Raw genomic sequence first — 72089 nt, forward strand, 5'->3', positions numbered from 1 at the left:
CTAGTAAAACACCTGGAGGCTCAGACTGTTTGGAAAAGTCAAGGCAGGGTCGACCGCCTTCAACAAGGACCCCCAGAGGCCTCTGACTTTTCAGAGAATCCTCCTTACAGACTTTCTAACTAAGATCCATGCTTCCCCACTGGCTATAGATTTCAGGGTTGATATAGCATAACTAGAGGCCCAGTTCACAAAATTCGTGCACTCAGTGGGGGGGGGGGATGTCCCCCAGCCTGGCCTATGCCCTCTCACAGTGTGGGAGCCCTGCGATCGATTGCCCCAAAGTGGTAGACCCTGTCCACTCATCTGGCACTCCTCGATGGATTGCGCTAAAGAGGTAGGTCAGAGCCGGGGGTCCTGGCTCTGTGCCATGTGGAGCTGTGAGACTCCCAGCATCATCACGTGGAGCCGCAGGATCCCCAACCTCACCGTCTGGAGCTGCAGGACCCACCTCAGTGCCATGCACGCAGCATCAAGCACATGCCCACCCACGTGCACATCGCCGCACACGCAGTCCCACCCACCAGCACGCACCCGCTGTGCACGCAGCCTCCTGGTGATCGCTCGTTATGGTGTGAGGGCGTCACCACCACATAGGCTTTTATTATATAAGACTAGTGGCCTGGTGTACAAAATTCATGCACAGGGGGGTGTCCCTCAGTCCGACCTGCACCCTCTCTAATCTGGGATGTCCAACTGCTGGTTAAGGCCCAATATCTGTGGTTAGGGGGATCAGGCCAGGAGGGGAGAGCAGTTAGGGGGATCAGGCCAGCCGGGGAGAGCAGTTAGAACCATTCGTCCAGCAGCGGAGCAGTTAGGGGCATCAGGCAGGCAGGCAGGTGAGCATTTAGGAGCCAGAGGTTCCAGATTGTGAGAAGGATCCCGGATTGGAGAGGGTGCAGGTTGGGCTGAGGGACCCCTCCCCCCATGCACAAATTTCATGCACTGGGCCTCTAGTCTATCTATAAAGGAATAAACTAATATTTTTTTTCTGAATTACGTTTTTGGTATTAGTATTAATATACTCAATTCTTGAAATGCTGTGGTAAATAACAATGCTATGCCTATACTTTAGTGTAATATTTACTGTTAGACTATAGTTCTGAGAAAAAAATGGTGATTTCTCTCTTCTTTTTAGACCGATGGAGTCATTTTTTCTGGGTTCTTAGGGTAGAGACTTGGGCTTTCACTTGGGGAGTTTGGTGACAGCCCTGTCACTGACATTCCAGAAGTATAGAACCCTGACTAGGGCTGTCATACAAGGTTAAACAAACAAACAACAAACAGCTAAAAGGGACTCTTTTTTCACACCCTGGCTGACAGGAGTCAGTGTTTCCAGTGCTTTAAATGAAGAGAGATGGTGTCTCCTGGGTATTTGGCTGTTCATGCCTGCTCAGCATTCCAGGACTCAGCCCATCTTTGTGTCAAAGCTGGAGGAAAACAACTGAAACCCTCACTGCCCTACAGGACTTTCCTCAGGTTTTGATCTCCTTTTCAATCTGCCTGAAATTGTTTATATTTAACAATTTGTGAGGAAACAGGGCTCTAGTTAGTTTATGCCATCTTTTCCAGCACCAGAATTCGGACATTGCATTATTATATCAAATACAAAGAGACCTGTATCATGTAAAGGGAAAAAAATCACAACCCATATTGGAAGGCCAATCTAAGTTACTAAGAAATAAGTTTGTGGATGAATAGTTATGCTATCTATGGTTCAAAAAATGGGCTGGGTTTTGAGTGTAATTTCAGGTTAGATATATGAATAAAAATAATAATTGCAGCAAATTATCACAAGTAAAATGAAACAGTAATACAATAAATATAATATCTGATATTTAGACAATTAACATTCTATTTATACTTGTTTTATATAACTAATTATGTGCAAAATTGGAATACATTTTTCAAAGATATTTGATTATGTATTAAATCCATATTCTAATTTGCTCATTACAATAATTCATAAATTAATCATTGAAAGTAAAGAAAATAGAAATAACCCATAATCATTTCTATAGAAGGAAAATGTAAACTCTCAAAAGAAAAATATATTTTGCAATATTATGAGTAAAATTTTACAGCATCTTCAGAAAAAAGAAAATCATACCTTTTTTGAAATGAAATTTGTTGTTTATTTATTGTACCAGTATTTATTTACTTCAGCACCTGATAATGTAATACATTTTCCCTTGAAATATGGTAGCTATCCTAATTAAGTAAAAAAAAGCCAACACCAAATATCCATCAATTTCTATTTAGAAGCATGCCAAGAGAATGTGTTTTCTCTCTCTCTCTCTCTGTGTGTGTGCGTGTGTGTGTGTGTGTGTGTGTGTGTGTTGTGTATGCATCCTCACACATGAAAAGGGAATAACTTGATGTCCTAGGGCCCCAAACCATAGATAAGTACAGTGTCCAAAGTTCTGTATCATTCAATGTCTATTTGCTTTAGCTGCAGCATCTCATTAGAAGTCACATAAATTATTGTCCAGTTTTACGTCAAAAATTGGAAATAAATTGCTTGCACATCTCTTGTGAATTAAGTTATCTCTATGCATACATATAAATTATAGTGAAAGAAACCAAATTACCCCTACATGCTCACAGCCTCATATTCATTCATAATAACACACATTTCATTTATAGACATTTAATAGTGCAGTACAGTTAATATGTTTCTAAGATGACCCTATCACACTCAGGATTATTAACTACAACAAATCTGAACAGCAATTCCAGGCTGCCAGTTTCTTGGCAGTATAGTAGATCATTTTAATACAAGATATACCTGATAAGTTTCAGCCACTCTCTACTTTTAAAGGCAATTTCCGTTGCCCCTCTCTTCAGGCCAATAAAAGAAAGAGTCAGAATGTTAAGGTAACTTCAGTTTAGTTACTCTGGCACTACAGTGTTTAAATCTGTCCTAGTTCAAATATTTCTTTAGGTACCTGAAACTTCTCTTCTGGTAAATGTTCCAACTTTAAAATCCACAGAGTTAGTTTTGAAAAGGTGTTATAGAAAAGAGTTTTATTTCAAAAGTACCTCAAGCTATGACTCTGCAATTGCATTTTTGGCAGAACTGTTATGATTAAATTCCACATTGCAGGAGGAAAATTTAGAAAAACAAATGGAAACTATTATTGAACATGATTATTCTATTTAAGTTACATCAAAGGCAGGAAAATTAATTTAAAAGTAGCAAAAATAAAAAGAAGAAGAGAGTTATGGAATCTTATATTTACTGTTTATAAAATTGCTTACATAAAAATAAAAATGAAAAATAATAAAAGTAATATTAATTTAATAAGTTCTAGACTTCTATAACTACCAGAATGTTTGGAGAAGTCTTATATTGTAAATCAAACATATGGCAACCTAAAAATAATAGGATGCTTTGAAAATCATATGCAAAGAATTTATTTTATGATGAGAAGACTTGAAATGTTATTTCAGACTCAGGCACACCATTGATCTCTCACTATACCAAATTTGCTATTTCTCATAAGTACATATTTTTAAATGCTTCATATTATGTATTGTGTTAATGTTGAAACATATGGACAGAATAATTTTCATAAATGTATTCTTTATTCCACTTTTTAATATATTTATACTATAGAAATTATACTATACAAACTTCCAAAATGTGACAATTAGTTTTAATTGTCATATGTGAGATCATTGAAAAAAAATATTATCTCTAATTATACATACCCCATTTCTCAGGTTCAGAAATGTGTCTTTTCATATTTTAATAATTCTAAAAATTATTATGATTTAAATTGATATTAACATATATTTGCTAACCACTATTAAAAAAATAAATTATGAGAAGGGGTGTAACATTGCTGTACTGGTAGGAGTGATATACCCTCAAGCAAAATCAATAATTATGTCTGTCATGTAGAGAGACTTTAAAATAATAATGATGAAGACTAGAACTGAGACTGTTTTGTTATTACCATGTACTAGTAATTCTAAACAACATCAGTGATGAAATGTTCCTCTATGACAAGACAGAGTACTCCTACCACCATATGTAAAAATATATCTATAAAATTTCTTTGTGGTATTCAAATTTTAAAATAGCATTCATAATGTAAATACAAATATGATATTAACCAAATAAAAAATGCAGATGTAATGCCAATTTCCAAAAGTGATAGTAACAACTATCAAGGCTGTAAAGCGATCAAAATCACCAGTGCCCAAATAATTATAGATGACCAGTGAGATCTCTGAAAGTAAAGAAGACTAAGGCTCAAGCTCTGGTTTTGACACCTAAAAATATGTGTGTGTGTGTGGATGGGTATCAGATATTTGTATGATTTGCACAATTAATTAAAACTTTTGTCACTATGTATTATAGTATTTTTCTAATTCTAAAATAAAAACAGTTTTAATCCATGTATTTCTCCAACAGTGAAGGAGGAAATTTCCTTTATTGCTTAACATACTATTTATAATAAATATAATAAATTAGTTATTAAATTATCTCTTGATCTTGAAACTCTCAATTTCACACAGGAAAACATTTGGAAAACATCAGAACTGAAACCCTGAGAATTTTATAGCTTTACTAGAGGCCCAGTGAGTGAATTCATGCATGAGAGGGGTCTGGCTGGCCCAACCCCAATTGGGGTGGATCGGGGCTGGGCCTGTCAGGAGGTGAAGATGGTAGGAGGTTGGCTGGCCTGCCTTGATCGGGGCCTGATCAGGGCCAGGCTGGCTATGGGGAGGTAATCAGGGGTCAGCAGCAGGGAGAGGGGCTGTGGGAGGTTGGGTAGCCCCACCTCCGATTGGTGTGTGTGGGAGCGATCAGGGGCAGAACTGGCTAGGGGGAGGATCGGTGTGGGGTGGGCCGATGAGGGGCGGAGCCAGCCCAGGGGGAAGGGCCGCCCCACCCCCTGATTGGGCAGGTTTGCTGGTAGCAGTTGGAGTTAGTTCTGGTCACTGGCTTTTTATATATAGAGATGTCTCTTAGAGACTATTGTACATCAAATTGATTTTGAATGAAATAATTGTTATTAGAAAATATGCCAATATAGTTACTTGTATTGTTGCTGCAATCATCCTTGGCAGCAAATTTCAGGAAAAAATTATAGCATATCATCTTATGATGACACCCTTATATATATATATATATATATAAAAATATATATATATATATATATATATATAAAAAGAGGTAATATGCAAATTAGCTGGGATGCCACAACAGTCACGACCGGCTCAGGAGGAGGTTCCGCGCGCAGATGGGTGGGAGGGTACTGCTTGCGCTGTAAGACGAGCAGCAGCAGAGAGGCAAGGGGACGTGCCAAGGCCGCTGCCGCCACCCGCCAGCCCCAGCAATCCCAGGAGCGGGAACAGAGAGGCAGGAGAGCGTGCCCAGGCTGCTGCTGCCGGGAGACAGTGCCCCAGCAGGCCCCAGAGCTGAAGTGGAGAGGCAGAGGGCATGTTCCCAGGCCGCCACCACTGCCCACCAGCCCTAGCAGGCCCAAGAGCAGGAGCGGAGATGCAGAGGGGTGTGCCCAGGCCGTCACTGCCGCCCACCAGCCCCAACAGGCCCAGGAGTGGGACAGGAGAGGCAGAGGGCATGTTCCCAGGCCGCCACCACTGCCCACCAGCCCTAGCAGGCCCAAGAGCAGGAGCGGAGTGGCAAGGGGGCATACTCAGGCTGCCATCGCCACCCACCGGCCCCTGAAGGCCCAGGAGTGGGAGAGGAGAGGCAGGGGGCATGCCCTGGCTGCCACCCCTGCCTGGCTCCAGCAGGCCCTGGAGCAGGAGCAGAGAGGCATGGGGGTGTGCTCAGGTTGCCACCACTGGGAGACAGTGCCACAGGAAGCCTGCCTCTGGGCCTGAGCTGCAGAGGAAACACCTTTTCTGACTGCTCATTGGCTAAGCTCCAGGTACACCACTTGCAGTGTTCTTGGTAACTTGGGTAATAAGAATCCAAGAAAGTGATCTAGGATTTTTCCACCTCACTCCTAGAGGGAAAAAATGAAGGTCCGCTGCTGGAGGGGTTAAGAAATATTATATCCTGCCCTAACCGGTTTGGCTCAGTGGATAGAGCCTTGGAGAGCCGACCGCAGGGTCCGGGTTTGATTCTGATAAAGGGCATGTACCTAGGTTGCAGGCTCCTTCCTGGCAGGACCCAGGTCAGGGATCATGCAGGAGGCAACCAATCGAAGTGTCCCTCTCACATTGTTGTTTCTCTCTGTCTCTCCCTCTCTCTTCCACGCTCTCTAAAAATCAATGAAAAAATATCCTCAGGTGAGGATAAAAAAAAAAAAAGAAAGAAAGAAATGTCATATCCTATGAAAGAGACATCTTGAAAATGCCTAAAGAAAGATGTAATTTTTTCATGGTTAAGGGACTGGAGTCCATGTTGATGAAAAAACCTCGATGGCTATGGCGGCCGGCAGTAGCAGCAGCAGAGGGGTGATAGGGGTGGAGTCTACTCCTGATCAGCCCGCAGAGGGAGGCCAGACTGTGATGTAGGCCCACTCCCTCAATAGGACATTCCCTGAGGGCTCCCGGAGTGTGAGAGGGGGCAGGCTGGGCTGAGAGAACCCCCCCCCCCCCGCCCAGGGCACAAATTTCCTGCACCGGGCCTCTAGTATAATATAATGCATTAAGTGGGTTGGTTTAGCTTATATAAAACTCTTAACATTCTTATTTCAGTTATCTTAATACTTGTTTTGGATTAAAAATCATACCAGTTACATATAAATACCTGTTTTCTTACAGGAATTTCTATTATATACTGTTACCTTAGTGTCCAGTTTTATTGGTGTACAATTGCATATGAATATTTGCACATACTATGACTTTTTAAGAATATTGCTTCTCTTATTCCTTTTAGACTACTATACCAAGATACCATAAACTGGATGACTTATAAGCAAAAAAACACATTTATTTCTCACAGTTCTGGAGGCAGAGAAGTCTAAGATCAAGGCACTGGCACATTCAATATCTGGTGAGGTCTCACATCCTGATTCATACACATTTCAGTGTTTTCACTGCATCTTCAAGAGGTTCCAGGGAGCATGGGATCTCTCTGGGGTCTCTTTCATGACATAACTAATCCCATTAATGATGGCTCTGCCCTCATGCCTAATTACCTTCCTAAGACCTCACTTCCAAATACATCACATTGGGGTTACTTATAAATTTGGGGGGACACACAAATTTTGGTCACAGCATTACTTATGTGTGAAGACTGTATTTTAACCTGAAAAAAAATATCATTTAATTATTTTGATGTCTTAAGTTTTAGATGTTAGGAAATCTATTTTTTAAAATAATTTATGAACTTGCTTCTCCCTATTTGGTAATTTTATCATATCTCTAGATTAGCTCAAACATATTTTGGCTTCCATTCATATTCATCTTATGGTGAAATTCTAGCAATATTTGAAAAATGAATACATCCTGCAAACATAAAATTTATACTTAAAAGAATCTGATATTACATTTTTTATTTTTCATTTTAAAGTTTTTTCTAATAAAATTAAAATTACTCACATAGTTTTCTTTTGAACCAATTATATCCTTGTTAGGTTAGAAGGCTCTTTGAAAAATAGCAGTCATTTTGTGGTCTATAAAATACACATCTCACAGATGCTCATATATTCTTTCCAAAGGTGAGAGAAAATGTACCTACTAATAGGCAGGCATGCTGATATTTCTTTAGTTTGAAAGAGTAATTGGGATATCTTCCTAGAATACAAAAAAAAAAAATGTGAGGGAAATGATGCTATTTACACAAATAACTAATAGAACTCCTGCCAACTGGAGCAGTTAGAGGCAGGCAAAGGCTGGGGAGATGAGGCTGGATAGGCAAGCAATGGGCTTATTCATGACATTATAGAGCATGTTGGGCTTTGGGTTTTAATGGAAGAGCAAAGGGAACTAACTAACTCAGTGAAAACTAGGAAATAACATGATCACAGTTCTGTAAAAGCCCTATACTTTGTGTAAAATTAAAAGATTTGATGCATTAAAAGGCATAGGTGCATCTGTTAGGAAAATGTTGTCATGTTCCAAGTGGAGAATGAAGATAGAATAAACTGGAATGGTTTGATATATTTCTATTTCAAAAATATACACATCAAGGTAAAATTCCTTTAAAATTTATATTTTAAATGCACACATATTACTGAGCAATACCTTTCAGTTAGGCAACAAGAGAATATTAGAATATATTCTTTTCAAGACAATCGATGAGTTACAAGTGCATTAATGATCATTACATGGAAGCTTGCTTCTCCATGATAATTTTGAGTTTATAAAAAGTGAATCTCATGATGTTTTAATGTTTTAGTGTTTATTTTCTCTTATGGAATATACAAAAACAAGCTTCAAAATTAGAAAGCCTAAAAGCTGTAGTACAGTTATATAGATTGAAGAATCTAAAGTGAAATATGTAATAATAAACTTTTCCTCAGAAGAAAATTTGTTCTTAATTCTTTTCAGCTTTATTGAAGAATAATTGACAAATAAAATTGCACATATTTATAGTGCACAACCTGATGACTTATTATATTTCTACATTGTGAAATGATCATCACAATCAAGTTAATTAATACTTTCATCAGAAAAAAATTAAAAGTTGCAATGATTTTTATCTTCAGAAATTATAATGGTACCCTAAAAAATATAGCAAAGGAAATAAACCATGTCTCACTGCAAAACCATATTATTAACTAGAAAAGTAATATTTGCCACCAGTAAATACAAACTACATTATGATTCACACATATGTCTGTTACTTTGGGGGTGATATACCAATTATTTTGAACATTTGATTTAATGTTAATTTTACTTTACTACAAATGTTCAGTAATCTAGTGCAGTCTTTTCACTTGAAATATCCAAATGTCTTTCCACAACAATGTTAAAATTACGCTTAAAAATGCTCTTTTCTTCACCTAGTGATTTTCATGATGAGAGTAAAGAGAAGGTAGAAACAGTTCAGAGACCAAGTAACTGTGTTCACAGATTGATTTTTCTAATCTCTAAGGTATAACTCCTTGCTTATACTACTTTCTGCATATAAATTTTTTCCTATAATTACCATAAAACAAAAAATAATATATATTATGAATATGTTCAACCCCCCATTATGAAAAATTTTCCCATATATCATTATCAGCAGTAGCATTCTTTACTTTTATTCCTATTTACCCAATTATTGGGATTGCTTATATTTATTTTATTCACTTTGGGAAAAACATGAGAATATATTTAATAAAATGGAGGTTTATTGATAGTTAAAAGAGCATTAGTAAAATTGTGGGATTTGATCAATTTCATATCATTATCTATCAGCAAGGCATTCTTGTTAATTAAACACTAGAGTCCCAGTGCATGAAATTTGTGCCCAGGTAGGGTCCCTAGGCCTGGCCATCAATCAGGGCCAATCTGTGGGGTGACCAGCGGGGTGATTGTGGGGCCCTTCTTGGCACCCACGTTGGCTGGCCTGCGGCCTGCAGGCTGGAGGCAGCTCCTGCATTGAGAATCTGCCTCTGGTGGTCAGTTTGCATTATAGCAACCAGTCGTTCTACAGTCAATTTTCATATTAGAATTTTTTATGTACAGACAGTCCTCAGGTTACGTCGGACTGGATGTCTGTCGTTTTGTGGTTATGTCGCCATCTCCCATTTATTTACAAAAAAAAAAAAGTTACATCATTTCAACATATGTACATATGTGCTTTATGTTTTTTATTATTTATTTACCACAAGTAAAGTCAGGAATTGTGACCTTTCTTTTAATTTTTTTTTTTTACTGTGTCACTTCATTACTGCTGTGAATGTGCTCCATGTGAGTGATGTAAGGGATTATGTAGGTGAGTTCTGACTTATGGTGAAATCGCGTTGCATTGCACCATAGGAACGGATCTCCAAAGTAACCTGAGGACCTACTGTAGGATGAAAAAATATATATATTATTGTTTAAAGTACCTCAGCATAGCTCTATGGTTAGAGCACATCCTACCTAATAAAAGAGAAATATGCAAATTGACCATACCTGCACTACACCCATAAGCCACGCCCACCAGCCATGCCCACCAGCCAATCAGGAGAAAATATGCAAATAAGCCCAACCAAGATGGCTGCAGCCACAGAGAGCAGGAAAGAGGCTTGGGTTTCCCCGGTAACAGAGGAAAACAAGCATTCCACCTGCTCTTGCCGGCCTAGGCCTCCACTCAAGGCTACAAAGTTTCAATTATGGAAGGTAAACAAATCCAAACAGTAATGGTGGCAGCCACTGAGCTGGAAAGATCGGGAGGCAAGGGTTACCCCCAGCAATGGAGGAAGCTAAGCTTCTGCAGCCCTGGTCAGCCCAGGCCTCCGCTTAAGGCTACAAAGTTTCAATTATATTAGATACATAAGTCCCAACAGAAATGGCTGCATCCACAGAGTGACAGAAGGCTTGGCTTCACTCCAGGCTACAAAGTTTCAATTGTAGAAGGTAAATAAACCCCAGATACCAGGGCCTCCACTTGGGTCACCAGGGGGCGTGGCCAGCCTGCAAACCACCACAGGCCCCTCGCCCAGGCCACCCCATGCCCCAAGGGAACCCCCACCCTGATCCAGGACACCCTTCAGGGCAAACCAGCTGGCCCCCACCCATGCACCAGGCCTCTATCCTATCTAATAAAAGAGTAATATGCAGATTGACCATCACTCCAACACAAAAGATGGCTGCCCCATGTGGTCAAAGATCCTGCCCCATGTGGACACAAGATGGCCACCACAAGATGACCAGCAGTAGAGGGCAGTTGGGGGTGACCCAGGCCTGCAGGGAAGGGCAGTTGGGGGTGACCAGGCTGGCAGAGGAGGGAAGTTGGGGGTGACCCAGGCCTGCAGAGGAGAGCAGTTGGGGGGGACCAGGCCTGCAGTGGAGGGCAGTTGGGGGTGACCCATGCCTGCTGGGGAAAGCAGTTGGGGGGGACCAGACCTGCAGGGAAGGGCAGTTGGGGGAGACCAAGCCTGCTGGGGATGGCAGTTATGGGTGACCAGGCCTGCAGGGGAGGGCAGTTATGGGTGACCAGGCCTGAAGGGGAGGGCAGTTAGGGGAAAACAGGCTGGCAGGGGAGCAGTTAGGCATCAATCAGGCTGGCAGCGGAGTGGTTAGGGGGTGATCAGGCTGGCAGGTGGAATCGGTTAGGGGCAATCAGGAAGGCAGGCAGGCGAGCAGTTGGGAGCCAGCAGTCCTGGATTGTGAGTGCGATGTCTAAACAGGCAGTTGGACATCCCTTGAGAGGTCCCAGATTGGAGAGGGTGCAGGCTGGGCTGACATGCACAAATTTCATGCACCGGGCCTCTAGTTTTATAATAATATTAATAATAAAAACAAAACATATTCATAAAGCATTGTTTCTTTAGAAAAAATTCTTGCTATATCCATAGGCTTTCTTTTGCTTGCATACCATCATGTAGAAGTTTACTCTTTTGTTGTGCATATGTTCTTTTTATTAAGACTTGAGGGTGTACTGTGGAGTCTGATAGCAGGAGACATTTATATTAATACTTATTTTCCACAAGTAAATGTGATAATCTGGCAATTTTACATTCATCTTTTGTCTCAATAAAAATATAAGATTTAGCCCTGACTGGCATGCTCAGTGGTTACATCATTGGCCCATAAAATGAAGGGTCACAAAGTTGATTCTGATCAAGGTACATGCCCTGTTGCAAGCTCAATCTCCAGGAGGAGTGTACTAGAGGGGGGTCAATAAATGATGTTCCTCTTTCAACAGTTTTTCTATCTCTCTATCCTTCTCCCTTCCTCTCTTTAAAAATCCATGGAAACATATTTTTAAAAAATTCTATGCCGCATTCTCCACTTCTTCAACCTTTTCCTGCTTACACTTCTATTTCCTCTTACCATGCTTTTTTGCCTTTCTTTCTTTTTTTTTTTTTGCTTTGTCTTTACTTATATTACTTTGTTACGTAGGATAATTTTCTCATTTGCTGTATTGGTTATTTTTTGTCTATATCAATGGAACTGTAAACTTCCTCTCTAATAAAGAGGGAATATGCTAGTTGACCATCACACCCTCACAAATATGGTGGTGCCCACAGCCAATACGGAGGGAATATGCTAATTGACTGCCATGCCCTCAAAGATGGCGGTGCCCACAGCCACAAGATGGCGACACCCAGTCCCCTCAGCCCTGCAGGGGTGGCAGGTGCATGGTACAGCTGGGCCTGCCCTCAGGCGGGTCCAGCTATTCCATGTGCCTGGCTCCGGAGTTCCCCTCCCCTCAGGCACCCAGGGCCGACCCAAGACACAGGCAAGCCTCGGATGTTGGCTGCCCAGCTGCCCAGGATGGGCCTGAGGCACTGGCAAGCCTTGGATGGCGGCTTTCTAGCCGCCCAGGGCCACCTGAGGCTCAGGTAACTAGGGCTGGCCGAGGCTTGCGCTGCCAGCAGTGGCAGCAGCAGGGGTGTGATGGGGGTGTCACCTTCCCCTGATCACCAGGTCACCTCCTGCCTCTGAGGGCTCCCGGAGTGTGAGAGGGGTCAGGCCTGGCTGAGGGACCCCCTTTAGTGCATGAATTTTCATGCACTGGGCCTCTAGTTATGATGTAAAACTTTAGTTGCTTTATTTGTCTAACATATATTTGTGCTCAATATTTACTGAATTAATGAAAACATAAGTGCTCATCAAACTTCAAGTACACTGCTGATTGTCCATCACATAATGTGTTTGTCATGCCCATTCACATCTGAACTTAAAAATGGACAATGTTTAGACTCAAGATATATCTTTATCATACACTATTTAATTAATTGTCGCTTAACCACCACACACATTAATTCAATCAAGTGCATATCAAATTGAAATCCTAATATTTTTCAAGAATTTAGATAGATGCTGACATAACAAAATAAAATAAGATGGAATGATAGTCTCTGTATTTATGCAGTTCATATCAAATATATAAACAAATGAATAAAACTAATTACCATTGAAACTAGAGCCACAAATGTTTTAGATAGAGTAGCGTGATGAATAAGGCGGAGTGCATTTAGAGGGAAGCTTGACACTAAATGCATCTCAGATAGGAGCATATAATAATCAGAGAACTGAAGAGGCAGAGTGTAACAAGGTCACACCTATCAGCAGGGCCACATATATGAGAATAGTACTGTTCAGATACCAACTAATAGAAATGGAGACTGAACTGACTGAGAAAAACCATTCAATTGCATTTTTGCAGTGCTTGTTGAACATAAAAACTTACAAAGAGTTCAAATAAGATATACATAGAAAACCTAAGGTTAATGCTATTTCTATTAATTTAAATATTTTTATCTTAATGATATCATGTAATACTACATTACATTTAAAGTCAGAGAGATGTGAGTCTTTTCCAAAATATTTATATTCTGGTACTATCCTTGGCTAACCACAGTGAATGCTATTACTATAAGAGATTAAAAAGTCAGAAGCCTGCATGGAGAATGTTTTCCCAATACTCAAGTATTATTTTATCAGTTTTTATATTTTATGTGGCATTATAAGCTACCTCCACAGTACAACAACAGGAGTTAAGAACTGTCATTTGAGCCTGGCCAGTGTAGCTCAGTGGTTGAGTGTTGACCCATGAACCTGGAGGACATGGTTCCATTCCCTGTCAGGGCACATGCCTGTGTTGCAGGCTCGATCCCAGTAAGAGGCTGAATCAGCAAGAGGCAGCTGATCAATGATTCTCTCTCATCATTGATGTTTCTATCCTTCTCACTTCCTTTCTGAAATCAATAAAAATATATTTTTTAAAAAGAATGTGATTTTACAGGGCATGTATTGTTGAAAGATTATTATTATGGTAAATGAAAAGCAAGTTCATTTATAGCTGGTAAATAGTAAATAGATTTCTGATAAACACTTCCTTAATTATTAACAGATATTAATATTTTTCTATGGAATTTTTGATCTGATATTTAATAAAAGATAAACGCCTCTGGACTTCCAACAAGATGATAAAGTTTTATAAAATAATTCAGTGTTCACATTGAAAATATACTATTTTTTTCTTAAATGAAGGTTTGCAAAGATATATAGTCAAAATGATACTTTCCACTGGTGTAGGTTAATATCAGACGAGATTATAAAAGTCATGAGTCCAATTTTAGGAGAAACCAGTGGAGACAATAAAATTTTGTTGAGCTATAGTTTTTAGTTCATGTATCTTGCATTAGAAAACCTGTGAGGAAATACTGGAATTAAAAATAAAAAAAAACTAATTAAATATTTTCTGCCTGGAAATAATGCTTTAAGGAATTATATGAAAATAAGAAAAATATGTATTTCAAATACCAAATACCAAGATTGCCTTTCATACTTAAAATTAAATGTATTGTCAATAAAAACAGGCATGAATATAAATGACCATTTATGCATAGACATAAATATTTAAATACATGCTAAAAATGTATATATCTCTCTATATACAACATACTTTTTCTATATATAATGTTGCATATGTATGTAGATCTATCTAAATGTATATATATATATGTAGATATATACATATATAGTTATATGTACTTATATATGTATATGTATACTATCTTTGTCATTACTGATGGGGAAATGTAGCATAAATGATAAGGCAAAATGTGATGTTTTATTCCTATTTCTGATATTTTCTGTGTGATGTTGGGCAAGATATTACTTTTATCATTGTCTCTTCTTCCTCATCTAAAAAGAAATAACTGATAACTATAATGACTTACCTCAGTTTGAGTCCTGGGAAGTAATTGAGGTAACTGCTCAAAAGTAATTAGTGATATCTAAATATCTGTCAAGCCCAGCCACAGTGGCTCAATGGTTGAATGTTGACCTATGAACTAGGAGATCACTGTCCGATTCCTGGTGGATTTCTGGTCAGGGCATATGCCCCTGTTATGGGCTCCCTCCCCAGTAGGGGGCATGCAGGAGGCAGCCAATCAATGATTCTCTCTCATCATTGATGTTTCTCTCTCTCTCCCTCTCTCTTCCTCTCTGAAATTAATAAAAGTATATTTAAAATATAAATAAATAAATACCTGTCAAATAAAAGCTATTAGGTATGTATTTGTTTTTATTCTTATTTTTATCTCTTTTGATATGTTAAATATAATCAGTAATATTAACATTTGTTTTACATGACACATGTCTGGATTTTTTAACTAATTTTATTTATTAAAAATATTTTTTGCCTACCATCATTTAAACAATCTAACAATTTATTTCTAATGGTTTCTATTTCAAAAAAAAAATAACATAACAACCTTAATATGTAGATAGTTTTAGATATATTTAAATATGCTAGAATCAAATAATTACAAAAACTACACATCTTTTAGCATACCTTCAAAACATATCTATTTTTCTAAAATATATAAGCATGTCTTCTTTCTGAAATAACTTGTATAAAATGTGTCATAATAATAATCTGTTTATATTAGTGTTCTCTTAATACAGTCTGTTATTATTTAATATTTTATTACACATATGAGATATTTTGTTTATATTTATAGAACTGAATTTGTCTTTATTTATGTCTTTGTTGTATTTCTGTCTTTGTCTCTGCTTTATTTTGATTCTTTATTTTAAAACCAATGTGACTGGCAAGAATTCCTGAACTCCTTATAACATATTTGATTACTGTTCAGTTTTAGGATATCTAACATAATACTACTTGTTATTTATCCTGAAAAGCGGAAAAAAACAGCTAAGAATTAAACTTGCCACACATTTAATTGAAGCAACGAGACCTTATTTTCTGTCCATCAATTCAGTAAATAAACTATAATAACTTTTCTCACCTAGGGTAATGTGACAGTAAGAATTATTGGACTTTTCAAGTTGTAGACTCAATTTGAAATATCAGAACCAGGGTCCCTGTGGGCCTAATTTTCTTTTCTCCGTTCCCCTTTCCCTGCCTGCATGACTCCCCTAGAATGTGACATTTACAAGGCACCTGTGAAAAGTAGCAGAAGAACACCACAAACATAACACATACAAGGAGCTACATACAGAGTTTTTGTTTGTTTTCCAGGTGACATGGGGATCCACAGATGTGGTCATATCTCAATGAATATACTTAAACCACTAGTTTATCCTCCTGCATTGCAAAAGTACTAGCATTTTAAGGGCCATTGTTATTCTTAATTTACATGAGAACGAATTGTTGGTGATAAAGTCAAGAGACGGACAATTGAAAATTGAGTGAGAAAACTTCAAGTTCTTTATTTTCATTTTGATCTCTTTTCACATGTTCAGTTTGTGAGGAAATTGGTAACAATCATTAACAGGAATGCTAGCTACTGCAGAGGTTTATAATTTGGTGAGTGTTGATTACAGGACCAACACGTGTGCTACCATTTATATTGTGGTACTTTAATAAGGAGAGAGGCAGGGACTATTACTCTGAAAGGATTGTGTTTCCCGTCTCTCAATGCCGTAAGTGTGCTAGAGTTGCCCTAACAAGGTATCAGATATTGGGTACTTTCACTGCCTATTCCGAAGTCCCATGCGTGAGGCTTCTCCACCGCCCTCGCCCTTCAGATGTGTTATGCTGCCTCCTCCCTGCTTGTTGCCCTCCAGAATAATGCCTTCTCAAGCACTAAGGACATCAAGGAGATCCCAGACAGCATAGGCATTAAGGCAGAAGAGAGAGGACCAGCTCAAAGAGGTCATCAGTGAGCTGAAGGGAAAAACATCGATGTCATTGACCAGGCTATTAGCAAGTTGGCCAGCTGTGGCCTTCTCCACCCCCCCCCCACCCCTGGGGTCTGCAGCTCGTGCTGCTTGTTCTGCCACAACAACAGCACAGGAGAAGAAAGATGAGAAGAAGGAGTTGGAGGAGTGAGATGACGACATGAGATTTGTTCAATTAGAGTCCTGCTACCCAGCGTGGGGGTGGGGTGGGGGGGGGGGAGTGGCGGGGATCTCACTATTTTGGAGGCTAGAGGTCCAAATTCAAAGTATTGGCAGGTTTGGTTTCTTCTGAGGTTTCTCTGCTTGGCTTTCAGACAGTTGTTTATCTCCTGTGACTGAATTTCCTCTGTTTATAGAACACCAGTCATTTTGTGTTAGGGCCCACCTTAAAGGTTTCAGTTTAAATTAATTAACTATTTAAAGACTATCTCCAAATACGGTCACATTCTGAAATAGTGGGACTTGGAACTCCAACATATGCATAATGCAGCCCATAATACTCAGCATTGGCTTCTCATCCTGTATATACTAGAGTGCACAAAATCATGCAGGTAGGGCCCCTAGGGCCTAGCCTCCTGCGATCAGGGCCATCTTCTGCCCGTTCGCCAGTCCCCAGGCCAAATGTCACCTCTGCCGCTCATGTGGGCGCTGCCGCCGCCACTGCTGCCACCACCGCCACTGCTGCCACCACCGCCGCTGCTGCTGCCACTGCTTGAGGTGCTGACAGAAGCTACGGGTGTGCCTGCAACTTACCCACCCTGGCATATGCGGCCCACAAGCGGGCAGCGCGTTCCATCAGCGGCCGGCCCGGTGCACGCACATGGAGGTGAAGTCGCCGGCGCCTGCTTTCCCACAGGCCTGAGACCCAGAGCAGCCGGGGATGAGCAGGTGATCCCAATGGCCTGACAGCCAGCCCGGTCCTCCCACCACCCACTCTAATTCCCCCGTTCACCATCACTGATCCATCAGAGCCTGTGGGCCAGGGGCAAGGACCAAGAGGTCAGCCGTTCAGCCTGCTCACCAGTCCCCAGTCCCACCCCACTCCACTAGTGGGCCGGAGGGAGGGACCAAGAGGTGCTCAATGCACATCATGGTAACTGGTCGTTTGGTCGTCACTGTCGTCATGGACACTGGCTTTATATATATATATATATAAGAGATAGAGAGAGAGATATCCAGCATTAAATCTTCCATTGAGCAAAGATATTGCAACATAGAGCAAAATAAAAGAATACTTTGCATGAGCAACTTGTGAGCATGGTGAAAGTCAGGATGGGTTCAGGAAGTCAGAAAGAAAGATGAGTTCTAGGAATAGAAGCAGAGGGTAAAAATCCACTGGATCTCCACTGCTAAAAGATTCTAGAGAAAATTAAAGTGAGTTCAGGTTTCCTAGGAAATTATAACTGATTTTCAATTATTGTGATAGAGTAAATATAACAATGATAAGACTAAAAGTCATATTTCATAGTCATATTTCTGGCTTTGGGAAAGGTTTGAACAAATGTATCTCTCAGAGTGGATATGGAATTTAGTATTCAGAGGCTCTTTACAGGGTCAAAAATACCAAAGGTAACAATGGCTCTGGCAGTCACAGCAGGAGGATAACTAGTTTACATAATTGTTATAAAATCCCCTAGGTTAAAACAAGAATAAGCCACCCTGGAATACTTGTCTTTAAATCTCCTTTTTGAAAAGTAAAAGAAATGTGAATACCTAAAAGCAAATCTAAATGTCTAAAAAGTAAAAGTAATTTTTTGAAAAGTAAAACACACAAGGTTAATAAAACAATGAATACTTTTTGATCCACCTATTTGTAATCAGTTGAAAAGTATCTAAGGGGAAAAAAGTTATTTGAATAGAATATGAACATTTGCAATGAGAATGGTAATAAGTGATAATGTCAGTGAAATTATAATATTATATTTGTACATATCCTATACAATAAAAGCCTAATATACTAAGTGTCAGACGGTCAAACCTCAGAGGGAAGTTAGGGGAGGGTGGGGGTAAAGGGGAGAGATCAACCAAAGGACTTGTATGCATGAAGCCTAACCAATGGACACAGACACCAGGGGGGTGAGGGCATGAGTGGAGGGGTGGGGAGGTAATGGGGGAATAAGGACACATATGTAATACGTTAATCAATAAAGAAAAAAATAAAATAAAATAAATAAATAAATAAATGTTAACTGGAAACACAGCAGATAGATTTAACAGGTGATAAAGCCACCTAATAAAACTAACCAATCAAAAATTTTTAAAATAAAAATATAGGCCACAGAGTGAGAAAACATGTTTAAGATACATTACTAAATAACAACCTGGTAGACTGAAGGAAGCATGTCATTTTCCAGAGTCTAATGGTGTATTTCATGCATAAAGTATCTAAGGAGTAAATTTCATTATTGTCTTTCCCTCAAGCTGGAGGTATTCTTAATTAGAAATTTTATTACTCTACTGAAGAGAAAAAATTCATGATCAAAGAGAGTAAATAGCATTACATAAGTTGATTCACTGACTAGGACTCAAAGACAAAATACTTAAAAGACAGTACTGATTAAAGATATTGTAAAGAAATAAAACTGCATTTCTTTACTAGTCGTAATTATCATTTATATTTCTATGTGACTGGATTGTGTTTATTTTTTCTTTTAAAAAACCAGAAAAAACAAAGATCAATAGGTGATTATTAAAATAGAATTATCAATTGTAGCCAACTTCAGTAATTACTTCAAATAACAAAATGGTATTTTGTCATTTAATTAGAGTTTAAGGAACCAGAACCGTGAAACGGGAACCTGGGTTCTACTCCCATGTCTACCACCAAGTGTCTGGTAGATGCTTGTCATGACATGACTGCTTTGGACAACTGCTCCCAGTTCCTCTGATTCCTACAGTGTTTTCTTTACTCTTCAATTGGAGCTTAGGATTTGGGGGTGTTTTCAGAGATGAATATGACATGACATTATTAAAGTCACAGAATGTTGTAGAGTATAATTAGCTATGTAAAGTGTCTGCAGACTTCACAAAATACCCAGGTAAGAGAAGAGAGTTACACACTTAAGAAGCATAGAGGTGGATACTTTTGAACTAAACAGGAACTGTAAAATGTAGCTCAGTGAGAGGTTCTAGCTGTATTTTTTCTCATTCATAGCTCTGGAGGAGCCAGAAGTAGGTTTGTCATGCTGGGAGTGGAGTGCAGGTTCATATCAATCATTTATTCAACTAGCATTGACCAATTAATTTAATGATACGAGGCAGTCAGTGTTCTAGGAGCTAGAATTATAGTTCCATTATTTTTAGGCAAGATATGCTTGGCTACGTATGATTACACATTACCATACTCTGATATAAAGTGGGTTGTTTTTAACTTTTATTATATATTCCAGTGGGATTCTCATATTGTCTTTAAAATATTTTTGTTTACGTATTTTTTTTCATATTCAATTATATAATTTCCAAATAACTATTTTGCCTTAACGTTTTCTAATTGTATATCCTATCATTCATTTCTATTAATTTCATAGTGAATGTCATATAGGGCAATAGCAAATTATATATGAAAAAGAGATTCTTGATAGTGTATCCTTAGTACTTCTTATTAATCAGATGCAAGAACTTAGTTGTAAAGTATATATTACTATCCTCGTTTTGTGAAGAATCATTATCAGTAACATAAACTAAATGTTATCAGTTATATTTTCTATCTTCAGAGATGGTCAACTATATATGTTTCTTTCTTTTCCCCTATTTTAATTTCCACCAGAAGTATTAATTGATGCACTACTATTAAATGGTTCCTATGTTTCTTTATCCAATGCCATTATATTTCTGGATTAGACTAAGGACAGGAAGCTATCAATAGTGATCGCATTAATATAATAAGAAATGTTAAAATAGCTTGTATTGATATGTCAAATAATATATGTTCTTGTGTGTTACTATATTATCTTCTCTCTCATTTATATAATCATGCACTTCCATAATTTAATACTTGGTTAATTTTAAAATATTTCAGTAATAAACATTTTATTGACCATCTACAGCTATAACAACATTTTTTGCATTATGATATATTTTGTCATGTAATAATACTATTGTTACACATTTATTTTAGTTGAATTGGTTTGTATGTTTTTCCTTTATTTTTAAAATATATTTTTTATTGATTTCAGAGAGGAAGAGAGAGAGAGGGAGAGACTGAGAAATGTAATGATGAGAGAGAATCATTGATCAGCTGCCTCTTGCACACCCCACACTGGGTACCAAGCCTGTAACCCAGGCATATGCCCTGACCAGGTATTGAACCATGACCTCCTGGATCATAGGTCAATGCTCAACCATTGAACCACACTGGCTGGGCTTTCATTTCTTAATTTTCAAGTACCTGTGGGGGGTTTGGTTTATTTTTTAATTTTTGTTTCTGTTTGAAAATATCATTTTGTTCAATTTTGACTTTATTATCAGACTGGGCCTTTAACCTGGCAAAAATTATTGATGTGATATTTTATTTCTCCCACCATTCCTTTTTTTTTTTTTTAATTTCAACTAGTTCTAACTTTCCTAAGCTTCTATTTCATTTCCAGATGTATTTTTGAATTATTGTTTTACCTTATTTTCTAATACTATTAGGTTGTTCCCTCATTAATTTCCTCCCCTAACCACCGCCCTAGTGGTTGAAAATAAAATTTTATTGTATAGATTTAATTTTAAGCTTAAATTGAAACAATGGCTCTATCTTTCCTAACAAATAATGTATACATTTTAGAACATTCCAATCCAAAAACTACTCATTCAAATTGAATATCCAAGTATTTAACATTTGTACATTTTTTAAACCCCACGTTTGTGATGGTAATTCTGAAACTTACATTTATTTTACAGTTATGTTTTCCATCCTTTTTACATCACAGACAACATTTGAGATCATTTTTTGTGAAGCAAATCACCTTAGAATTAACTTATGTTATCTAAAAAATGTTAGCAACATTATTGTAACAATTGATATGCAATGAACAGTATATAGATGTATATATGAAAATAATATTTTATTTGTTTATTGGATATTTGTATTTGTTTTATTAATTGTGTAAATTTCTGATGTTGTCTACTATTTTAATATCTACATATTTATGAACATAATAATATGTTCATAAATATGTAGATATTTAATATTTCTATTGGATATATTTATGAAAAAATATAAAAAATACTCTTATATGACTTAACTAATGAATAAGATATAATTTAAACTCTTGTTGACAACCTATTGCAATATTTTCTCCAGGATGGTTATTGCCATCCTATCTAATAAAGAGGGATATGCTAATTGACCATCACACCCTCACAAAGATGGTAGCACCCACAGCCAATAAGGAGGGAATATGCTAATTGACTGCCACACCCTCAAAGATGGCAGCACCCACAGCCACAAGATGGCGGTGCCCAGTCACCTCAACCCGCAGGGGCTGCAGGCGCACGGCACGGCTGGGCCTCCCCCCCGGCGCGTCCAGCTGCTCTGCGCATCTGCCTCTGGAGTCCCCCAGTCCCCTCAGCCCCCCAGGGCATGCCCGAGGTGCAGGCAAGCCTCGGATGTCGGCTGCCCAGCCGCCCAGGGCCGCCCGAGGCTCAGGTAACCAAGGCCAGCCGAGGCTTGTGCTGCTGGCAGTGGCAGCAACAGAGGTGTGATGGGGCATCGTCTTCCCCTGATTGCCGGGTTGCCTCCCACCCCTGAGGGCTCCCGGACTGTGAGAGAGGGCAGGCTGGGCTGAGGGACCCCCCACCCCGCTCCAGTGCATGAATTTTCATGCACAGGGCCTCTAGTCCTATATAATAAAAGCCTAATATGCAAATCGATCAAACAGCTGAATGCCCAGCGGAATAACTGGTCGCTATGATGCACATGACCACCAGGGGGCAGACACTCCATGCAGGAGCTGTCCCCAGACCCAGGCCAGCCAAGGTGGGTGCCAGTGGGGGCTCCCCAACCGCCCCGCCAGTTGCCCCACAGAGGGGGGCGACCAGTAGCAGTGGCCACGCTTAGGGACCCTACCCATGCACAAATTTTGTGCATCGGGCCTCTAGTTTTAAATGAATTTTTGTTGTTATTTTTTTAACTTACATACATTTTCAATATTTATTTGCTTCCCATTTTATCAATATTTGTCTTTAAAAATTATGCGTGTTTTTTTTTTCTGGTAGGAAATGCATATATGTATTTTTTTTCATTTTCAATTACAGTTTACACTCAGTATTATTCTGTATTAGTTTTAGATGTACAGCTAAGCAGCTAGAAAATCATGTACTTTACAGTGGTCCCTCTGATGATTTAAGTACCACCTGACCCCATACCTATAGTTTCTGTTTTTTATGTCAGTTATTAAAAGGCCGTCTAGTCAAAGATTAAAAGTATGTATGCATCATATTTCCTTTCCTTTGACATTCATATGCTTGTATTTAGCATGTTCAAATTTTTATTATTTTTAAAATCCACAGATATATTAAGGTGTTCAACATATTGCTTTGCTATTGGTTTTCTTCCCTTTCTTCCCTTTTTAAAAATTTGTAGTGTAATTTAATGATTGGCTTTTAGCCAGTTATCTTTTCTGCCTCTTCTAATAAAATACTTAAAAATAGTCAAATTTTTAAATTTACCCAGGTGGGCAAGTATAATAAATCTTATAGTGTAGATTTATAATGTTAGATACATTAAATATGAAAGCATAGACTTTATTCCTCCTTCTATGCTTCTTCCACTTATTTCTTTTTCAAAATGATGTTCTGAATATAAGAGGTTACTTAATTCCCAAGGTTTTTATCAGAAAATTAACATGTACATATATAGATATGCAGATTGGTGTATTTTTATATAACAAATTATTTTTTTATATTTATCACCAACTCATACATAATTACAATTCACCACTAGGAAAGTTATCATAAATTTACTAATATAAGCATAATTAAAGTTATTATGAATCTTAGCAGTTGCCTATACTATGTGATGAGAAAAAATTTTGGTTTTCCATTTGGTGACTAATGCTAATTCATTTATTTTTAATTTCTAAAGGGTTTCCCATTTGGCTGTTACAGTTTTAGTTACTAATTATGAATTAAAGCAAGGTGTTTGGGGAATTAAGAAGTGCTTTCATGATGCTGATGAATATGTATTTGCTGTGGAATTAGTTAATATTATTCTAACCACATTGTGGATACAACCAATCTGCACAATCCCCAGATTGCCTTGTGTAAGCAAGTTTTGATATTTGTTTCTAATGCTTTTTTGAAGTACAGTGAATTCGTGTTTTCAAAGGAAAATCATTTGGGCAAAAATAAAAAGGTTCCCAAATCAATTATATAGAAAAGATTCCTTTATTAACTTTTGGTCGAGAATATGTTTGTATATTTTCAGAAAACAACTCCAAGACCATGTGGATTCCTGCAACAGAGAGGAATTGACAGGTCTGCTCCAACCACGAAGACAAGAGGAGAAACAGTCCAGAGATGGAAGACGCTGATGATGCCTTGCCATGCTAGCAGTCAGCAGCTGTGCGTCGCTGCAGGTTGCCTAGGACCAAACCAGAGAGGGTCGGACCTGCATTGCCACCATGTGCCCACCATCCAGATATCATGGCTGACATGTACACATAAGGAACTGTTTGACATTGAAATGGGGACTCAGAACTGTTTGACATTGAAATTGGGCCTCAAACATTTTTTGTTATTATATGTTTATTTCTAGTCTGCAGAGGCAAGATTTTTTAAAGGAAAGAAATGGGGGAAAAATAGATACAGAGGCAAAGAAGCATTGAACAGACTGTCAAACTATAGCGGGAAAGCAGGGGAGGTTGGGGGGGGCGGGCTGTAAGAGATCAACCAAAGGACTTGTACGCATGCATATAAGCATAACCAATGGATACAAGACACTGGAAGGGGGGCAGGTGAGGGCATGTACTGGGGGGTAGGGGAGTCCGGGGGGAGGTCAATGGGGGAAAAGAAGGAGACATATGTACTACTATTTGTAATACTTCAAACAATAAAAAAAAAATTTAAATTAAACATAATTAGTAGCAAACGTCAGCTATTAAATGTGTGAGTGACCATCAGAATTCACGTATTTATTCTATTAGCAATATTTTTATTATAAAATTGGAAATTTATTATACTCCAGTATATATTGCAAAATAACATTTCATGACTAATGCAAGTAAGCACAAACATTAACCTATCGTGTATTTAAATGTCTTATAATTAACTATACTACTTTCTTTAACCAAAATGTAATCCTCTTCTATTTTTATATGAATTGTTTCTCTTAAAACAGAACTTCATACTACTTTGTTTTAAATTAAGAGATAACAAAATTGTTCATGTTATAATAAAATAAGTAATTTAATTTGATAAATACATATTACTCTAATAAGCATTAGAAAAAATCCAATTTTAGTATTTATACTGTATACATTTATTAATTCTCACAAATTAAAGTAATAGTATTATTCTATTAATCTTATACAATTTTAAATCATGTAAGACCATCTATATAAGTAGAAAGAAAAATAAATTTATTATATTTTATTTGATTGTCCTACATGTTTCCCAATCAAAAAAATAAAATATGAGAGTATGTCTCTGTATAAGATTTGGATTTTTCATAATTGCTGATTATTAAGTTTTAAAAAAACAAACCCTGAATTATCAGGAAATGAGGTGAATATACTTAATTTAACTATATTGTTTCTAACATTATGTTAATAACATTTGCTCACTTTTAAAAAATTGTTTTCATATAAGTTCATTGTTTTCATATATGTATCTAAATTTTACAATAATTTACATATAGGTAAATAAATATATGAGTACCTCTTTTTGAGTGCCTATATGTGGATGTGAGTGTATTGTTTGCCAATGTGAAGCTACTAGCTATACCTGTGATGTAATTTACTTACAGGGGAACCAGTATCTATGATGCTACTGAAAAGTCATGTAAACTTAATACAGAAATATTGGAAAGCCTTCTTATCTTATCTAAATGCCTTGAAAACTCTTGATGTAAGAAACAATTTATTGGCAATTATGCCCCAAACAGAATGATAATCAAAAAAATTAATTGAAACTTCCCTATTTCATACTTCAATTTAGAGTATTGCAGATTATTATTTAAAAAAGCCATTGCATCCTCTATGAAATGATCTTGTATCTGAGGTATGTTGAGTTAAAAGAGAAACTGAGGCATATTAATATTTTCAAGAGTTTACTTGCATCAACATAGATTGGAATTGGGCAGCATCAAATCTAAAGTGGTTGTAACTACTCAGGGACAGGGTCTAGGGGAAGTGTTCCTATAATTATGCAGAAGCAAAGCAAGGAGAGTATTTGATTGGCTATAGCCAGCAGTTGCCTTATTTGGGAAAAACCTAGTTGGCTGTTTGTGATTGGATTCCTTCATCTTGGAGCATCTGTAGGACATTGTACCAGTTTAGTCTTCAATTTGCTTACTTAGGTTGCTAGAGCCAAAGGCTTCTGTGTTTACTTACTTGAACAGTTGTTATAGACGGTGACTTCCATAATAAGGTGCAAACAAGGTTATTGAGGTTGTATAGTAAACACCATGATACATGTACCTTTGCTGTTTGAAATTTGTTTCTACATCTGAATTAAAAATATTGAACTAACTAAACTTTGGAAAACACATAAGTGACAAACAATTGCTATAAGAATAGTGTGATAAGACCAGAGCCTCCAGTACAAATATTATTGACCAAGAAAATGTGGAGCATATGAGAGAATATATAGTACTAGAAATAAATTAAAACAGGTCCAGAATTATAGGATGATCCCACTTCTTGTTTAACTTGTTACCTTAACATTATTATAAAAAGAGTCTCTGTCACTTTCAAAAGTGTGCTGGTTTAAAAGATAAGTTCTGCTTGTTATCACCATTTTTTTAATAAGGAAAAATTAAAGTAGCCCCTCTATATGCTGTCCTAGATATTTGTTTTCTGATATTTCAGAGACTGGGATTCATTTTGTGTATTTATGTAGGTCTTTCTCAACCCAAGATTATAAAAAGTGTCTCCTTACATGAAGGGTTAATATTGAGGGATGATATGAAAGAAGGAGAATATAGAAGGAGAAGCAAGAGTTGGATGAAAATGATAGGTGCAAATGACCTCTAGTTAAGAATGAATTTGGAAGAAAGAGAGAGAAAATGCAAGCCATTTAGATAAACTTTAACTTAACCTGGATAACTAGCCAAACTAAAGAGGTAGTCCTAAATGTTTACAGGTACTTTTAAATAATGCTTAAGTCATAACTTAACACAAAAATTATTCTGTATTACACAATGAGCATATCTAACAATGCTAAGGAAAAGACAAAAAACCTGGACCATACACCTTTCTTCTGGGACTTAGTAGGAAAATTTTATACTACAAATGTGCTTGATAAAAAAAAAAAAAAAAGTTGTAGGTAGGTAGTTAAATGGGATTAAAATTGAGAGGGAAAGTATAAAAAAATTGTAGGTATCTATAATAGCCTTCTCAGAAGGAAGGAGTTAAGAACATTAAGAGTAAAGAATGCCTTTTAAAGGCCCTGGGAAATGAAGAAAAGGAGATACGAATGGGCATAGTTATATAAGTTTCGTAATTGCAATATAGTGAATTTTCTGAGATTACATAGGTAACGTTGTCCATTTTGTTTAGGAAATGAGAAAGAATATTTCTGCTTTTATGAAAGGAATGTAAATTTAACAGGATAGTGGCCAAAAAATAGGAATAATTGTTCAAGGGAAAAACAAGGAAATTGATAATTGGAACAAGTAAAACAATAGGAGGATTAAAATAACATTTTATGTGGATTGAGGTAATTACAGTAAATGTTAGCAAGCATTGGAACTGTCTACTTAAAGTTGATTATTTTCCTAAGGACAGAAATTATAATTTCATTTCATTACTGAGTAGAACTTCATGCCCATTATGTGACATGTAAACACTTGCATATATCTATTTATGTTAGATTGACAACAGCTACAAAGTCATAAAAAGACTAACACATTTTAAAATAATTTTCTCCTTTTGTGCTTCTGTTGTAGTTTTATAGAGTACTTTAGAGATCATTAATATATGTACCAACTCTATTGCATAAAAATCTGAGGGGAAAATAACACTTTAAAAATATTTGCTCTTAGAATTTAATATATTAGGTCCAATCTAAACTACATCTTCCTTTAAATACTGCTTCTTGATATGAAAAAGTATTTTCTTTCCCTGCTGTTATTTTGCATCAGGAGGCAAGTTGCATTAATTTAAGAACAAATCCTTTTGTTCTGTCCATTTCAAACTCCACATCCAAAATCTCAACCTGTGGATTACAACATTTTTTCCCTCCCTGAGAATGTGTTTTCTTATAATACAGAAAAGGGAATAAAAAAGGCAATTCAAAGTCTCCAGCTGTTTAAAACTGGGGGAAAAAGAAAAACAATTTTCTGCAGCTTAAAATGTATGTGTTGCCCTTGAATGGATATTAGGGCAATTAATCGTGGTTGTTTTCCTTACCTGGAAAATCAATCAGGCAGTGATGATATCATCAGGTACATCAAAGGTTTTAAAGAAAACACAGTAAACAAGACTTAATTATTGCACTTACCACATAAGGGGTGAACTCTAGGAACCTAAACTGTAAGGCAGATTAATTTTCTTCCTTTTATTTTTCTTTCCCTGTGGCGATTGCTATAGCAACAAAACTAGATTGTATGTGAAGCCAATATCTACAAACTTTTAAGGAAAACAGCTGCTCCAGCATACTCCCAGTTTTTAGTATAAAAGAAAGAATAGCCATCCAATGATGTAGAATGATTAGTTCTATAAAAGGTCCAGTTTAATATGTATTGAATAGATCACTCATTCTTTTGAAGAGAATCTTGGAAACATCATCTTTGTTTATATGCATCATGCAAATCATTGTTAGGGGTAGTCTTTCTTCCATATAAAAGTATTATACATTTTTTCTAGGTAATTAATTAGATTTAGTATGGTGACTGCCAGACAGAAAGGGGGGTGGGGGAGAGAGAAGAAGGTAAAGGGGGGATAAATGGTGATGGAAGGACACTTGACTTGGGATGGTAAACACAAAATACAATATATAGATGATGTATCGTAGAATTGTACCTGAAACTGTTGCCATAGACAGTCGGTCAGAGCACTGGGGAGTCTTCCCCACTTGCCAGGATGATGGCAAGGGAAGGTTCTGACACTGGGCATGCCAAAAGCTAGAAAGATGAATGTATAGGGCCCCTAACAAGACAGTTGGATAGAAAGAAAAGCCCTCTCTTCCCTATCCTCAGAAGAAGTCTTGGGTTTGAGCAGGAATAGGAGGTGATCTTTGAGATGAAAGGAAATGAGATTGATCTTTGAGAAGGGAGTCTGTCATTCTCCCAGGCCATGTGACTCCTGTATGAAACCTTTTTTCTTTTGCATCAGCACTGCCTCACACATTTGACTTTAGTTACAGCAGGGCCCTGAAACTTTTTGTCGTTGTTGTTGTTCATTTACAGTTTTTGGCAACGCTGGTGGGACAACATGGACCTCAACAAGTCCTGAAGGGCTCTTGCTGGGCTCCCCACTGCCTGTGGCAGGTCAACCTGGGAGAGCAGGACTGTGGGGATTTCCCAGCAGCTGTCTAGAGCTTTTCTCAGGGAATTTCCCTGTTTCTTTCTGAATGCATCATCCACCTGAAACACTTAGCTGGTTTTGGGGGAGCAGACAAACTTGAAGTCTGGGTAGGTTGAACTGGCATCACAATGGGAGCCCTCTATCCTTGTCACTTGGGCTTAGTGCCACTTGGACTTTGTGCCATTTGGGTCCATTTAGGACATCTTGTGTTATCAGTTGTCAGGAGATAAGACACTGAGACTTGTTTGTGAGCATTTGTTTGGAATAATAGAATTATGTATACAAGGTTTGCTTACATGTTTCCACCTTTAATGGGGTCTTGCTATGGTTTTGGGTTTGTACTTTCATGCCACCAGGAGTTGTTCTATTCGATTCCTAAAGGTAGCCCACTAGGATGAGTTTTAGCAGGGTGGCCCATGTATGACTATGATCCAATGACTAAGAAGGAATTGGTATTTTATTATAACACTGCTTAGATTATGTATACATTAGACTATGAGGAAAAGTGACGCCTAAATGATTCCTTAAATTACTATGCCATCATATAGTTAGAACTGTTTGGCCAATGGTCAGGGAAATGGGATGAAATCTCTTATGTCCAGGTGCTTATGGCTTTACACAATAAGGATTCAGCAAAGAAAGGGGATGATCTAATGATGCAGAGAAAGGAATTGGCTTCAAAACCCCTCCCTGATAATAAGACACAAGAAGAAAAGGAAAAGGAGATGATTTTCTTTTATGCCCTGAACCTGGGGACTTAGAATTAGCAGCAGGAGGATTTCCTCACACCCTAATCCCTCTTGCTAGATATCCATGAGATAAGGCCCAGAGGAGCAACAACCCCTGTATGATGAAGGAATGGCCTCCTCCTCAAAGACCCAACAGGGCACCCAATTTGGCCAGGGAGCATCCCTATCCAGAGCAGAATGATTTACTTTGAGGCAATACCTTATAGGCAGATTAAACCAAGAAGGCCAGCTCATACTCCATTTTCCACTTCAGAATTGCTGAATTAGAAAAATGCCAACCCTTCACTTAGGAAGAATCCTCAGAAAATGGGTAGATCTGATCACCTCCATTTTTTTGCCACTCATATTCAAATTGGGGAGAGGTACAGACTCTCCTTAATATCCTGATGCTGGCAGATGAAAGGTAGCTAGTCCCAATGGGACTCCCAACTCATCAAGGGCAATTCCCTTGACAGAACCTACCTGGGACCTGAATAGTGGAAACCTAGCCTTCCTACAACATTACAAAAGGTGCATATTGGAAGGGCTTCAGAGAGGTGCCTAAACAAAAGATCCTGAATAGGATATGTGTTGTTCAATAGAAACCACGCAAAAGATTCTTCTGAATTTTTAGAAAGGATATATGGAACCTATCAAAAGCACATTGATAATGACCTGCAGGCACCAGAAAATGCCCAGATAGTAAACATGACTTTTATTGGGCAAAGTTCCTCAGATATTAGAAGGAAGCTCCAATGTTTAGATGGGTCATTGGGAATGAATCCCCCCCAGATGGTGGACATAGCCTTTAAAGTTTACCATGCCCAGGAAACAAGGACATTAAAGCAGACTGCCATTTTCTTAGAAACAGTGAGGGGAAACCAGGAGAGGCGGGACCCAAAAGGAAAAGGAAAGGACATACTGGGCACCCATCAATGTACCTATCAGAAAGAGGGAGGCCATTGGAGAAAGGACTGCTTGGAACTAAAATAAATAAATAAACAAATAAATGAATAAATAAATAAATAAATAAATGAAATAAAATAAAATAGAAACCCTCGCTGAGAAATGTTAGAAAGAAATGATGAATCTGATGATGATTGAGGAAGCCCAGGGGCTCCCTTAGGCATCTCCTTGTCTATTACTATTTCCCCATAGGAACCACAGGTACAATTGACAGTGGGGAAAAGCTAACTGACTTCCTCATAGATCCATCACAGCAATGCTCCTCCTTCACATAAAGGCTTCCCTTCATTTTTTATTCCACACTTGTTTTAGTAGATAGTAAGAATCTCTGGACCACCAGGATAGGTGAGACTACACCCTATGACAACAGGAAGAAACTACAGATGAGACCTTCATCCATTTACCCTTGTAAGATTACAAGGGTCCAGAGTTTCAGAGGGGGGATTTGTTACTGTAGACAATCAGTTCCAGCACCAGGGAGTCACCCTATTGGCCAAGAGGGTAGCAGGGGAGGATCTTGTACTGAGTGCACCAAAAGCTAGAAAGATGAATGAATAAGGTCCTGCGTGCTAAAAGCTAGAAAGATAATTGGCTACAGATAAAAAAGCCCTTCCCTCCATATCCCTATAAGAACCACAGGTTTAAACAGAAGGAGGAGATGATCTTTGAGATTAAAGTAGATGAGATTGGTCTTTGAGACAGGAATCCATCATTCTCCCAGATTGTGTGTCTCCTGAATAAAATCTCTTTCTTTTGCATCAGCATCTGCTTCAGGAGTCTGACTTTCATTGCATCAGGCAGTTGAATCTCCATTTTTGTTTTTTTTTTGTTTTTTTGGGGGGTGAGGGTTACAAAACCTATGTAATTTTATTAACCCCTATCAACCTATTAAACTCAATAAAAAATAATACAATAAAATTTCTCTACAGAGTTAATTAGATTTAATATAATTATTTGTGCAAGGGATTCTCCTTTTATGAAAAGCCTACTCTAGCAAAATCAGAGCAATTTAAATTATACTTTCTATTATATATGTACTAGTGGCCCGGTGCACAAAATTTGTGCATGGGGGGGGGTGTCCTTCAGCCCGGCCTGCACTCTCTCTAATCTGGGATCCTTTGGGGGATGTCCTACTGCCGAGGGATGTCCCTGTGGGATCGAGCCTAAACCAGCAGTTAGACATCCCTCTCGCAATCCAGGACTGCTGGCTCCTAACTGCTCACCTGCCTGCCTGCCTGATTGCCCCTAACCACTCTGCCTGTGGCCTGCTCACCCCCAAATGCCCTCCCTGGCTGGCCTCATGGCCCCCAACTGCCCTCCCCAGCCAGAGGCCCATCCGTGGCCAGGCATGGAATGCTTGCCTCAGAGCTGTGGTGATGAAGCAAGCGTTCACTCCCTCCCCATCCCAGCCACTCTGTGCCTGCTGCCCAGAGGCCCTCCGCGGCTGGGATGGAACACTTGCCTCATCGCTGCAGCGACGAAGCAAGCATTCCGCCAGGCCGCTCACGCTGCCCGCTCTCAGCGGCTGCCCCCCTGGGACTGGGGGACTCTGGTGGGGCTGAGAGGACTGGGTGCCGCCATCTTGTGGCTATGGGCACTGCCATCTTTGTGAAGGAGTGATGGTCAATTTGCATATTCACTCTTTATTAGATAGGATTTTTCTTTGTATCATTTCCTATGTATACAATATATACAATTTATTAAGGCTGGAATGTCTGCATTATAATTCTTATGTGATGTGAAATAGTACATAAAAATAACACACCATAATAATGATATAATGGAAATGCTATAATTTGTGTTTTGTGGAGACGAAAAAAGCCACTTTTATCAAATAACATGTATAATTTATATGATATGTATAATTTAAGTTATGTCTATAACAGTTTTTAAAATATGGCAAATATATAATTCTATTTAAATTTTTTAAAGAAAATTTAAGTTTTTTAGTAATAAACAGAAATCTTTGTGGGTATGTGTGTTTGAGGGTCTAAACTGATGGATTTTTGAAATCAAATGTATTTGAGTGATATTGTTGATATCATAATGACAGCTCTATTTATTTAAAATAGATAGCTGTGTGTTGAAAATATCTTTATTAAATATAAATAAACAAGGATTTTGCATGTGCTATTTCATTAACTAATTTATCTAATACTTGAATGATTGCCTGTGATACATTATAGGCAGCTTGATCTATCACATATTTACTTCATTCTTCCTAGAGCATTCAGGTGTTGTTTGTTAGTTTGTTTGTTTTTCTTTGAAATAACACCCACATTGTATGGCAATCATATGGTTTTAATAAAATTAATCCCACCTCAGATCTAATACAGACCCTCATTAGCCTATAATAAATAGTATTAATCCATAATCCTGTCACCTAGTCAGTCCAATGTTTCCCCTGGAGCACAGTGATTGGTTAGGTAAGAATGCCTGTCTTAATTTAGTCCATCACAGTGAACAGAAATTGCTGTTATTTTTCTTCCTTCCTTTCTTCCTTCCTTTCTTTTTCTTTATTTCTTTCATTCTTTCTCCTTCCTTCCTTCCTTCCTTCCTTCCTTCCTTCCTTCCTTCCTTCCTTCCATCCTTCCTTCCTTTCATTCTCTCTCTCTCACCCCCTTTTCTTTTTATCTTTCCAATTGACTAGGGAGAATCCCTCTCTCTCTCTCCCTTTCTCTTTCTCTCCCTTTATTTTTCTTCAACTCTCATTTATTTCTTCCTTCTTTCCCTCTCTCATCCTCTTTCTCCTTATGGATGAGCAAAAAGATAACACCACTGTGTTGGTTCATACTTTGTGATAAGGGTCAATTATTGGATAAAACTGACATTGGCAAAGGGCAGAAAGAGCTAGTCTGGGAGGTGAAAACACTGAACCACACAGAACAATCTAGAAGTCTGGAAAGTTTTTTAAAATTTTCTAGTTGAAGGCCTCAATTCTAATGTTTCTATAACTTTTGCCATCAAATGCTCTACTTATTTAATGTAGTTTATGAGTTAGATTTTATGTTACCTAAAACATAAAATTTTCATTAATGTATTCTCTTCTTGACTAAGGTATGAGGAAGTTAATTCTCTGGTTTGAACTAAAAAACAACAAAAAACCTAAGCCATTCTTATATGTCACTACAATATGTTATAACAAACAAAACAAAACAAAACAAAAACAAGGATATATGAAATTATACACGAGATATTTATTCCTAAATTGTTTCATTTTAAGAGTGTTTTCACATCATAACAAGGTTATATTTATTCTTTTTAAAGAAAACTGCAGGCATAAAACCATTTACTCATTGCAAATTTGTATGAACTCTCAGCAATTTTGTTATTTCCAACGATTTAACGTATTTAAACGTAGGTATTAATTTATCTTAATATCAACTAATGCTCAACAAAATTATATTAGATAAATAACAAAATATACTATATTCTCATCTCTTCCAGAGAAATACAATATTAATAATTTGGTATGGCCGAAGCTGGTTTGGCTCAGTGGATAGAGCGTCAACCTGCGGACTGAAGGGTCCCAGGTTCGATTCCTGTCAAGGGCATGTACCTTGGTTGCGGGCACATCTCCAGTAGGGGGTGTGCAGGAGGCAGCTGATAGATGTTTCTCTCTCATCGATGTTTCTAACTCTCTATCCCTCTCCCTTCCTCTCTGTAAAAAATCAATAAAATATATTTAAAATAATAAAAAATAATAATTTGGTATGAAAATACTCAGATGTTTAAAATGCACCTGTTAATTAATTTTAATGTATAGGCTTATTATATGCAAATTATTTCAGACACTGTGGCTAGACCTGTGGAAAAATAGACTTTGTGATTCTTGTTCTAATAGAAATGACTGGCCACTGATATATCAGATTGTTTAAAGTTACAACATTGTATGCAACCATATAATGTCATAGTATTCTGAAGGAAGTGATCAGTGAGCATGAAAGAACATAATTAGTTGCTTCTCTGGAGTCCATGCTTTTTCTGGAGGATATCATTTAGGCAGAGATATTTGTGATAAATTGCAGTTAGAGAGTCAATGAGTTGAAAGAGATGGGGGTACCATAAGCAAAGAGATTAACATGATAAAAGCTCTGTAGTTAATAGAGAACAAGAGCTTCTCTTAATCAGAAAAAATAAATGAGATAAGGAAATTAAAGAGAGAGCCTAATAAGTACTAATCAAGAGAGATCCATCAAATGAGACCTGAGAAACTAGCACTGACAGATCATATAAGGGCTCATAGCTTCCTTAATTGTTTTTACACATTTATTAAAATACTTTAAACTACAGAGTACTAGAGTCAAAGGAAAAAATTAAAACACGCATTAACCTGTTGGCTAAAAATTGGATTTGAAGAGAATCAGAGATGAAGCAAATAAGAAACAAAAACCTGTTAAATAGGTGCTAGTCAAGTGCTGTAGGTCAATGGAACTAAAATTAGTACTGGTGATGGAAGAGAATGTGTGTATGCACGTGCTCGTGTGCTCACTGAAATTAGAACCAAGAATATCTGGTGTTTGAGTCAGTGCGACATGAGAGAAATACATGCCAAGATGGATTTATTCTTTCTCCATGTAAAATTAGGCAGTGGTATTGCTCTTTTCTGAATTGGAGAAAAATAAAGCAAGTTTTTAACTACAGAGTGTAGATCAAGCATGTCAAACTCTAAGGCTAACACAGGCCAAATAAATCAGGTTTAAGTTTATATGGGCCGCAAAAAAAAAACACACAAAAGCTTCAATTTTCATAGAAATGTAGGTTTATTTTGATAGAGACTTGCTGAATACAAAGGGCTGAAATAAATGAGTAACTGTTAACATAAAATAATAGAACATTTTAATAAATATTAATATTTTTCTTGAACATTAACTTAGCAAATACCTAATAATTGCACAAATTAATAAGCATAATGCAAATAAACCTATTTTTCTTGTTCTCCGAAAGTAAAATATTTCCTGTTGTGCACACCAAACAAGTCAGAACACGACTAATGGCATGGCAATCAGCTGCTAAAATATTCGCTGCTACTATAGGTGGAGAGAAATGGGGCGCCTGCATGTAAGGTGAGTAAGGGAATGAATTCAACATGATTATGGTAATCAGTCATTAGCGAATGTTGTAGTTCGTTATTAATAATTAAGTATAACAGGATATTGTAAAAATTAAGTTATGAAATTTTTAAAAAATATTTTATTGATATTTTACAGAGTGGAAGGGAGAGGAATAGAGAGTTAGAAACATCGATGAGAGAGAAACATCTATCAGCTGCCTCCTGCACACCCTCTACTGGGGATGTGCCCACAACCAAGGTATATGCCCTTGACCAGAATCGAACCTGGGACCCTTCAGTCTGCAGGTCGATGCTCTATCCACTGAGCCAAATTGGCTAGGGCTGAAATTTTTATTAAAACATTTCTTACATACTGTTATATTGGCTGGGCTGCAAAAATATTCCTTGTAGGCCTCATGTGGCCCATGGGCTATGAGTTTGACATGCTTGATGTAGATTGAGCTTACATGTTTTATTTGAATAAATATGGAATACCAGATTCCCATAACCTCCAGAGATGTCAAATAGGTGTTTGGCTTGAATTCAGGTATGGGACTCAGAAGAGCGTTTGTAGCTGAAATATGAATTTGGAAATTCACAGCCTTTAATTATAAAATTATACCATCACATCACAGTATAATCAACAATATTATTTTACTTTTAAATTAACACAGTAAAATCGACTTTGTTTTATTGATTGACTCAGTTTTATGACTTTTTACATATGTGTTTATATTCATGTAAATACCATTTGTATATATAAAACCCTAATATGCAAATAGACTGAATGGCGGAACAACCGAACAACTGAACAACCAGTCGCTATGATGCACACTGACCACCAGGGGCGTGCATGGAACATGGCAGGCGTTGGCAGCAGGCTGCAGAGCTCAGAACATGGTGGGTGTCGGCCACAGCAGGATGATGGAGCAGGTGAGCAGAGAAGCCAGACCAAGGCGGGGCACCGGTCGCTGTCATCAGGGTGAGTGTCTGGTGGTTACTGAAAATTCTTTGCTCCCGTATGCTGAGATCCCACCCAGTGCTCACACCTCCTGTCTGTGCCGGCCCCAATTATACCTGCTGTTGGTGCCTAGGTTCGCCCCAATCACTTGGCACTAGCAGCAGGTGCGAGTGGTGGCTGCCAGCCCCGATCATCCCTGAGGGCTTCTCCACTTCCCCCTGCTCCTGAGGGGCGATCGGGGCTGGCAGCTACCTCTCATACCTGCTGCCTGTGACAGCCCCACTGGCACCCACTGCTGGTGCCAGCCCCACTCGTACCCACAGCTGGCGGCAAGCGAATGGGGCTGGTGCCAGGTGCCGGCAGCAAGTGCGAGTGGTGGCTGCCAGCCCCAATTGCTGCTAAGGGCTTCTCCACCTCCCCTGATCCTGAGGGGAGTTCGGGGCAGCAGCTGCCACTCACACCCACTGACGGTGCCTGCCCTGCTCGCACCTGCTGCTGGCGCCAGCTCCAATCTCTCCACACCATCAGCGGGTTCGAGTTGGGCCAGTGCCATCCACACGTGGGAGTGGTGGCGGCAGGAGCGGGGCTGCCGGCAGGCAGGGGACCAGGGGCCATGGCGTGAGGGGCCAGGCTAGGGCACAGAGGATGGGCCAAGACCTGCCCCTGTGCCCACTGCAGCCTCGTGGCCCACAGTTCCTTTCAAGGTGCACGCATTAGTCAATTATAAAGATAGAAAACAGTGCCATCACCAAGGCTTCCTCTTTAATCGCTTTGTAGTTACACGTGTCCCACTCCTAATCCATGTCAGGTATTGATCTGCTTATTATCATTATGTGTGTGTTTTTCTTTTTGAGAAAGTCCTATAGTTGGAATCACACAATAAGTACCCTTTTGAGTCTTATTTTACTTATATTTTAAGTTTATTTCAAATTGTGCACATAAATAGAACCTGCTGTTGGCAAGCCTGACTTGGTGCATCTAAACAAAAATACTCCTGATTCCCTTGGGTAGAGGCCATGCAATTTTTTCATCCATTCACCATGTGAAGGATGTTTGTGATTTTTCAGTTATTTAATTTTATAAATAGTACCTCCGTAAACACTTGCATACACATTTTTTGCGTGGCTATAACTTCACTTTTCTAAGGTAAATTTTGACACATAAGATTACTAAATCATATGGCATACATATGGGTAACTTTATTTAAAAAACACACACCAAAAAAACCTGCCAAATTGTTTTCCAGAGTGACTGTATACTTGTTTTCCAGTGAGGACCGTTTGCTCTGCATCCTCACTAGGCTTTGATATTGTCATAATTCTTACTTTTTAAGCCATTTCTAACAACTGTATAGTAAGATCTAATCATTAACTTATTTCACTAAAGGGGAAGTACATTTATTTGCCATCCACATAATTTCATGTCCTGTTTGCCTTTGTCTTCCACATATACAGATATCTTCTTTGGTTAAAGGGTTCTTCAAGTCTTTTGCCTCTACACTTCACTTTTTTTTTATTGTCTTGCTTATATTTTACTATTAATTTTTGAGTGTTCTTTATTAATTCTGATGTGAAACTTGTGCCAGATATGTAAATGCAAATTATTTCTTCCAGTCTATATATAGCTTTTTCTTTCATTCTGTGAAAAGAGCCTTTCAGAAGAAAAAAGTATTTTAATATTTGATTAAATTTGAATGATAGATAGTTTGATAGTTTGTATATTGGCATTATGTTTATAAATTCTGCCTAAACCTAGATAATGAAAATTTCTCTTGAGTGTTTTAAAATTTTATGTTTTACTTCATGTCTATTAGTTGATTATTGTTAAAATATAAGAATTCTATCAAGGTTCAGACTTATACGAATTGATGTCCACTTGTTTTAATATCATTTTTTTGAAAAGATGACCACCCTTATAGTTTTTTGCCTTCATCCCCTGGTAATAAATCAATTTGTCATTTTTGTGTGACACAAGTTTATGAATTTCTGTTATTCTGTTCGTCTATGTGTCTCTCATGTCATAAATACCACACTGTCTTTGATTACTGTAACATTATATTGTTATCAATTTAAGCAGTGTTATCCTTCCAGTTATATTCTTGTATTTTAAAACTATTTTGCTTTCTATTATTGGTGCATTTCTGTTCAAATTTTAGAATCAGCTTAGTTATACATATAAAATTCTACTGGAATTTTTATAAATATTGTGTTAAATCTATAAATCAACTTGGGAAACTTGACATTTTTACTGTGTTGAATCTTTGACCCAATAAACTCAGAATGTGTATCTGTTAAATTAGGTCTTTTTTCATTTTTTTTCATTGCTTTATATGTAATAAACTTTTAACTTTAGAAATTTTAAACTTTTAAATATAGTTCAAATGGTATTTTTAGGTTGGATATCTAAGTCATTGATAGCATATTGATATATGATCACTTTTGTATATTGAGTTTATTTTCTGTAAGCCTGTTAAACTCACTCATTTGTTCTGGGAGTTTCTTTGTATATTTCCAGGATTTTCTTTTTAGATAACATTGTTACCTGTAAATAGGGACAGTTTTTTCTTCTATTTTAATCGTTATGGCTTTTATTTATTTTTATTTCAATAACTTGAATTTTAGTATGAAGTTGAATACAAGCAAAGAGAGTTACTGGTTGATTTTACATAAATTGTCAAATGTATGTGCATACAGTATTCTTTGCAACACTTTAATTTTGTGGGGTCTGTAGTAATATCCCCACTTTCATTTTTAACATTGTCTATCTTTGTGAGGTTCTTTTGAAGTCTCTCTTGCTAGAAGTTTATCATTTTTATTAAAAGAATCAGCCTTTAGTATATATATATAATGGGTGGGGTCTGGCCCCACTCTGGGTGGATCGGGGTTGGGCCTGTTGGGAGGAGGAGATGGCAGGAGGTTGGCCAGCCAGCCTGCCCCAATCAGGGCCTGATCAGAGATGGGCTGACTGGGGGTGAGGGGCCACAGGTGATTGACCAGCAGGCCCCACCCCCGAATGAGGTGGAGGGGTTGATCAGAGGTCAGAGGCTGGGGAGGGGCTGTGGGAGGTTGGCCAGCAGCCACACCTGTGATTTGTGTGGGGGTGTGATTGGGGGTGGAGCTGGGCCGTAGGACGATCAGGGTGGTGGGGGTCCATTGGGGGTGGGGCCAGCCAGGGGAGGGGCAGCAAGCAGTTGGCTGGCTGGCGCTTCCCCTGATTAGGGTGGGGGGGGCCAATCTGGGGTGGGGCCAGGTGGGGGGAGGAGCTGCAGGAGGTTGGCCAGTGGCCCTACCCCATATCCCCATCTTTGGGTGGGGGGGTGATTAGGGGGAGGGCTGGCCGGGGAAAGGGCTGCGGTCCAATTAGGGTAGGAGAGGTTGAACAGGGGCAGGGCTGGCTGGGGGGAAGGGCCATGGGAGATTGGCCAGCAAGGCCCACCCTCTGATTGGGCCAGTTTGCTGGCCACAGTGGGCATCATAGCGACTGGTCGTTCTGGTCGTTTCAGCATGCTGGTCGCTGGCTTTTTATAAGCTAGTATATAGATAAGTAGTAAATAGAAAAATCCAAATATAATAACTTCAAAAAAACTAACCAAGAGGTCACAGTTTGATCCCTTGTCAGGGCACATGCCTAGGTTGTGAACTTGATCCCTAGTAGGGGGTGTGCAGGAGGCAGTCTATCAATGATCCTCTCTCATCATTGATGTTTCTATCTCTCTTTCCCTCTCCTTTCCTTTCTGAAATAAATAAAAATATATTTTAAAAAAGAAAAGAATCTTACTTTCAACAGCAGATGGATGGATCTAAAGAGTATTATGCTAATTGAAATAAACCAGTCAGTGAAAGACAAATACCATGGACACTTTTAAATTGTGTGATATGTGACAATGAGTCTTATTTAATTTCTGTGGAAAATATTCATATTTTTATTTTAGCGGGCAATCAATTTAGCAGGCTGGATTGGCTGACACATTCTGTCCAGGCTTCTGTGAGTTTTAGTTTTAATGTCAGTTCAACTTTCAAAGACCTTGCAGAGCTTTTCTGACCTGCTCTCCAAGTGCACCAGACAGTAGTCACCCTTAGGACCTGAGCAGTGGTCTATCTCTTGGCTCAGTATTTGGGTATCTGTCTGAAAAATTTAAAAAATATTTGTTCATAATGATATATGTATTCCTATATTCATGGCAGCATTATTTATCATGGCCAAGACATGGAGACAACCAAAGTATCTTTCGACAGATGATGGGATAAAGATGTGGTATAAATATATAACAGACTACTACTCAGCTATAAAAATATTATGAAAAACAGCCATTTGCGACAGCATGGATGGATCTTGACTTTACCATGCTAAGTGAAGTAAGTCAATCAGAAAAAGTTAAGGACCATATGATTTCACTCATGTGTGGGATATAAAACTGAAAACAACAAATGAACAAATAAGACAAAAACTCATAGAAACAGATAACAGTATGATGGTTACTAGATGTAGAGGGTGTCAAATAATGGTAACAAAAGGGAATTTGACTTTGGGTGGTAAACACAATACAATACAGATATGATGTATCATAAAATTGTGTACTTGAAACCTACATAATTTTATTAATCAATGTCACCCCAATAAATTTAAGAGTGTTTGTGTAGGATTAGATCCACACACATGATCTACTGGGGTTAACCCAAGAGTTTACTTTCTTTAGGGTTTCCCTCGATTTCATCTCCTTGGTACTATCTAGATCCTCTGTTAGATCTTTTATCTAGAAAAATGGGATTTTTTACATACCCTTTCCCACCAATGTGCATTTTTTTACTGCACCCGCATTCTAAAGCAATTGGCACAAGACAGAGATAAAACCATCAAAGAGGTTTATCCTAAATATTGGTAAGGCAACTTTTTCAACTGAAAAATAATTTTCCCATAATTCAGTTTTATGCCCTACAGTTCCAGGCTGTCATTATCCTTGCCTAAAGAATTATTTTCTGTACCATAAGCCTGAACTAGAGGCATCTTCAGGCTGTCTCTGACTGTGCTGATATCCAATTTTAGCATTTGGGTTGCCTTGAGACCAGAATGAGAAACAACTGAGGAAAAACATAGAAAACTCACTGCTCTTCCATAATATTTCAAATTCTGATCTTATCAATCTGCCTGCTACTATTTACTTTTCAGAGTTATCATGTGTGCTTTCCCGTGTGCTCTGTTTAGGTTTTATAGCTGCATTCATTAGGAGAGAAATGGTGTACTGTGCTTGCTTGATCTTCACATTTTCTGAAGTAGTAGCCTGCCTATTTATTTTATGTTTACAACATCAGTAAGCATACTATTCTGGCATGAAACTCTGTGGCAGGGATTAAAACAAATCAGCCTTAATTATAAATTTGCAAACCCATTAATACCCTACATAAAGCAAAGTCCTAAATACAATTGAGCAAAATTGCTTGTGAAAGAATGTGGCCTTAATGAATGTCTGAACAAATACAGCATCCAGATTTACTCCGCTATGTCCTGGCATTATCAATTTGGAATTATTTGGAAATGCGTTTTTAATAGAAGCTATTTCTAAATCTGAATATATGTATCATTTAAGGATTCAAACTGAATACAATTCCCCAAACAAATTTGAACCTTATCTTCATGCATTTCTTAGAAAACATCGCAGCCAGGACTGAGAATTGAGGCTAAAGGAATGGTGCTACTGCTCATACTATGAAATTTCCAGCAGTGATAACAGGACTAAAGGGTTTAGAAACCATTCTAAACTGTGTGAACAGACAGAATTCTCCAATGTGGAAATTTAAAGCTTAAAATATAATAATAGCAGCATGCTATACTAATAATATATTTAAAAAAGAAATGATGAATGCTATGTTTGTCATAATATAACGATACCCCTAAGGCAGTGAGAGATACCAAACTTAACCAAGTAGCTGTAATTCCCAAGAGGAGTCGTTATCGTCTAACAACTATGCACTAGATTCACTTTGCTTCTATTATAAATGTCTGTATTCTGATAGAAAACTTAGCATACTTTTCTAGGGGATAAATTCAGCTTGACAGCCGTCTCAGTTTGTTTCACATGAAATAATCCAACATGTACATTTTTTTCTAGCCAACCAGGGTACTTCTTTCAACTTTTCTCATTTATAAGTCAGCATCACTTTGGAGGAATGGAGACTTCCAGTGAGCTTAATCCATGGAGTTCTTTGAACTATTAACCCATAGTTGACAAGACACATCAATGCCTTATTATATGTATCATTTCATAAAAGGTTATAGTACAATGTAAAGCTAGAGGAAGCAGAGCCTCAATTAGCATTTTTTTTTGGAGAATAAAAATAAGCTTTCATTCTAAAAGTCATACAATTTTGCTTTCACAAGAATACTGTATAAACTTTCTAAATCATTTTTTGATTATGTGAAGATTCCTATTTCTAAATTCTATTTTTTTTTAAATAAAGTTTGAGAGAATATGCACTTAGTTTTGGTACTTTAATCTGTAAGGGATGTAACCTAGGGAACTAGAGTCTTAAAATAATGTCAGAATGTTGAGGTCTGATAGCCAATGAATCCATAAGTCCTGTTTAAGAAATAAAAAAATGCAGCTATCACTAAGAATCACTTCAGATAAGATGAGCCTGCAGCACACAGCTAGGAGATTTGAAGAGGATGCCGGGAAGCTACCAGCAAAACGACATCTACCTTCTGCCAAAGTCAATGTGCTTGGTCACCCTGCTGCAGGGGCACACCTGGCTTCTATTTCACTTTCTAACTCTTTGCACAAGTGTCTTTTAATGGGGAAATTTAAACTGAAAATTTTTAAGCAAGAGAGCTTTTCAGTCCCTGTAGTGTGGGCATTAGCTTATAAAGGCAGGAATTACGGTCATTATCAACAGACGATAACCTACTATTCAGCATTCCTAAATACCCTTCTATTCACAAACTTAAAAGAATAATTACACATCATTTTCCTATAGTATTAGTTTTCTAAGGCTTCTGTAACAAAGTACCAAAAATTGAGTTGCTTCAATAACAGTCTCAGAGTTCTGGGACCAGAGTTCCAGATCAAAGTTGAGCAGGGTTGCTCCTTCTGAGAGCTGTGAGGGAGAATCTGTTCCAGGTGTAACCTTTCAGAAACTCCATTTCTTTAACACGATCCTTTCTACTTTCCGACTTCTTGATTCAAACTGGAATTATCCAGTCTAACGGCATCATGACTCAACTTGCCTTCTTTTTTACTTTCTCTTCTACCTTTGAAGCCTTTAGGACAGTAAGTTCTGGTTGGTATCAAACTGTCTAGAAAAAAACCTCACGTCTGCTGATTAAGAGAACAGAGGGTTTTTTTTGTGTGTGTGTGTGTTTTGTTTTGTGTTGTTGTTGTTTATTTTTACCGCAACATCAATAAAGAAAAAAAAAAAAAAGAGAGAGAGAGAGAGAACAGAGTTTTTGTCAAACTAAAGGAAACATCTTTAGCCCCAGGCCCCTGAAAACCCAGCTGCACCCTCATGAAACTAGATGGAACTACACCATGACTGACATCAGGACCTGATACAATCAACTATTCCATACTCTGGCCCCAGTCAACCAGAAAAGCCCACCATCCAACTCCCTTCATCATCACGATTAATAAATCTTTCTCATATATAATGAAGGCCATCTGGAAGCCAGGTCTTAGACACTAGCTCACCTGTGCCTCTGGGCTAGGTGCCATTTCCTTAGATCAGTGGTTGGCAAACTGCGCCTCGCGAGCCACATGTGGCTCTTTGGCCCCTGGAGTGTGGCTCTTCCACAAAATACCACGTGCTGGCGCACACGTACAGTGTGATTGAAACTTCATGGCCCATGCGCAGAAGTCAGTTTTTGGCTCTCAAAAGAAATTTCAATCGTTGGACTGTTGATATTTGGCTCTGTTGACTAATGAGTTTGCCGACCACTGCCTTAGATAAACCTTTATTTTCTTTGCTGCAAACTCCTAATCGTATCTTTTTGAATTTTGATGCTTGCAAGCAAAGGAACCCCTTTAGTGAGGTAACACACACCTGTCTTATAGTCACCATATAAATAAGCTTTTACTAAGTCAACAGATGGCATGGTAATCAAAGCATTTTAGGGTATACATCTATATCTAATCTAATTCTCTTTTTTCACTTTGAATGATAGCCATCTATTGCTCCCCATAAATTTGGTATCATTTCGATTTGAACTCAATTTGAAAGGCGTTTAGAGATAGGAGAGGCAGTTTTAAGGAAGGGTCCATGGAAAAGGAATTCATATATGAGGGGCAGAGACAGCTCCAAGCTGCCAGATTGTTTACCTTACATACACAAAGGACAGAGGACTGTTACAAGATAAGGGGAGGAAGAAGGGGGCACTGGGTGAGCTTTAAAACTTTGAAACTGATACCATACAGGGAATAAGGGGAAAGTGACCAGTTAGGAAAACACGGAGGTCATAAAATAAGGAAGAGTCCAATTAGAAAGTGTCATGTTCACACAAAGAAGCTTCCAGCATTTATAAACCAGTAGACAAAGAGACTCAAAGAGTGTTTCCCGCCCCCCACCCATTTTAGAGAGAGAGAGAGAGAGATGTTTTTCCCATTTGGGAACTCCTCCCCTTGGGGGTTTCCATTTGGGGACCCCTCCCCAGGGGGAGTTTGTATATAGTTGCAATAAAATCCCACATTTTGCTAAAAAATCTTTTAGCCTGAGAATTTTATTCTTCACACTTCGTAGGACAAGAACCTACAATGAGAGTCCGAGCTTTGCCATCCTGGCTATCAAATTGATATTTGCTTTTGTATAGTAGGAGTTAGTTCAGCCTTGGACAGGCAAAACTCATGTGGTTGAGTGCATGCAAATAACTTCATGACTGCTGCCATAGTTACAAGGTTCATGAGCTTGTTGAACATATGCTAGGTTAGTTGGAAAGAGGCCGACTGACTTTCACAGTAAGTCATCTTTTCCACCACATTATTAAGGACTTCGTCAGTATTGAGTAAGCATTTCATTCAAACACAAATCTCTTTAATGCTGTAACCTTTCTGGCAGACCCAGTTACATACATTTTCTAAGACCTACACTTACAAATTTCCCCATCTTTTTCTTTCTAAGCACCAAGTCATTTAGCCAAGTTAATAGCCTCTTCAGTTCATGCAGAGTAGATCCACATATTTGACCCCTTTCTCTTTAGACAAAATGCACACCAGATATACATATATCAGGTCTGTATTTTGGGAGGATTTCTTCTTTTATGACTTTTATATCCATTCTATATTGAGGACATTGTAGATTAGTGCATCAGTTCACTTCTAAAAAAAACATACTAGTACTGACAGATCTCAGAGGGAAGAGGACGGGGTTGGGACAGATTAACCAAAGAACTTATATGCATATATGCATAGCCCATGGATACAGACAATGGTGTGGTGAAGGCCTGGGATGGGGTGGGAGTTGGATGGAGGGAGCAAAAGGGTAAAAAGTGGGTGACATCTGTAATACTCTCAACAATAAAAATAAATTTTAAAAAGAAATAAAAGATGCTAACATTTGAAGTGTATTCCAGATATTTTCCTCAACACCTAAAAATAGGCAGGTCATTCTAGATTTGAGGTAAAGGTGTGAATATATTCTAAGTGTATGCCTACATATTTCTCCTTTATTTTTATGAGGTATATACTTTGAATAAACTGTTGCTATGTCATTGATGCAGAGCCATTAATAACTCTTGTAACTTTACGGGCAGCAACCATAGCCTTTTGCATTATAAGGTTTTTGTTGTTTTTTTTTTTGCCTCATGTAGTAATTTTTAGTCCAAATTCTACCTGTGTGATATTAAAATTATGATCCAAACTTTAAAAAAAAAATTTTTAATTTCTTTATTGATTAAGGTGTCACATATTTGTCCTCATACCCCCATTCCCATCCCACACCCCTCCCCACAGATGCCCCCACACCCCTGTTGTCCTTAACCATTGGTTAGGCTCATATGCATGCACACAAGTCCTTTGGTTGATCTCTCCCTCCTACCCCCACCTTCCCCTATCCTCCCTCTGAGGCCTGACAGTCCCATCGATGCCTCCTTATTTCTGGGTCTGTTCTTGTTCATCAGTCCATGTTGTTCATCATTTCCCCTAGATGAGTAAGATCATGTGTTACTAGAAATATACTTATAAGAACCGAATGTGAGACAAGCAATAATAGTTATGCTGACAGGCAAATGAATCAGTCTGTAGTGAGTTTCTTTCTAGACCAACAGTTCTTTTGAGACCCAATTTCAATGTCCACCAGTTCCTTATGAGTACATGTCGGCACTGACTTTTCAGCTCTGGATGGTGGACAAATGGTGGTAATGCAGGTCCGACTCCCTCTGGTTTGGTCTCGGCCGGACCGAGGGGCACGGCTTCACCCTGACCCAGGGGCGCGCAGCCTCACCCGGACCCGGGCTGCAGCCTCACCCAGATGCAGGGGCGCGTGGCCTCTCCCAGACCCAGGGGCCAGCAGCCTCACCCGGGCCCAGGATGCAGCCATTTACTTCTGTGTATCTTCACATGTGTATTTTCTGAATAACTCCATTTTAGGCGGTACTCTTCTATCAAGCATCAAAATAGGTTTTGCTTTATTATTAAGGAATTTCTTTAAAAATATGTTTAATTTCACTTGTTTTAATTACATATATATTTAAGTTTAGTTGTGTAAACATTTAGTTATGTTTTTATTTTAAATTTATGGTTTCTGTTTTCTTGATATTTTATTTATTTATTTACTTGTTAGTTCTAATGATATAACATGTCCTTTTGGTGTTTCTCACAGGAATCAACATTGATTTCACATTTAAAAATAAGTAAATATAATTCTCCATATTACTAGACTAAACATTTTTAAAAAATGAAAACCTATGATATTTTTATATATGCCATAATAATTTTTGGTGCAATTTAACATGCATTTATCATAACAATTGGTACCACACCTGGCAGGTAAAAGACATCTTTGAAAAAAATCTAAAGATAACATTATATTTAATAGCAAAGACTCAATTCTTTTATCCCTAACTGGGAACTAGGCAAAGATGTCCACTCTAACTAGTTCAACATTGTAGTGGAGGGTCTAACAAGAATAAAGCAAAATACAAGGAAAGACTTCTGGATTCCAGTTTAATGTGTAAGGAGCTTAAAAGTTGCCACTTTGTTTTAACAAGTAAACACCTTAACAAACAGAAATTTTTCTAGGATCCATAAAACAGATGAGGACATGGGCAAATCACCAATAACAAGATCACAAATCAGTTAACCTTTCTGGATTTTATAACTTCAGTAAAGTTAAGTTCAAATGAAGTATAATTATAACTAACTTGATTATTCCAATGTTGGTAAAGTAAAACTATGAAGCACTGAAATTTATAATTACCATTTGCCTTATTAATATTACAACTGTTAATATTGTTTAATAAATTCCTTATGAGATAGGTAAATATTGAAGACAAGAAAAATAGCATTTATTGCACATTGATAGCTTCATGGTTTTAAACACCATCCATATGCTAAGACTACTAAATATGTATGCCCTGCCAGGAGGTAACAGCGTAAATATTAATAAACAGAAACCTCATTTAAATTAAAGTTCGGAAGCCAGAAGGGGAGCTCTTGTGCCCTATGTCTATAGCAGAACCCAACAAGAAGACTTTTTGTTCATAATAGCCCTCCTAACTTCATCTTATCCTCTATAAAAAAAAAAAAAAATGTTTCCTTTCCTCTGTCTCCCAGGACTTGTGCATGGTTCACCATTAGATTACATGTCCTGAACTGCAATTTTTGTTGTTACTAATTAAACCCAATTTTGCTGGAGAAATATCTTACTATTTGCTTAATATCAACATCAGCTTACTGTCTCCACTTAGATTTCTACTAGGTATCCAATACTAACATATCTAAAATACCCTCAAAGTGCCTCCCCACTGTAGACTTCACCCCCATTTAAGTAAATGGCAACTTCTCTTTTACAGACGCTGGAGCTCAAATCCTTGGAGTCATTCTGGAATTTATCTCAGACCCTATAATTTATTTACCTCCAAATCTAGAACCCTACCACTTCTCACTGCTGTGACACTATAAGCAAAGCCACTGTTCCGCTTGAATTATTGCAAAAACCCTGTAACTTTTCTCCCTATTGGATAGCCAGAATTATCTTTTTAATACACATTAAACTTTAGATCACAACTCTGCTCCAGTGGTCCTACCTCACTCAGATAAAAAGTCAAAGGTTTCCTATACCCTCTACAGGCTTATACAGTCTGGCCCTCTGTTATCATTGGGGCATCATTCCTTATTTCTCTCCCTCCAGCTCACCCTGCTCCACACATTTTAGTCTCCTTTTAATGGATTTTGCTCACCTATATCTGAGCTTTTGTACTTGTCTTTTTTTTTTTTTTCCCTATAAGACCCTACAACCAAATAGCCACAGGACTTAAATCAAAAGATTCCACCACTAAACTTGAAAATGTCAACACTCCCTTTCTGGTGCCATATTTCCATTCTCCTCTTTATCTTTTACTGTGGTGGGCACCACCAGACTTGCTTTGTGATTTCTTAATAAATTACGTTTTACTAAGTAAAAAATAGTTTATTTATTTATTCATTCATCCAATCATTAACATTTTGTATATTTTCTTCACTGGATTATACCCCCAGCATGAAAAGTGTGTGGCTGGTGTGACTCAGTTGGTTGAGCATCGTCCCATGTACTGGGAGGTATTGGGACACATGATGGGTTGTAGCTCAATCGCTAGTGGGATTGATGCTTCTTTCTTGTTGATGTTTCTATCTCTCTCTTCCTCTCCTGTCCTGTCTTTATAAAATCAATAAAAACATATTTTTAATAGTGCTTGAAAAAGGAGACATATGTAATACTTTCAACAACAAAGAATTTAAATTTTAAAAAGTGCTTGCCACATAAAAGATGATTATTAATATCTGTTGACAAATTGATGAAGTAAAAGTCAATTCTATATGAATGTGCTCAAATTTTATAAAGATAGTTGAAATTCCTAAAGCCTGCATTTCTGACCAGAGATTCAGGTTATGATTTTTTTTTTTTACTTTTTGAATTTTGTTCATAGTATGTTTGAATATTTGAACATAGACAAATACTTACAATGTTTACTTTGTTTTTAAAACAAGAAATATTCAAGTAGCAATAATTTTTGAAAGTATGTGTTTGACAAGACTTTAATTATTATAACAGTAATAACATTTTTGAAGTTAAATACCAAATTTATCTACCTGGACTAAGTAGTGAAGAAAAAGATACTATGAAGAGAACATTATCAACAGAAATTAAGGCATGAAATAGAAAAATGTTGACTGGAATTGTTTAAACATATCAAGAAACTGTTCTGATCATAGGATAATCAGGGTGAAATAAAACTTAGAGCTAAATGTTAAAATAATACAGAGGTATCAATAACTTTAAAATTTACTTTGCTCAGTGACCAAGATGGCTTCAACATTCCCCTCACCTAAACTAAATTAGACAGGATTCCTCCTTATTACAAATTCCTGACCTTCCTCCCTTTTCTTAAAGTGTTTACTATAGAAAACTTGCAATTGCAAATTCTTTCTCTGTCCTATTAGGATGCACATCTTCTACAACTTTGGACTATCTTTCTAAGGGACCTGGGAGCCATTCATTTGAAATGTATTCATCCAGAAAAATAGCAACTCTGTCTTCCAGCCTAACTTCCTTAAGCACCAATTAGCTAATATAGATGGCCTAATCACATTGAAGAACCTGCCACTTAAGTCCTTCAGCTAGTAATTTTCCATTAGCTCACTCAGTACTCTAAATCTCTTCTGTCATTTGTAGTCATTCCTTTTCAATTATTTGATGAACTTCAATAAATAAAAACATACTATTATTATCTGTTTGATTATGCTAGAGTTCAGACCACTTGGAAAAAGTAGAGTGAAGACTTAACGTGTAAAATTCAGAATAAAGACTTGACTTTCATAACAGAAAGGTGTAAACTATCCCTCCCAATTATGAACTTATGTGATTTAAAGATTTTTTAAATGAAACCAACTTTTTAAAAATATTCTTTTTTAAAAAATTATTTTTATTGCTGAAAGTATTACAGATATCCCTTTTATTCCCTATTGACCCTTTCTAGCCTACACCTGCCCCCTACCCCAGGCCTTTACAACACTATTGTCTGTGTCCATGGGTTATGCATATCTATATCTATATAATAAAACCCTAATATGCAAATCAACTGAACGGCAGAATGACAGGTCGCTATGACGTGAACTGACCAACAGGGGGCAGATGCTCAATGCAGGAGCTGCCCCTTGGTGGTCAGTGCACTACCACAGGGGGAGCGCTGCTCAGGCAGAAGCTGCGCTCATGGCTGGTGAGCTCAGCGGCAGTGGCAGGAGCCTCTTTCACTTCCACTGCAGGCAAGTGATAAGGAACGAGGGGTTCTGGACTGCGAGAGCCCCAGACTGTGAGAAGGATGTCTGACTGCTGGCTTAGGCCCGATCCCCGCAGAGCTCCTGGACTGCAAGAGGATGCAGGCCGGGCTGAGGGACCCCTCAGTGCATCAATGTTGTGCACCAAGCCTCTAGTCTAATCTAATAATAGACAAATATGCAAATTGACCGCACCTTCGCTACACTTAAGCCACGCCCACCAACCAATCAGGATGAGTATGCAAATTGCCCCAACAAAGATGGCGGCTAATTTGCATACCAAGACAGCGTCCAAAGAAGCCAACAGCTGCAGAAGGGAGTAAAGCTTCGAAGAAGCAAGCAAGGGGGGGGGCGAGGGCGGGGTGTAGGTGGGGCCGGGGGGAAGGAGAAGGGCGGAGGCGGGGTCGGGGGAGAAGGGCGGGGCGGAGGCGCAGCCAGGGGTGAAGGAAAACAAGGGAGGGCTGGAAGAGAAGGCGGGGCGGGCGGGGCGGAGGCGGGGCCAGGGGTGAAGAGAAACGCGGGCGGGCTGGAGGAGAAGGCGGGGCGGGTGACAAGGGTGGGGCGGAGGCGGGGCCATGGGTGAAGGAAAACAAGGGAGGGCTGGAAGAGAAGGCGGGGCGGGCGGGGCGGAGGCGGGGCCGCGGGTGAAGGGAAACGCGGGCGGGCTGGAGGAGAAGGCGGGGCGGGTGACAAGGGCGGGGCGGAGGCGGGGCCAGGGGTGAAGGAAAACAAGGGAGGGCTGGAAGAGAAGGCGGGGCGGGCGGAGCGGAGGTGGGGCCGGGGGCGAAGGGAAACGCGCGGGCGGGCTGGAGGAGAAGGAGAGGCGGGTGATAAAGGTCGAGTGGAGGCGGGGCCAGGGGCGAAGGGAAACTCGGGCGGGCTGGAGGAGAAGGTGAGGCGGGGGACAAGGGCGGGGCAGAGGCGGGGCGGGGGAGAAGGGAAACGCGGGCGAACAAGGGAGGAACGGAGGCAGGGTAGAGTGGAGCGGGAAATCCTATTGCAGGATTTTTTCCTGCAACGGGAAAGCTAGTATATATATAAAAGGCTACATGACTGACCATCCATCCATCCAACTGTGCAACCACTGATCGGCCAGTACATATGACACACACTGGCAATCCTATATAATAAAAGATTACTAATATGCTAAGTGTCTGGTCATCTGGTCTTCCGTTCAACCAATCAAAGCATAATATGCTAATGATATGCTAAGGCTGCTCAACTGCTCTCTATGACATGCATTGACCACCAGGTAGCAGATATTCAACTGATCAACCATTCACTATAACAAGCACTGATCACCAGGGGGCAGACGCTCCAACTGGTAGGTTAGTTTGCTGCTGGCATCCAGCAAATTGGGACTGAGCAAGATGGGCCAGACACACCATGGAGCATTCCTGCAGACTCTCTCCCGCTGGCCAACCTCCTGCATCCCTCCCCAGCCCCAATTGTGCACTGGTGAGGTCCCTCAGCCTGACCTGCACCCTCTCACAATCCAGGACCCCTCAGGGGATGTCGGAGAGCTGGTTTCAGCCCAATTCCACAGGTCAGGCAGAGGGACCCCACTGGTGCACAAATTCATGCACCAGGCCTCTAGTTTAAAAATTGAGCATGTATGATATTTGTCCCTGTCTGACACCAGCCTCCCATTTAAATTAATTCAAAGACAGTTTCCTGTGATGCCAACATTTGCAATGACTATTAATAAATTACAAGGACACACTCTAGACAGAGAAGGAAAATTTCTACCTGAACCCGTTTTCGGACATGTCAGCTATATGGCGCTTTCTCTCAAGTTCGAAGAGTGTGTGACATTAAAGTTAAAGTTGTAAATATTTCATCACAAGGGAAATTAGTCAAGCATTCTGAAAGTGTTTTTTTACTTTAATGTGGTATACAGGGAGATATTAGCATAAGTTTAATCAATTTATCAGTCATTGTATCAATGTTGTTTTTATATCATGTTTTCATTGTTTTTGTATCATGTCTTTGTTGTTATTGTTTATTTATTAATCAATTTATATATTATTTTCATATACATTTTACTGATTTTCTTTCATCTCTGACAATTCTATTATAGAGAAAGGATGAATAGCGATATTAAAATATTTATTCTAATCAATTCCCTTTCAATGTGCATGGATCCATGCCCCAGGCCACTAGTATGCATATAAGTTCTTTGGTTAATCCCTTCCCATGCAACCCCTACCACTGCCTTCCCTCTGAGAATCCACAGTCTGTTCAATGTCTCTGAATCTATTTTGTTTATCAGTTTATTTTGTTCTTTAGATTCTACATATGAGTGAGATCATGTGATACTTGGCTTTCTCTGACTGACTTATTTTGCTTAGCATAATACTCTCCAGGTCCTTCCATGCTGTCTCAAAGGGTAAGTAATCTTTCTTTCTTTCTTTTTTTCTTTCTTTTTTTTTTTTTGCTATTGCATAGTATTCCACGGGTTAAATGTACCACAACATTTATATCTACACATCTTTTGATGAGCACTTGTGGTGTTTCCAGATCTTAGCTATTATAAATTGCACTGTGATGAACATAGATAGGGGTGCATATATTCTCTGATTGGTGTTTCAGGTTTCTTGGGATATATGCCTACGAGTAGAACCACTGGGTCAAATGGAAGTTCCATATTTTATTTTTTGAGGAAACCCCATACTGTTTTCCACAGTGGCTGCACCAGTCTGCATTCCCACCAGCAGTGTTCTAGGGTTCCCTTTTCTCCACATCCTCACCAGAACCTGTAATTTGTTAATGTGCTGATGGTAACCATTCTGACAGGTGTGACAGCAAACATCCCTATCTTGTTCTTGTACTTAGAGGAAATGGTTTTAGTTTTTGCCCACTCAGTATGATGTTGGCTGTAGGTTTGTAATATATGGCCTTTATTATGTTGAGGTGAGATCTCTATTCCAACTATGCTGAGAGTTTTTATCAAATTGGGTGCTGGATTTTGTTGAATGCTTTTTCTGTGTCTATTGATATGAACATGTGATTTTTGTCTTTCAGGTTTTGTATGTGTTATATCAAGTTTAACATCCCTGGAATAAATCCCACTTGGTCATGGTGTATGATCTTTTTAATATATTGTTGGATCTGATTTGCTAATATTTTATTGAGGATTTTAGCATCTATGTTCATCAGGGATATTGACCTATAATTTTCTTTCTTTGGGTGTATTTATTTTGTTTTAAAATTAGCATAACAATAACTTCATAAAAAGTTTGGAATTGTTCCTTCCTCTTAGAAATTTTGATAGAGTTTGAAGACAATAAGTGTTAATTCTTCTTTGAATGTTTGGTAAAACTCCCCTGTGAAGCCTTCTGACCAAGGCTTTTGTTTGCTGAAAGTTTCATTATTATTATTATTATTATTATTATTATTGCTTCAATTTCATCAGTTATTATTGGTCTATTTAGGTTTTCTGATTCTTCTTGATTCAGTTTTGGTAAAATGTGTTTTTCTACATTTTTTATTTTATTTTGTCCACGTTTTCTAGCTTGTTGGCATATAGTTGTACATAGTATTACCTTACAAACCTTTATGTATATGTGGTGTCTGTTGTTACTTCACCACTTTTGTTTAGGATTCTACATACTTGGATCCTCTCCCTTTGTTTCTTGATGAGTCTGGCTAAAGGCTTATCAATATTGTTTATCTTTTCAAAGAACCAGCTCTTGGTTTCATTGATCTTTTGTGTTGTTTTTTTAGTCTCTATGTAATTTATTTCTGTTCTGATCTTTATTATTTCATTCCTTCTACTTACTCTGGGCTTTTCTTGTTGTTTTCTTTATAATTATTTAAGTTGTAGGGTTAGATAGTTTATTAAAAACTTTTCTTGTTTCTTGAGGTGGCCTGTAGTGCTATGAACTTCCCTCTCAGGAGTGCTTTAGCTGTGTCCCATAGATTTTGGGTTGTTGTGTGTTAATTTTCATTTGTTTCCTGGAAGTATTTTATTTCTTTCCTGATCTCATTAGTAATCCATTTGTTGCTTAATAACATGCTATATAGCTTCCACTTTTTTGAGTGTTTTTACTGAGTGTTTTATAATGTCATGCCATTGTGATCTGAGAAGATGCTTGATATGATTTCAATCATCTTGAACCTGTAGAGACTTGTTTTGGGTCCTAACATGTGGTCTATCTTTGAGAATGACCCATGTGGGGTAAGAAAAATGTATATCTGCAACTTCGGGATGAAATGTTCTGTAAATAATAATTAAATCCATCTTATCCAGTGTGTCATTTAGAGTTACTGTTTCCTTATTGATTTTTTCCTTGAAGAGCTATCCTGTGAAGTCAGTGTGGTGTCACAGTAACCTGCTATCACTGCACTGCTGTTGATCTCGCCTTTGAAGTCTTCCAGTCTTTTTTTATATATTTAGCTGCTGCAATATTGGGTACATATATGCTTACCAGGGTTATATCCTCTTGTTGGATCGATCCCTTTAATATTATGTAGTGGTCTTTATTTTCTCTTGTTATGGCCTTCATTTTGATGTCTATTTAGTCAGTTACAAGTATTGCCACTCCACCTTATTTTTCATTTCCATTTGCATGAAAACTTTTTCTATCCCTTCACTCTCACCTGGCTTGGGTCTTTGTTCTGAGGTGGGTCTCTTGTAGATAGTATATATTTCTTATCCATTCAGCTATCCTATGTCTTTTTTTAAATATGTTTTTATTGATTTCAGAGAAGAAGGGAGAAGGAGAGAGAGATATAATAACATCAATGATGAGAGCAAATCATTGATTGGCTGCCTTCTGCACACCCCACAGTGGGGATGGAGCTCACAATCTGGGAATGTGCCCTGATGACCAGGAATCAAATCATGACCTCCTAGTTCACAGATCAGTGCTCAGCCACTGATTCACAGTGTATTTTGATTAGAGTATTTAATCCATTTACATTTAAGGTAATTATTAATAGGCACTTATTGATTGCCAGTTTATTTCTTTATACCTATGTTTCTTTCTCTCTCCATTTGTTATTATTACAGCAGTCCCTTTAGCATTTCTTGCAATGCTAGTTTGGTGGTGATAAACTCCTTTAGCCTTTTTTCTGTCTGGGAAGCCCTTTATTTCACCATCTATTTTGAATGATAGCCTTGTTGGATATAGTAGTCTTGGCTTCATATTCTTGCTTTTCATTACCTTGAATAATGCATGTCATTGACAGCATTATGGGAGCTCCTTTGTAGATAACAAATTTCTGTTGTTGCCTTTAAGATTCTCTCTTTGTCTTTAATTATGATGTGTCTGGGCATAGACTCTTTGAGTTCATACTTTCTGTACCTCTTGAACCTATGTGACTTTTCCTTCACCAGGTTAGGGAAGTTTTCTGCCATTATTTCTTCAAATAGATTCTCTATCCCTTGATCACATTCTTCACCTTCTGGTACTCCTATCATGAGAATATTGTTATATTTCATGTTGTCCCACAGCTCTCTTACACTGTCCTCTTGTTTTATCTTTTGATTCTCTGATTGAGTGCTTTCATTTTTCCCGTCTTTTATTTGTTGTTGTTGTTATTAATCCTTACCAGAAAATATTATCCTATTGATTTTTAGAGAGAGTAGAAGGGAGGGGGAGTGAAAAAGTGAGAGAAACTTTGATGAAAGAGAGACACATCTATTGGTTGCCTTCCACATGAGACCCAGCCAGGACCAGGGCTCTAGCCTGAAACCAAGGTATGTGCTCTTGACTGGAATCAAATCTGGGACCTTTCAGTCTGCAGGCTGATGCTTTGTCCACTGAGCCAAACTGGCTATGGTTCTATCCTGTCTTCTCATTCACTTATCTGATTCTCAACTTCAACTAATCTGCTTTGTATTCCTTCTTATGTCTTCTTTATTACCATGTTATTCTTTTCCAACTGTTCTTTTTTCATAGTTTCTTTCTTTTTTTTTTTTTTTTTTGCATTCTGTTCAGCATCCATGTAATCATTATTCTGAACTCTCTACCTGATAAATTTATCTTCATTTCATTTAGCTCTTCTGTAGAATTACCTTGTTCTTTCATTTTGGGGCTTATTTTTTCTCCTCATTTTGGCTGCCTGTTAGGGTTTGTTTCCATGTATTAGATAGATCTGCTCCAACTCCCAGTCTTTTGGAGGATCTCTGGTTCAGGACAATGTCAGACACTGTTTGTGACTGGTCCTGAGTACACTATTTGAAGCTATCAGCAATCCACACCTTGTGACTTCCTCTGCTGGGGCCGGGTGCCTTTGGAAAGGACCAAGATGTGCACCAAGGTTTCCTAGTCTGAGTCCAGAAGCAGATCAGGCAAAGTCTCAAAGCATCCAGACATCCACCTCTGCCTGCCATCTGATTGTTATTCTCAGTCTCTTAATGAGCCTCAGACCACAGCAAGATGTATACTTCATAGGGTGGGGCCAGAGGTTTTTCCACCAGGGTGGCACAATTGTCCTCCTTCCTGGCAAAAGCTGCCTGCCTGTGAAAGATATCCTCTGCAGTATGGAGAAATGACTCAGCACAGGAAACTGGGGCAGCTGGCTTCAAACTTCTAACCCCAGAGCACCCAAAACTGGATTATCCTTACACAACTCTAGTCCATTCTGCCCTCTCTCTGCTGGAGCCCAAAGTGAGTGGCTGCACACAAAATTTTGTGCATTGGCCCTTTAAAAGTTTGCCTGCATTTCCACCCATTTCTCCCTGGCAGATAGAAACCCCTGTGCTTATCACAACCAGATGTTATGTGGGAAGCTTTCTCAGTCCTGGTGCTCTGGGATAGGGAAACAATCTTGGGGTTTAGACCCCACTATTCTCAGTGGGAATCCCCCACGCCTGAGATATCCCTCTAGAACTTCAGCTACAGCCTATGGGAGCCTGGCCATCCCTCTTGCACTTCCATACTTCCTACCTGTCTTTATGTGGTCTCCACTTTATAAGCTTGGTTATAAGGGTTCTCTTCAGCTAGTCTTCAGTTGATTCAGGATTTTTTTTCTATATTTTAGTTGTAATTCCAGTTTGGTCCTGAGAGAGTATCAGTATAGCTTCCATTTAAGCTATCACCATTTGCATCTCCCCTAAAATATATTTTCTTGATTTTTTTCCTTTTTTAAGAGAGAGAGGAAGGGTGATTGAGAGATAAAAACATCAATGAGGAGAAAGATTGATTGGCTGCTTCCAGCATGCCCCATATTGGGGGATCGAGCCTACAACCCAGGCATGTGCCTTGACTGGGAAATGAACGATGATTACTTCCTAGTACACAGGATGACACTCTACCCACTGAGTCACACCAGCTGGCTGAAACCAATTTTTCATAAATTTTCTTGTTTTGTGATTTTAAGAGATAATTATTAAGTTCTCTCCCCTCTAATATTATAGAGATTGAGTTATATTGTCTGTTATAAATTTACAACTTTTTGAAAATTAGTATATCTGTTCCACTTGGAAATTATAATTTCTAAGAAAGTTACTTTTAAAAAAAAAATATGATTCTCTAGTTGTCCCAAAACCACATAATAAAAAGTTCATCTTCTCTCACCTCAGTCAATTTTTAAATAAATTTTATAAATAGCTGTTCTGGCTTCATAATAATAATACCTAATGTTATTTTTATTTTTACTGCACTTGGTTTACAAATTAACATAGAAAAAAAGTGACATATTTAAGATATTGAATTTTAATGCAAGATTATATTGTGCCTAATCAATTATTCAGGTCTAATCCAATGTCATTTATTAGTATTTTATACTTTTATCACTTGCATTTTGGAGTTTTTCAATTGGGCTTAATATTCAATATGTTATTCTCCTTTTGCTCTAATATATCAAGTTTTCTCTTCCATAGCATTCACTGTATTTATTTATTTATTTATTTATTTATTTTTAATTTATTTGTATGATGGCTCTTAATTTTTATAAGCAAAATCTATAACCTATTATGTTACTAAATTAACTAGTTATTGTAATAATTTTATAAGTACTTCTTTGGCCCTAGATACATAGTCATACAAAATGAAAATAGTGTTTTAATTATGCTTTGGTTTTCCTTGTTTATGATTCTATGGTATCCCATTTATAGTATACTAGAGGCCCGGTGCACAAAATTTGTGCATGGGGCAGTCCCTCAGCCCAGCCTGCACCCTTTCCAATCCAGGACCCCTTGGGGGATGTCCAACTGCTGGTTTAGGCCCGATCCTGCAGGGCATCCCTCAGTTGGATATCCCTCTTGCAATCCAGGACCGCTGGCTCCTAACCGCTTGCCTACCTGCCTCTTAGATTGCCCTTAACCACCTCTGCCTGCCAGCCTGATTGCCCCTAACTGTTCCCCCCTGATGTCCTGATCACCCTTAACCACCTCTTTCTCAGCCCCTGCCACTGTGGCTTTGTCCAGAAGGATATCCAAAAAATGTCTGGTCTAATTAGCATATTACCCTTTTATTAGTATAGATATTATATAATTTTGTCCTATTTAGAGGTTATTTACTTATGCTGATTACATGTAATGTTATAATCAGAATCTGTATCTTATTTTATCAAATGATTTTTCTACATCTTTGGAGAAATTAAGTTATTTCTTTTTAAATCTATTAATATTATGGGCATTTTAAATTGTCTCTTAATATTCAATCACCTAGGTATTAGAAAAATTCCTATTTTTTCATAACATATTAATTTTAATGACATATTGGATTTTAGTTGCTAATATTGCATTTAAAGTTTTTTGCATTGATGTCACTAACATATTCCTATTAGACAAAAAAAGCTGTTTCTTTAAAATATTACTGTGGATCACTTAAAATAGAAGCAACTTATTTCAGTTATTTTCTACTGTAAAATACTGTTATGAGAGACTTTTGATAGATATTGTATTTATATTCTTAAAATGTCTTCATTCTTCAGTTTCCATATTATGAAACTGAATACGTATACAGTTGAATTAACGTATGTCATATTTTAGTTTAACTTTTCTTTCAAATACATGGGCTGAAAAAAAAAAGGTAATGTCAATAATATTTCCTTGAATAACAAGCAAAACTGTTTATTATATATATACTTATTTTTCTGTCCCTTTTGTAATTTTTCTCCCTTTTATATGTATGTATGTATTTATATGTATTAAAAAAATTAAATATTTCTAGATAACTATATATATAATCTGAATCATATGTGTTTTTTATAAAATAAACTATTAATTCTAAGTCTGAAGACAATTTGGATTAGATTTTATATATATCTTAAGGTAATGATATAGATATATTATCTTAAACTAGTATACACACAGATATGCATTGCAGATGCAGGCAAGTATGTTATTTACTCATAGACAGTAGGTGTGGGGAAGCACGGGATTTGTCTGGAATAGTCAAGGCAGGGTCTGCCACCTTCAGCAAGGTCCCCTATAGGCCCCTGACTTTTTGGAGAATTCTCCTTACAGACCTTCCAACCAAGTCCCATGCTTCCCCACAAGTAGGCATAAAATGATGGAGAATTCTATTGGTAGGGAAGAAAAACACTTTCTTTTCTTTATCCTTATAACTAGAGGCCTGATGCTTGAAATTCATGCAAGGAGCTCAGCCCTCACAGACCCAGGCTGCCTTGTCCTTTGCAGCCCTGGCTGCCTCATGGCCCTGTGGCCCCACCCACTGGTTGTTCTGGAAGGTCATTCTGGAAGGTCATTCTGCTGTCCAGTCTAATTAGTATATTAACTCTTTATTATATAGGATTTGAATTAAGAAGAAAAAGGAATGAGTAGCAAGCGGTAAAGGGAGAAAATATCTCATCTAGAAAAAAGTCTTTGTCTCAATAGTTCAAGCAGATATCCTGAAACTGAATTATCATCCACACCTGGCTATTTGTTTGTAGTATTTGTATTTGTCATCTTAGTACACCAGATGAAGGAATTGGCATTTACCACGGATCACAAAAATAACTACTATGTGAATCCAGGAAAAATAATTCCTTACAGGTTTTCAAACAGCATCTTCTTTCTATAATAATAAAAGCGTAATATGCTAATTAGACCAGACAGCCAAACAACCTTTCAGACATCATTCTGGATGTCCTTCCAGATGAAGCCGTGGTGGCAGGGGCTGAGGCAGAGGCAGTTAGGGGTGGTCAGGCAGGTAGGCAAGTGGTTAGGGGCAATGAGGCAGGCAGGCAGAGGGGTTAGGGGTGGTCAGGAAGGCAGGCAGGCAAGCCGTTAGGAGCCAGCAGTCCCAGATTGTGAGAGGGATATCCAACTGCCAGTTTAGGCTCTATTCCCACAGGGGATGGGGCCTAAACTGGCAGTCAGACATCCTCTGAGGGTTCCTGGATTGGAGAGGGTGCAGGCCAGGTTGAGGGTTCCCCCCACTCCCCGTGCAAGAATTTTGTGCACCAGGCCTCTAGTTTAGAAATAATTTAAAGAGGCTTAAATGCAAGCATAGCCTATAGAGGTAAATTTAGATAAATATTTTAGTGGTATTTTGACATAATTACATAAAGATGGGTATGCTTAGAGAAATACAATAAAACATAATACAAGTTAATGGATTTTTTTAAATGGCTAATAGCTGTATAATAATGTTTCCAGTGATCTTACTAATTTCATTAAATTATAGAAATTTTTAAATATTTGTATTTTCATAAGTATTAATTATGAATAATAGGTTAAGGTGGCAGAAACAGATTTTGTTTTATACCAGCTGTGCAGAAAACCAAGAGAAGAGAGCTATGAAAACAAATCAGATTTCCCAAAAGCATACCAATAATGAATCTTTTTGTTAAGAATGTCAAGTTTAATTTAACATTGCTGTTGCAGTGGACTACTATTCAATGTGTATTTATCTGTAGTCTTGTGCCAGCTATCTGGAGTCACTCCAATGCCTACTAAGCTAAATTCTGGCTTGCCTATGGAATAAGTCCTTTGTATTCAAAATGACATGCAACATACACATTCTTCTAAACAGAGTTAAATTGTTGAGACTTATTTGAATGATGAACTTTGGTTCAATTTCTAAGAAGTAATCATGTGCGTTATTTGAAACACAACATACTATTTAAAGTTTCCCCTTCCTCTTCATTGAATATTACCTTTATTCACTTTATAGAAATGACCAAAAAAAAAAAAATGCTTGAAGCATCTGGAGCTGTACTACCTGATAAAGTACCTAGCATTGGCCTGGCCAGCGTGGCTCAGTGTTTGAGTGTAGACCTATGAGCCAGGAGGTCACAGTTTGATTCCCAGTCAGGTCACATGCCCAGGTTGTGGGCTCGATCCCCAGTAGGGGTTGTGCAGGAGGCAGCGATCAATGATTCTCTCTCATCATTGATGTTTCTATCTCTCTCTCCTTCTCCCTTCCTCTCTGAAATCAATAAAAAAATATATATTTAAAAAAAAAGTACCTAGCATTGTCACAAGTTGATTTCCTTTGTGTATATTTTACACTGCCTTTTTTCATACAACTAAAAAGAGAAAAGTTTTCAGTTTCAATACAAGTAATATGTTATGAACTAATTAATTAACTAAAGCAATTCCTCACAATAGCTTGGGGAAATTATAGGTCTAGTATACTATCACAGTGTAAATACAAATAAATAATAAGTGATCAATAATCTTAACATTCAGACTTAATGTTCTTAACATTCAGCCTGATTCTAAAACTTTTATCTTTTAAATTATTTGAGGCTATTTTGAAACAGAAAAAGGGACTTGTTGCAGTATATACTATTTAAAATCATACATTAATCTATAAATGTTGTGATAATAACCCTCTCAAAAACAAACAAGCCTTTTCTGAAATATTGAAATCTAGATTCACTATGTTCCAGTTCAGTCAGAAAAATATAGATTGTGAGAAATATGTGATATTTTTGCAATGTATTTTCACTTCTGTTTTGACTTTGTCTCATAGTTTTAATGAGTCCCAGTTCTGGCTTATTATAATGTTAGTCACAGAGTTCTCAAGATTCACAAACATTGTAAACTCAAGGTTACTCCAAAGCCTTCTCACATCTGAAAAATTCCAGGACACCATTTTTAGGAAAGACACTAAAATCCAGTCTAATATTTAAGCAGCAAGCTGTTATTCATCCAGTTTCATTTTAGAATATTTTAAAAAAAGAGATTTTAAGAGATGATTCTTTGACTTAAAATATAGTCATAATCATTATACCTACCATTCAAAATATTAGAATCCTCAAAATTTAATAATCATACATTGAGTTTTACAAATTAGGACATACATTATAAGTAATACGGGAAACTGCTCAATGTCAACTATTTTATTCATTTTATTGAAATTGTACCAAAAATGAGATATTTTATTAAACATTCATATAAGTGCTTTCTTAGTTCAGTTTTAGTAAATGTCAGATAGACTAGAGATTACAACAGCACTGGATGCTGAAGGACAGAAAAGATGTGTAAAAATAAGCAATAGAACCATTAAATGTAAACTATTGAAAACATATTTTTACTTCTTTATGATTTGCACTAGACTGACCTACATTCAAATAATAGATATTGTCAAAACATATGTGTATAAAAAAGGGGTATATTCATGCTGATATATACTTTACAGCATAGTGTACAAAAACACTGAATCAACTGTTTCAAACCACGGTATTATGAGAAAATAATAGTTCAGTATTTTGCCTGGTAAAATTATGTTACAATAAACACACATTTGGTGTCCTGGATTCTGAAATAACTACTTCTTGCTGTGCAATTCAGAAGACGTGGTTGATGATATCACGTTTTGGGCTCACATTTTATATTGACTTGTCAGAATGAGAAGCAGTAACTACAGGCCTGGGAGACCATGCTGCTCTGACCTTCTGGCTTTAAATAAGCCCATGATGAGGAGGAAATGGTAATATGAGAAAGCAGAGCACTCAAAGATTATTACACAGAACATTTGCTAGATCTTCTCTAGTCTAAGACACATTACTGTCATTGGAATATTTAAGAATAAATAACAGATATGTAAATGGATTTGAGTTTATTGAATGTATTTTTCAACATTAGATACAGTATTCTAACACTAGTAATGAAAGCCTATAACAAACAAAACCTTTTTCTCTGCTCTGCCTCATGCCTTGAGAAATGTAATTTCTTGAACAAGTAATCTTAATCTAATGAAGACTTAATTTAGCCCTTTTTACTTTATAAATGTAATTCACTTACTTAAAATGTTGCTGGATTTAAATAGCAAAGGGATGCATCAAAGATGTATTAAATGTCTTAAGTAAGTCTATTTTCTTGATGCTGCATTATAAAACATTTTTCCAGTCATAAACTAATCTATATATTCTAAACTGCTTTATATATTAAGATAATAGATCCTTCAATATCTATTGCACTATCTTACTGACTTTAATAAATCAATAACATGCCCCAAAATGTTTTCCTTCCTCTGAGAAATATTACAATAAACATTGTAAAATTTATTTCTCTTAATTTGTTAAAATCTATTATGTCTTATACACTTTTGCAAATAAAGTTTATCTGTGGAATCAATAACAGTGATTATCAAGGAGGATTTTTAAACAACAACAAATCATGGATGGGAAAATCTTACATATAAAAGTATTGAATAAAGGTTCCTGATGTAATTGATTTCTGCTTCCAAAAAGTGTTCCTCGATATTTAGTGAAAGAACAGGAAAAGCACTAAAATGGAAATGTTGTAATTCACTACACACTGACAGAGCATCTGCTGAGATATACAGCGGCCAGACAGAGAGGCTGTACCTGGCACACATTAGATGTGATGCATTGTCAGAGGTTACCACAGAATTGTGCCCTTTGTTGATGATCTTGTATTGAAACAGACATATGCTGAGGCTTCCTTCCATAAGTGAACAATGTAGGGAATGCTGTAATTTGTTACCAGTTGTACAATATATTTCTCCAGATGGTTAATAAGACCCTTATTTTGGACTTTTGATGAATTTTCAATTAAAAAGAAACAGTATTAATTAATTTTTATTGATATGTAGGAAACCAAAGCTGTTCATGTTTAACCTCCATTAATTAATATATTGACACAAATTCACAAAATAATTAGTAAACGTGTGCTAAATAACCTTAATAGAACCATAAATTGTCATAAGTTTATCTTAACCAGCAAGAGACTTGGACATCTGCACTTAACTCAGTTCTACTTTAGGATGTTAAGTCCTGCTTATCAAGAGGGAAAATAGCAAACAAAGCAAACCAAAACAAACACTCTTCTCCCTAATGGTGGGACTATTATTTGTTACAGAAGTGGACTAGAAAAAAAGAACAGTAAGTCAGCTAAGTCTTTAGACCAAAGTTAATGCCTTAAAGAGTTCTCATTCTGAGTGAAAGATCTAAGCACCCCATTTCCAACTCCGGCTTCTTTCACTCTCAAAGACCAAATCATATTTTGAAACTTAGATATCAACTCCTCAAAAAAAGCCTATATTAACTACAGTCACTGGTCATCCTAAACTATTGTCTGCCTCTGTGAGCTCGGAACAATGTGTGTGCCACTGAGATGCCACTCATCAGCTGCGATTGTCAGTGGGGATTTCCTTGATATCATACTATGAATTTCCTTGGTGTTGAACAGTCTGCTTTCTACAGTCTGGGAACCTAGCCCCTTGGTTCCCCCTGAATGTTTATTAAATTAAGTAATTGTTAGCTAGTCTCTCCATGTATTATTTTAGTCAAGGTTGTCTTATTTTTCTTTCTTTTTGTTTTTCTTTCTTCAAAGCAGAATAGTAAATTTTCCCCTTGAGTTGAGTAATTATGCTGCTATTTTTATTTTAAAATATGATCATTTTTGTGTATATAGAGGCAATTTTAAATTTATGATATTTTACTATGTAAGTTTTCTGAAGGCATATAGCAAAGTCAAGGTGATCACATTAGACTTACATTTTACTATTAAGAGATAATTTTGTAAGATGCTCTATAAAACCAAAGAAATGTATTTTTCATAGATATATGCTCTACAGTGTGTTTCCTTTTTGAAAAAACAGAAAGAAAATAATTCATCCAATATGTGCAATATTTTCCAGAATAAAAGAAGTCATCACTGGGTTATAGCAAAATTGTTTGAAATAAATTCATAAGATAGTAAATCATTAAGAACCAGAATAGTGATGTATACACAAAATTCAGCAAGCTTCTCAAAAAAAAAATAATCATAACTAATATTTTCATCTTACCTAATAATAGACCAACATGTAAATTGACCATACCTCCACTACGCCCACAGCCAATCAGAGTGAGTATGCAAATTAGAAGGCAAAAGATGGCGGCCACCCAGCTGCTCCAGGCACAGAGTGGCCAGGCAGGCCAGGACGCCTGCTATGAGAGGGAGGAAGGGGGGTGAAGGGATCTACAGGAGCGGAGTGCTGCAGTGAAGACAAGACTGCAGACTCCGGAGTCTGCAGCAAAGACAAAGATGGCAGACTCCAGCCTGAGTCTGCAGCAAAAATGAAGAAGGCAGACTCTGGCCAGAGCGAAGGCCTGGGTCCCAGGTGCCGGAGGAAAACCGGTGCTGGAAGCCAAGGGAAGGAAGGCATATTGCACGAATATCTGTGCAATGGGCCTCTAGTATAAATATAAAAAATAAGAATGTCATCAATCTTCTTACTAGGCAAAGTTGAAGATAAAAGAAATTTGACTATTCCTCCCATAATTCTGAAGGAAACATTTTTCCATACAACATTTTATACATAGCCTTACTATTAATTTAATATTAAGAGCAAAATAAATTTACTTTCTAGTTTGATGAAGTTTTACCTGTTTATTCTTTTCTTTTGTTTCTCTTGCCTGAGGCAACATATCAGAAAAATATTGCTACAAAAAATGCCCAATATTTTACTATGTTTTCTTCTAGGATTTTTATAGTTTTGAGTCTAATATTTAAGTCTTTAATCCATTTTAAGTTTATTCTTATGTATAATGGTAGAAGGTGGTCTAGTTTAATACTGAAAGCAGCCCAAGTGTCCATCAATAGTTGGGTGAATAAAAAAACCCTGTGGTTTATTTACAAAACAGAATACTAGTTGGCAGTGAAAAAGAAAATTTTACCTTTTGCGACAGCATGGGTGCACCTGGAGAGTATTATGCTAATTCAAATAAGCCAGTCAGAGAAAGGCAAGTTCCATGTGATTTCACTTATATGTGCAACCTAACGAACAAAATAAACAAAGTGGAAACAGACTCATGGGTACAGAGAACAGACTGACGACTGTCAGAAGGGAGAGGGTTGGAGGCCGGGTGAAATGAGTGAAGGAATTAAAATAAAAAAGACTCATGAACATAGATAACAGTATGGTGATTGTTAGAGGGAAAGAGGACTAGGAGGCAGTAGAAGAGGTTAAAGTTGGGTTAATGGTAATAGTAGGAGACTTGACTTAGGATAATAAACATACAATGCAATATACAGGTAATGTATTTTAGAATTGTATACCTGAAACCTATATAATTTTATTAACCAATGTCACCCAAGTAAATTCAATAAAAATATATTTTGAAAGAGTAAATGCACTTTTACACATTTGAAGTCTTGAAATTTACTGTACCACCCTGTCTTATTTTGCTTACGTTGCCAAAACTAAATACCATAGAATTGTTGAATTAAACAATGGGCATTTATTTCACACTAGAGGCCCGGTGCATGAAATTCGTGTATGGGGGGGGGGGGGTGTCCCTTAGCCCAGCCTGCACTCTCTCCAATCTAGGACACCTCAAAGGATGTCTGACTTCCCATTTAGGCCAGATCCAGGTGGGATCGGGCCTAAACGGGCAGTCAGACATCCCTCTCAAATCCAGGATTGCTGGCTCCCAACCACTCACCTTCCTGCCTGCCTGAATGCCCCTAACTGCTTCTGCCTGCCAGCCTGATCACCCCCTAATCACTCCCCTGCCAGCCTGATTGAAGCCTAACTGCTCCCCTGCCGGCCCGATTGCCCCTAACTGCCCTCCCCTGCCAGCCTGGTCACCCGTAACTGTCCTCCCCTGCAGGTCTGGTAACCCCTAACTGCCCTCCCCTGCCAGCCTGGTTGCCCCTAACTGTCTTCCCCTACAGGCCTGGTCACCCCTAACTGCCCTCCCCTGCCAGCCTGGTTGCCCCTAACTGTCTTCCCCTACAGGCCTGGTCACCCCTAACTGCCCTCCCCTGCCAGCCTGGTTGCCCCTAACTGTCTTCCCCTACAGGCCTGGTCACCCCTAACTGCCCTCCCCTGCCAGCCTGGTTGCCCCTAACTGTCTTCCCCTACAGGCCTGGTCACCCCTAACTGCCCTCCCTTGCCAGCCTGGTTGCCCCTAACTGTCTTCCCCTACAGGCCTGGTCACCCCTAACTGCCCTCCCTTGCCAGCCTGGTTGCCCCTAACTGCCCTCTCCTGCCGGCCTGGTCGCCCCTAACTGCCCTCTCCTGCCAGCCTGGTTGCCCCTAACTGCCCTCTCCTGCAGGCCTGATCACCCACAACTGCCCTCCCCTGCCGGCCATCTTGTGGCAGCCATCTTGTGTCCACATGGGGGCAGCCATCTTTGACCATATGGGGGTGGCCATCTTGTTTGTTGGAGTGACGTTCAATTTGCATATCACTCTTTTATTAGATAGGATAGTTCAGGAAGACCTTGGCAGTCAAAGAGAAATGTTTGAGCAGGGTCACTCTCTGGTGAAAACTCTCTCCTTGAGTTGTAGGTGGTAGCCTTCTTGCTGCATTCTCTCACACAGCCTTCTCTGTGCTTTTCTGGAGAAAGAAAGATATCTCTTCCTCTTTTTCTTCTCTTTCTCTCTCTCTTTTTAGCATTTAAAAAATTAAATTTATTTGGGTGATATTGGTTTATGATTATATAGGTTTCAAGTGTACATTTCTTCGATGCATGATCTATATTGCATTGTGTGCCCATCACTCAAAATCAAATCATCTTCTGTCACTATATATTTGGGTCTATTTGGCTCCTTTTACTCTTTACTACACCTGCCTACCCCCTTCTGTCTGGTAACCACCATACTGTTGTCTATGTCTATAAGTTTTAGTTTTATATCTCACATGAGTTAAATCATATGGGTCTTAGCTTTTTATGATTGATTTATTTCACTTAGCATGATAGTCTCAAGGTTTATCAATATTGCTGTAATGGCAGTAAGTACTTTTTTCTTATGGCTGAGTAGTATTCCATTGTATATATGTACCATATCTTCTTTATCCAATTATCTATTGAAGGACACTTGGGTTGTTTCCATGTCTTGGCCAATGCTGCAGTGAACATAGGTGTGCATATATCTTTGTGAATAAATGTTTGTGAATTTTCAGGTAGATACCGAGAAGAGGAGTTTCTGGGTCATATGATAATTATATTCTTAATTTTTTGAAGAGCATCAAAACTGGAAAAGAAAGCCTCTTCAATAAATGGTGCTAGGAAAATGAGAAAGCTACATTCAAAGTAATAAAACTAGCCTTTTCTTTTTTTTTTTTTTTTTAAATATATTTTATTGATTTTTTACAGAGAGGAAGAGAGAGAGGGATAGAGAGTTAGAAACATCGATGAGAGAGAAACATCGATCAGCTGCCTCCTGCACACCCCCTACTGGGGATGTGCCCACAACCAAGGCACATGCCCTTGACCGGAATCAACCTGGGACCCTTGAGTCTGCAGGCCGACGCTCTATCCACTGAGCCAAACCGGCTTCAGCTTTTCTTTTTTTAAAAAAAAAAAGGCCACTAATCCCATCACGAGAGCTCCACCTTTATGGCCTAATTCAACCCTAATTATTTCCTAATGGTACGTTCTCCAAATGCCATCATATTGGAGGTTGGGCTTCAATATATTAATTAATGGTGTGAGAGACACAAACATTCAGTCCATAGCACACTACTCCTTTATTTTGAGTAGGTAATTAGAAAATTCAGTGGAACTGGATTTTTTCACTTACTTGCTATTTCAGTTATCACTAGAACATTTATTCTGTCTGATATCTTACTACATCCTATACATAATGTGTTTATTCCTGAAAGTTGTTTGAAAATAGTTAAGCCATTGGAGAATAGAATGGAACCTCAGTTCTCCAACTTAATTCTTTCCAGAAGGCTGTTCAAAAACCAACTCATTTTTAACCATTAGAAGTAAGATAAATTGAATTAATCCATTCCAGACTCCCAAAAGCAAATAAACATGAAAGTATTCACCACATGACTTCCTGAGATGTTATCTGTAAACTGACTCATACTTGAGCATTTCTTTTGTCACCTGAGAGACACATGACTGATCATAAAGGCATGAGCATGAAAGGGTTGTCAGGTAAAAAAAACACAATGTTTTATTGGACAATCAAGGTATTTTTTCCATGAACAACTTGGTCAAGAACCAAATTGTTTGAGATGGGATGTACGAAAACAGAGGTTTGACTGTAATTGATTTTATGTTATTTGGGAAGTGTTTGTTAGGTTCCATGTTATAATATTTGTTCATTAATTATTTTTTTCTATGTTAACATTTAACTTTTAGGATCTTCTTGGTGCTATATGTAGCAAATGGTATTCTCCTACATGTCTTCCCAGTTTAAAAATCCATATAGTATGATTTCACTAACATATGGAATCTAAAGAACAAAACAAATGAAGAAACAAAATTGAAACAGACTCAGAGATACAGATTGATGGTTTCCAGAGGGGCTGGGGGCCAGGGGATTAGATAAAAGAGATGAAAAGATTAAAAAGTACAAATTGTAGTTACAAAATAGTCCACTATGTAAAGTACAGCATAGGAAATATAGTCAATAATCTATTATAATAATAAAAGGGTAATATGCTAATTAGACCAGACGACTTCCAGATGTCATTCCGGACATCCTTCCTGATGAAGCAGGGGCCAGAGGGAAACCACCCTGGATCCTGAGTGCCTGCGAGTGGCCCCAGGGAAGCCAGCCTGGGTCCTGGGTGCCTGCCAGCAGCTGGAGGAGGGAAGCCTGGGTCCCGGGTGCCAGCGGAAAGCTGGTGCTGGCAGCTGGGAGAAGGAAGGCCTACTCTTGCATGAATTTTCATGCATCTGGCCTCTAGTATTCTAATAACCATGTATGTTGCCAGGTGTGTACATGAAAAATCAGAGAGAGATACTTTGTAAAGTATATGATTACCTAAATACTATGATGTACACCTGAAACTAATATAAAATAATATTGAATGTGAACTGTTATTTAAAAATAAAACTTAAGAAATCATCAGTAAGGTAGAAGATATGATTTTCCACCTCTTGCTATTTTCCAATGTACTGAAATTACAGAGAAAGGATAATTGTTTAAATAAATGGAACAATATACTTACCTTTTCTTATTAAATGAAAGTCAGACTATGGATAAAGACACTTCTCTGAAAGTGGGTAGATAAAAATAGAATTGTGATTCCTTCCAATTCTCTTATTTAATAATTAGAGGCCTGATGCACGAAATTCATGCACTGGAGGGGCTGTCCCCTCAGCCCGACCCGCGCCCTCTCGCAGTCAGGGACCTCTTGGGGGAAGTCCGACTGCCGACAGTCAGACATCTCTCTTGCAAACCATGATCCCTCGCTCCTTACT

The 72089-nt window shown here is 38.0% G+C and overlaps 1 pseudogene; it reads left to right on the forward strand.

The window, feature by feature from the left end:
- Nucleotides 1–16572: 16572 nt before the first annotated feature.
- Nucleotides 16573–18378, forward strand: LOC114232430 (60S acidic ribosomal protein P2-like; annotated as a pseudogene).
- Nucleotides 18379–72089: the final 53711 nt, after the last annotated feature.

This window comes from Eptesicus fuscus, chromosome 8 (genome assembly GCF_027574615.1).
Source record: "Eptesicus fuscus isolate TK198812 chromosome 8, DD_ASM_mEF_20220401, whole genome shotgun sequence".
NCBI classification, from domain to species: domain Eukaryota; kingdom Metazoa; phylum Chordata; class Mammalia; order Chiroptera; family Vespertilionidae; genus Eptesicus; species Eptesicus fuscus.